This window comes from Scaptodrosophila lebanonensis, unplaced genomic scaffold (genome assembly GCF_003285725.1).
Source record: "Scaptodrosophila lebanonensis strain 11010-0011.00,11010-0021.00 unplaced genomic scaffold, SlebRS2 tig00000352-arrow-arrow-pilon, whole genome shotgun sequence".
NCBI classification, from domain to species: Eukaryota; Metazoa; Arthropoda; class Insecta; order Diptera; family Drosophilidae; genus Scaptodrosophila; species Scaptodrosophila lebanonensis.
In genome coordinates this window covers 360-72,448 of record NW_022060657.1, presented here as the reverse complement: position 1 = coordinate 72,448, position 72,089 = coordinate 360, and the positions used below count along the sequence as shown (strand labels likewise).

Below are 72,089 nucleotides of genomic sequence, written 5' to 3'. Positions count from 1 at the left end.
TTATTAATACAGAAGAAACAAGCAATGGGGAGAGAAAACTCCAGTAAAAAATTAAAGTGAACCCTGCCGTCGATGAAGAAAAGCAGCCCGCTCTTCTACGGAGGAAAACCTACAGAAAATGTGTGTATGGAAAAAGATGAGAGTGGCATTATAAACGCGCTGACCAACTACCACAACAATGGAAGGAATTAAAACAAAAGTCTGAGTGAGTAGAGTGCTAGTGATGTGCCAAGAACAAAAATAATATATATATATATCTATATATATATATATATAATATATATATATAATAAAAAAAATGAAAATAGAAGAGGGGCGTACGCCGGAAAATAGCTAAAAGCAATAGCAGAATAAAAAACGGCTTTGAATACGCAACAACACTTTGTTGCTGCATAAACATAATTTAAACAGCGACACTTTCAAGTGCAATGACTTGAAAGTAGCTGGCGAAATAAGCCGCGTCAGCATTCTCATGCATTGACCGCTCATGAGACATATATGCATACCACTCTCTTACGTTATATATAAGGCTGCTCTGCCGCTGCCTTTAGGCGAAGAACTTTTATACATTTTATACAATGGAATTGAATAAAAATCGCGAAATCGCAGAGCCCACATGCAGCCTTGGTGACAAGCGAACAGGCGGGGCTCACTATAGCCGCTCACCTGACGGAGCAGCAGACCCAGACGGCCGCCAGATTCCTCGAGGGGAGCTGGCAAGCTTGAGAGCATCACAGGAGTCTCGTCGGCGGCCGTGCACACAATCCGGATGAAAGACGACGTCCCATCAACAGCGGTACTACCCCCGGAATCCGGCCATGCAGGCAGTGATCAATCAAGAAGTCGACGAATTGCTGGCAAAGGGCTGCATCGAGCAATCCGACAGTGCCTACAGCGCACCCATCGTGTTGGTGCGCAGAAACAGGCGCCTGGAGGATGTGCATCGACTATCGGCAGCTGAACGAACGCTCAGAACAGATGCGTACCCAATTCCGCGGATCCAGCACATTTTGGAGCAGCTGCGCCATGCCAAATACAATAAGTAGCATCGATTTGCGGAATGGGTACTGCAGATTCCGATGGAGCGCGAAAGCCAACGATATAACAGCGTTCACGGTGCCAGGACGCGGGCTGTTCCAGTGGCGGGTGATGCCGTTCGGCCTGCATTCTGCGCCCGCAACATTCAGAGGGCGTTGGACAGCGTCATTGGCCCGACATGGCACCGCCCGCGTTTGCATACCTCGACGAATAGTGGTGGTCGGTAGGACGTTCGAGGAACACTTGAGCAACTTGCGCGAGGTGTTCCGGCGACTGCGACGGCCAATCTGCGAATAAATCGAGATAAGTGCGAATTCTTTCGTAAATCCATTAGGTACCTGGGCACCTGGTGACGGAGGCGGGCATCCAAACGGATCCGGAGAAGGTAGCAGCCATCCACGATCTGAAGCCGCCATCAATCTAAAACAATTGCGGCCGTACATTGGAATGGCCTCGTGGTTCGACGCTTCGTACCAATTTTCGCACACAACGGGTTGGGCCCCTTACCGAACTGTTGAAGAAGGGCCACAAGTGGAGTTGGGGAAAAGCAGCAGCAGGAGGCATTCCAGTGTATCCAGAAGCAGCTGATGGAAGCTCCGGTGTTGGCGTGGCCCCGATTTCTCTCGACGTTTCTGCCACAGACGGACGCCAGCGAGTATGGTCTGGGCCGGTTCTGACGCAGACATAGACGGCCACGAACACGTAATTTCCTACGCCAGTAGGAAGCTGCAGAAAGCGGAGGTCAACTACAGCGCCACGGAGAAGGAGTGCCTCGCAATTGTTTGGGGAATCCGAAACTGCGACACTATTTGGAAGGCTACCATTTCACTGTCGTGACTGATCACTTGGCGTTGCGTTGGCTCAACTCGATTGAGAGCCCCACCGGCCGCATCGCACGCTGGGCTTTGGAGCTGCAGCAGTACACCTTCGATGTCCAGTACCGAAAAGGAGCCTTGAATGTGGTGGCCGACGCACTGTCCACGACAACCACGCGAGGTGATCGGCCGTGCCCACGTGGAGTCAGAAGGCACACCACTTGTAAATGGTTTACAGCGGCTGACGGCAGCGGTGTTGGAGAGTCCCAGCAAGTACCCAGATTACGCCTACAGAACGACAGGCTGTACCGCCGCATCGCTCACGTGCTAGGAGAAGATGAGGTGTCACCATGGAGGCTATGCGTGGCCGCGCCTCTACGACTGGAGGTGTTGAGAGAATGCCACGACGACGTCAACAGCGGGCCATATGGGAGTACGCCGAACCTGTGCACGCGTTGCAGACCGATACCACTGGCCTGGTCTGTATCGCGACGTAGCGAAGTATGTGCACCAGTGCCTGTGTGCCAACGCTATAAAGCCGCCGCAACAGCTGACGGCAGGCAAGATGCACTTCAAACCAGCGGAGGCAGCGTGGGACGTCGTCTGCGCCGATTTTGTGGGGCCGCTGCCGCTGGTCCAAACGGGGCAACGCGTATCTACTGGTCCTGGTCGATAAGTTCAGTAAATGGGCAACTGGTCCCCATCCGCAAGGCGACGGCAGCGGCAGTGAAGCTGGCCTTGCGAGAACGGATTCTGGCCGGGTTTGGCACACCAAGAAAGCTCATTACAGACAACGGAGCCCAGTTACGAGAGCCGCGCGCTGAAGCAGTCCTCGCCGAGGCAGCATAAGCAACAACTGACGGCACCCTACACACCTCAGGAGAATCCCACTGAGCGGACCAATAGAAACGGTCAAAACATTGATTGCCCAGCTGGCGGACGGGCAGCACAACACGTGGGACGAACAACTGCCGGAAGCACATTGGCCATTAATACAGCAATTTCAGACGCAACGGGCTACTCACCTGCTTTCATCCTATTTGGGAGAGAACCACGGCATCCACAACACACTGTACGGTAGGATCCTGATGCCCCCGAGGCAGCACCAGGTAGCCCAGAAACACACGCGACGCTGCTACAGTTGTTGGCCCGCATAGCAAAAGAAACCAAGGGGTGGCCAGCGAGGATCAGGCACCCCAGTACAATCTGCGGAGACGCGAGTGGCGACCCAAACTGGGCGACGAGGTGCTCGTGCGACAACAAAACCTGTCCAACGCAGCGAGCAGTTTGCGGCCAAGCTGGCGCCTCGCTTCGATGGACCATTCACGGTGCGAGCATTTTCATTTGCAGAAAGAAACACGTGGAGAAGTTTTGGCATACCGCCCTCTTTTATTGGTTGGACACCTCGGCACTTTGGGGTGCCTAATTTATTTCAGCAGACTCTGGCCGGCGAGCATACTCGCGGCAGAGTAACAACGTTACAGTGCAGTAACTATATGCTGTAGATGAGGAGGACGTCAGATCAATAAGCCCCACACCAAAATCGCCAAATACGGCGTACAAAGCATAGTTTCGGAAGAAGATTCCAAAAGTGGACTTACTCCCAACAACAGCCCGCAAGAAGCGAAACGGCTGATAACGTTAATTTAGACCCAACTATTTCGCAATTGCCAGATATGTCGCAAACAAAGATTCAGTTTTAAAGACAGCGTCATCGCTGATACCAGAGTTTGATGGCAAGGCCGAAAATTTAAGAAGCTTCGTGGACGCGTTGCAGTTGGTGGACTCAATTAAAGAGACACACGAGGCAACGGCAGTCCAATTGATAAAATCAAAGCTTAAAGGCCACGCACGCAATTTGATTAGCGATGAAAACTCAATTGCACAAATTGTGAGCAAACTGTCTGCGACTGTAAAAGGAGAATCGGTTGAAGTGCTATCAGCCAAACTCCTAAATTTGCAACAAAAGAGCAAAACTGCCAACTTCTATACACAAGAGGTTGAGCAGCTAACAAAAGCCCTTGAAGGCGCTTATATTAATGATGGACTAAATTATGATCTAGCCACCAAATATAGCACAGCTCAAGCGGTTAAGGCAATGACCAAAAACTGCGCAATTGATAGGTAAAATTATCATGCAGGCAGGCAATTCAATAACATGAATGATGCCATATCAAAATTTGTTGATAGTTGCACAGAAGCTACAGGGCAAACCAACACTGTCTTGTATTGCCAGAATTACTCTCACCGGGCGGAAACCGCGGCAGAGGTAATTACAGGGGCCGACCATACAACAGAGGCGGCTTCAGGCACAACAACCAAGGTGGTAATAGGTACAATAGTCACAGCGGCAATCCTCGAGGCACCTCTTACACAGGGGGCCAATATAGAGGACGCGGACAACAGTATCGGATCCGAGTTACACAGAGTAACTCGGAAAACCAGATAAACCCCTTGAGCAACCAACAGTGAAAATTCTGAATATAAATCTAAGTCTCAGTAGTCTCGTTAAAGTAAAAAATGAAAAAAATAATATTCTATTAACATTACTGGTAGATACGGGGCAAATGTATTGATCTTAAAAAACAATAACGTAAATTCAAATATCAATCAAAATTTTAAAACAAATATAACAGGAATTGGACAGGGCACAATACAGTCACTTGGACGATCGACAATTGATCTACTTTTCGATTACTTCGTAATCAGTCACGATTTCCAAATAGTGTACGATGATTTTCCCATACCATGTGATGGAATTCTTGGACTAGACTTCATTAGAAAATTTAATTGTATAATAGATTATCACCAAGATGAATTCATTATGAAACCAAATCGCTTAATTGTCAAATAAATGTACCACTATTGCATACCGATGTTGACAATTCAATATTGTTACCAGCTAGATCAGAGGTTTAATGAGAAATATTACGCTACTGACAAATGAAGAAATTGTATTAATACCAAACCAGGAAATTCATCCTGGGTATTAATAGCTAACAGTATAGTAGCTAGTAATAATGCGATGGTTCGTATTTAAATAAAACAACAAATGAAAATATAAAAATTTGAATCCAAAAATACATTTGAGTCAGTACAAAATTACGAAATTAAAACACTATTTACAAACAAAGACAAATCAAGTAGATGCAATGAAGTTTTGGAAAAACTAATTTTCCTGAGCAATTCAAAAAGAAATTAACTGATCTATGTACTGAGTACAGTGACATTTGGTTTAGAAACAGAACTAATTTCGAGTAATAACTTTACAAACAGAAATTAAGATTGGCAGACAAACCCCTGTATATATTAAAAATTACAGAAGCGCAGAGACAGAAAGGCCAGAAATAAGTAGACAGGTTGAAAAACTAATAAAAGATGGTATAGTTGAACATCTATTTCCGAATATAACAGCCCACTTCTCTTGGTACCCTAGAAATCCCTTCCAAACTCCAAGGAAAAAAAATGGCGTTTAGTAGTTGATTATCGCCAGATAAATAAAAAACTCTTAGCAGACAAATACCCATTACCAATAATAGAAGAAATCCTAGATCAATTGGGACGAGCTAAAATATTTTTCATGTCTCGATCTTATGTCTGGATTTCACCAAATAGAACTAGATGAGAAATCTAGAAAATATAACATCATTTTCCACGAACTCCGGTTCTTATCGCTTCACGCGATTACCGTACGGGTTAAAAGGTAGCTCAAATTCGTTTATGCGAATGATGACACTCGCATTTTCCGGTCTTGAACCATCACAAGCATTTCTCTACATGGATGACTTGGTAGTCATTGGCTGTTCTGAACAGCACATGTTTAAAAACTTGTCAAATATTTTGACCTGTGTAGAAAAACAACTTAAATTTAAACCCAGAGAAATGTTCCTTTTTCATGCATGAAGTTACATTCCTAGGCCATAAATGCACAGACCATGGCATCCTTCCGGATGATAAAAATACGATGTTATAAAAAACTATCCAGTCCCGACTGATGCAGATAGTGCACGACGATTCGTCGCGTTCTGTAATTATTACAGACGATTTATCACAATTTCGCACAATATTCACGTCCTTGACTAGATTGTGCAAAAAGAATGTTCAATTCGAATGGACAAAAGAATGCGATGGCGCATTTAATTATTTAAAAGGCACTAATGAAGCCAACATTGCTGCAGTACCCTGATTTCAGCAAAGAATTTTGCATAACCACAGATGCAAGTAAACATGCATGTGGTGGCAGTACTATCCCAAGAGTACAACGGTATGCAACTACCAATTGCATACGCGTCAAGATCTTTCACACAGGGAGAAAGCAATAAATCAACTACAGAGCAGGAATTAGCTGCAATTCACTGGGCAATAAAAACACTTCAGACCATATGTTTACGGCAGGCTTTCTTGGTTAAAACAGATCATAGACCACTAACGTATCTGTTTTCAATGAAAAAACCCAACTTCCAAACTAACGAGAATGAGACTAGATTTAGAAGAATACCAATTTACTGTTGAATATCTCAAGGGAAAGATAATCACGTAGCAGATGCGTTGTCTAGAAATAACATAGACTCGCTAATAGAATGAATAGGAACATAATTATGGTCCAAACCAGATCATCAATATGACAGGAAAACATCTGCGCAGATGATAAAATAAAATTGCAGAAAAAACAAAAAAGCCCAATGTCTATGAAGTCTATGAAGTATTAGCAATAATGACGTAAGAAAATTAGTGAAACTAAAAATCGGTAAATCGAATTGTTTGTTTTAAGCAAGGAAAACGAATTATTTCACAATTTTCAATTAATAATTTGTACTCCAATGAAAAGTTCGACTTAGGTCAATTTTTTCAAAGGCTTAATTCAGAAGCCGGATTACATAAAATTGTAATTTACGTTGTCACAAAGTGAACAAATTTTCGAATTTGTATCACTAAATGAATTTAAAAATATGGGCAATAATTACTTGAAAACATTAAAAGTAGCGCTAATAACAAAAGTGACACACATAGACAAAAATGACGAAAGTCAAATTAATGCAATACTGTCGAAGGAGGCCATACAGGGATTACGTGTACCCTATTAAAATTAGGAAATACTACTATTGGCACCAAGACAATTAAAAATTAAACATTAAACTTGTATGAAATGCCAACAGGCAAAAACTACTAGACATACTAAAGCTCCCATGATATTAACAAATACCCCAAACACAGCATTTGACACTGTTATAATAGATACAATAGGACCATTACCTCGTACAGAGAATGGCCATGAGTACGCAATAACCATAATATTGCGATCTCACTAAATATCTAGTTACCATACCAGTAGCAGATAAAAGTGCGAAAACAGTTGCTAGGGTATATTTGAATCCTTTGTATTAAAGTACTGTCCTATGAAGACGTTCATAACGGACATGGGTACTGAATACAAGAATTCACTCATAAATGACTTGTGCAAGTATATGAAGATAAATGATATACACTCAACAGCACATCATCACCAGACACTTGGAACAATTGAAAGAAGCCATCGAACATTTAACGAGTTTATTTGTTCATATATTTCATTGACAAAGACGATTGGGACATATGGTTGAATTATTTCACCTATTGTTTCAATACTACTCCATCGACAGTACACGAATACTGTCCATACGAACTCGTCTAGGTAGATTACCTAGACAGTTCATAGAATTTAATAATAAAACAAAAATTGACCCCATATATAACATAGATGATTATGCTAAAGAGTTTAAGTTTAGATTGGAAACAGCTTATAAAGAGAGAAAACTTTAATAGAGTTAGAAAAACAAAAACGAAAGATAGAATATGACAAAAAATTAAATGACATAGAACTAGAGATAGGAACTTTAGTACTATTAAAGAACGATACAGCCCATAAGCTAGAAAAAAATTTAAAGGTCCCTATAAAGTTATAAGTATAGAAGGGGGAAACGGGGGGGAAAACGGAAACCACAGATAGTAAATAAAAACCGGTTAAAATTATTCAAAAGTTAGATTAACCTGAACTAGAATACACTCAAATTTTATGCATGATCGATCAGCCATAAAATAAACAACAAATATTATATAAAAAAAAAAAATAATAATAATAATAATAATTAGAATAAATATATATATATTAAAAAAAAAAAAATAATAAACAAATGTATTTTCCAAATTATACTTATTAGTACGTAATGTATAATTTTAAGTAAAAATAACTACACTATGTTACCGTCATTTTTCAAAAGGAGGGAGATGTAGTATGCGCATATGTCGAGAGTGCACTGTATCCAGTGCCCGTCAAATATATACAACAGCAACACTTTGTTGCTGCATAAACATAATTTAAACAGCGACACGTTCAAGTGCAATGACTTGAAAGTAGCTGGCGGCAATTAGCTGCGTCAGCATTCTCATGCATTGACCGCTCATGAGACATATATGCATACCACTCTCTTACGTTATATATAAGGCTGCTCTGCCGCTGCCTTTAGGCGAAGAACATTTTATACATACAATGGAATTGAATAAAAATCACCAAAAAAAAGCAGAAGTGTGTTTTTAATACTAATCGAAGACCAGACGTATTCATGGCGACCATGACAGCTGCAATCTTCGGATGATGTTATTAATACAGAAGAAACAAGCAAATGGGGAGAGAAACTCCAGTAAAAATTAAAGTGAACCCTGCCGTCGATGAAGAAAAAAGCAGCCGCTCTTCTACGGAGGAAAACCTACAGAAAAATGTTGTATGGAAAAAGATGAGAGTGGCATTATAACGCGCTGACCAACTACCACAACAATGGAAGGAATTAAAACAAAAGTCTGAGTGAGTAGAGTGCTAGTGATGTGCCAAGAACAAAAATAATATATATATATATATATATATATATATATATATATATAAATAAAAAAAATGAAAAATAGAAGAGGGGGCGTACGCCGGAAATAGCTAAAGAATAGCAGAAATAAAACGGCTTTGAATACGCAACAACACTTTGTTGCTGCATAAACATAATTTAAACAGCGACACTTTCAAGTGCAATGACTTGAAAGTAGCTGGCGAATAAGCCGCGTCAGCATTCTCATGCATTGACCGCTCATGAGACCATATATGCATACCACTCTCTTACGTTATATATAAGGCTGCTCTGCCGCTGCCTTTAGGCGAAGAACATTTTATACAATACAATGGAATTGAATAAAAATCGCGAATCGCAGAGCCCGACATGCAGCCTTGGTGACAAGCGAACAGGCGGGGCTCACTATAGCCGCTCACCTGACGGAGCAGCAGACCCAGACGGCCGCCAGATTCCTCGAGGGGGAGCTGGAAAGCTTTGAGAGCATCACAGGAGTCTCGTCGCGGCCGTGCACACAATCCGGATGAAAGACGAGCGTCCCATCAAACAGCGGTACTACCCCCGGAATCCGGCCATGCAGGCAGTGATCAATCAAGAAGTCGACGAATTGCTGGCAAAGGGCTGCATCGAGCAATCCGACAGTGCCTACAGCGCACCCATCGTGTTGGTGCGCAAGAAGACAGGCGCCTGGAGGATGTGCATCGACTATCGGCAGCTGAACGAACGCTCAGAACCAGATGCGTACCCAATTCCGCGGATCCCAGCACATTTTGGAGGCAGCTGCGCCATGCCAAATACATAGTAGCATCGATTTGCGGAATGGGTACTGGCAGATTCCGATGGAGCGCGAAAGCCAACGATATACAGCGTTCACGGTGCCAGGACGCGGGCTGTTCCAGTGGCGGGTGATGCCGTTCGGCCTGCATTCTGCGCCCGCAACATTCCAGAGGGCGTTGGGACAGCGTCATTGGCCCGGACATGGCAACCGCACGCGTTTGCATACCTCGACGACATAGTGGTGGTCGGTAGGACGTTCGAGGAACACTTGAGCAACTTGGCGCGAGGTGTTCCGGCGACTGCGAGCGGGCCAATCTGCGAATAAAATCGAGTATAAGTGCGAAATTCTTTCGTAAATCCATTAGGTACCTGGGGCACCTGGTGACGGAGGCGGGCATCCAAACGGATCCGGAGAAGGTAGCAGCCATCCACGAGCTGAAGCCGCCATCAAATCTAAAACAATTGCGGCAGTACATTGGAATGGCCTCGTGGTATCGACGACTTCGTACCAAATTTCGCCACAAACGGTTGGGCCCCTTACCGAACTGTTGAAGAAGGGCCACAAGTGAGTTGGGGAAAGCAGCAGCAGGAGGCATTCCAGTGTATCCAGAAGCAGCTGATGGAAGCTCCGGTGTTGGCGTGCCCCGATTTCTCTCGACGTTCTTTCTGCCTACAGACGGACGCCAGCGAGTATGGGCTGGGCGCGGTTCTGACGCAAGACATAGACGGCCACGAACACGTAATTTCCTACGCCAGTAGGAAGCTGCAGAAAGCGGAGGTCAACTACAGGCGCCACGGAGAAGGAGTGCCTCGCAATTGTTTGGGGAATCCGAAAACTGCGACACTATTTGGAAGGCTACCATTTCACTGTCGTGACTGATCACTTGGCGTTGCGTTTGGCTCAACTCGATTGAGAGCCCCACCGGCCCGCATCGCACGCTGGGCTTTGGAGCTGCAGCAGTACACCTTCGATGTCCAGTACCGAAAAGGAGCCTTTGAATGTGGTGGCCGACGCACTGTCACGACAACCACGCGAGGTGATCGGGCCGTGCACACGTGGAGTCAGAGGCAGCACCAACTTGTAAATGGTTACAGCGGCTGACGGCAGCGGTGTTGGAGAGTCCCAGCAAGTACCCAGATTACGCCATACAGAACGACAGGCTGTAACCGCCGCATCGCTCACGTGCTAGGAGAAGATGAGGTGTCACCATGGAGGCTATGCGTGGCCGCGCCTCTACGACTGGAGGTGTTGAGAGAATGCCACGACGACGCAACAGCGGGCCATATGGGAGTACGCCGAACCTGTGCACGCGTTGCAGACCGATACCACTGGCCTGGTCTGTATCGCGACGTAGCGAAGTATGTGCACCAGTGCCTGTTGTGCCAACGCTATAAAGCCCAGCAACAGCTGACGGCAGGCAAGATGCACTTCAAACCAGCGGAGGGCAGCGTGGGGACGGTCGTCTGCGCCGATTTTGTGGGGCCGCTGCCGCGGTCCAAACGGGGCAACGCGTATCTACTGGTCCTGGTCGATAAGTTCAGTAAATGGGCAGAACTGGTCCCCATCCGCAAGGCGACGGCAGCGGCAGTGAAGCTGGCCCTTGCGAGAACGGATTCTGGCACGGTTTGGCACACCAAGAAAGCTCATTACAGACAACGGAGCCCAGTTTACGAGCCGCGCGCTGAAGCAGTTCCTCGCCGAGGCAGGCATAAAGCAACAACTGACGGCACCATACACACCTCAGGAGAATCCCACTGAGCGGAACCAATAGAACGGTCAAAACATTGATTGCCCAGCTGGCGGACGGGCAGCACAACACGTGGGACGAACAACTGCCGGAAGCACAATTGGCCATTAATACAGCAACTTCAGACGCAACGGGCTACTCACCGGCTTTCATCCTATTTGGGAGAGAACCCACACACACTGTACGGCAGGGATCCTGATGCCCCTGAGGCAGCACCAGGTAGCCCAGAAACACACGCGACGCTGCTACAGTTTGTTGCCCGCATAGCAAGAAGAAACCAAGGGGTGGCCAGCGAGGATCAGGCGCGCCAGTACAATCTGCGGAGACGCGAGTGGCGACCCAAACTGGGCGACGAGTGCTCGTGCGACAACATCACCTGTCCAACGCAGCCGAGCAGTTTTGCGGCCAAGCTGGCGCCTCGCTTCGATGGACCATTCACGGTGGCGAGCATTCATATCCCCAGTTATAGAGCGTGTGCAACCAGTAGCGGGCGGCAGAGGTAGAACGGCACATGTGCGAGATCTAAAAGCGGTGAACGCAGAAGACAGCGAAGCCGACGAAGGCAGCGACGACAGAGGCAGCGTTAGTATGGTCACCAGGGGCCACGCCACCGACAGCTTCACAGCAGCCACAGCAGGCCACTCCTCCAGCGTCAACAAAAGCAGCCACAGCGGCAGTCCGGGCAACAAAATCGGCCATATCAACGAGCACGACGACAGCAGCCACGGTCACGACAGCCACGACAGCAGCAACAGCAACCAGGGCCCTAGCGGCCACACCGACAGCAGCAACAGCAATCCAACCGGCGTCCACCCAAGCGGGAACGGCAGCTTGGTTTCAGGCCTGATGAAGCGACGTAATTACCACACCAGCCGAGATACACAAACAGCGGCGGGCAGCTGGACGAACACAACAACGAGGAGGTTGGGCACAACGCAGGAAAAATAGCCCAAGACCGGAAGCCAATCACGACATAAACATGTGGGCGGTGATGACGAATTGCCAGAGCGGCAGGTGGCCGTCAATAATGTGTTATCGAATCCCCTCGATCGGATTCGATAAGTGGCAACACCGGCCACTATCGCATAAGTATGCGAGTGGTAACACCGACGATAGATCGCCAGGCATGGGTAGCACTGGCGGACCGCGAGAGTAATAGGTGGCAGCGCTAACAATACAGCTGTCACAACATCAATACACCCCCGCCAACCGGATCGGGCCCCGCTCAGGAAGGGGGGGACGTATAATGACGCGTTGCGTAGCGGGCAGCCGCGCGGTAAGTTAATAAGTAATTGTAAGAATAGTAAGCCATGAAGGCGGGTAATTTTAAGTTCGTAAGTTCTTCTTTTGGTCCCGCCCAACACGCACTGAAAGCACGGGCTGCAAATAAAACACGTGGAGAAGTTTTGGCATACCGCCCTCTTTTATTTGTTGGACACCTCGGCACTTTGGGGTGCCTAATTTACTAATTTATTTCAGCATACTCTGGCCGGCGAGCATACCCGCGGCAGAGTAACAACGTTACATCCTAATTCTAAATTCACATTTGAGTCTTTTCGTGCCATATTGAGTCAATACGGTCACGCACAAACTCGGAATATGAAACACGGCACTCGTGTCAATGCCGTGCTGCGATGAGCCACGATCAAAAAGCACTGACAATTCTCATCTCAATTTGCTAGAGTAAAAAATAGTGTGTATAGACCAAACAGAAACACTGACTACACTGATTTCTTGAGCATTCTCTCCTCTGTATCCCTGAAGCATAACAATATTGTCCTGGCTGGAGATTCAATAGCAATATGCTTCTGAACGACATTTAAAGGACGATATGGTGTCTCTTGGCATGAAGCTAGTAAACTCTACAGTACCTACACATTTCTCTAACACCTCTGATACCCTTCTTGACTTATTTTTTGTAAATGACCCTGAAAAAAATTCTACTATTTGACCAGTTGTCCGTACCACAGCTTTTTCCAAACATGACTTGATTCTCATAACTTACGATATTTCCCTGGACCACACTCTCCACTCATTTAGTTATAGGGACTTTAGGAACATTGACCATAGACTACTGTTTGACTTTGTGATAACTTGAATTTTGATGACATTTACCTAAAACCCACCGTAGACGAGCAGCTCCAACTGTTTAATGACAATGTTGAGCTACTGTTCAATACCTTTGTACCGCTGCGGCACATAGTAATCAGGGCCTGTAAAACATGAATGGTTTAATAGGGATATCGAATGTGCAATAGAATTCAGGGACGACGCATATAAAAAGTGGAAAAGGTACAAGACAACGCTCACTTATCGCAATATAAGAAACTGAGACGTAGAGTTGGGCTGAAAATTATGAATGCGAAGCGTGCTCACTTCTCCCTTGAAATTTTCATCGGTCACCTCGTCCAGACAAGTTTGGGCCGAAGTTAATAAGTTAGGGATCGGAAAAAGTAGACCTTCTTTATGTATTGATGTCGACGTAAATGAACTAAACAACAAATTTGTACAACTAGCAGTACCTGAAGTCCATGAAAATACGTACCTGAATTCTACCCTCGTTATTAAACTGATACTTCTTTTAGTTTTATGTGTGTACGTCAATGTGATGTCTTAGATGCAGTTCTAAAGTGAAGTCCAACGCCATTGGCCTAGATGAGTTACACCCCAAATTTTTAAATTATTGCTTCCGAAAGTCTTAAATTATATAACGCACATATTTAACTCAGTGCTTACGACATCGTGCTTTCCGTACAAGTGGAAATCAGGAAAAATTATTCCTATCCCGAAAGGAAGCAATGACTTCAGGCCAATCACAATTATACCATTTCTATCAAAAGCACTTGAACACTTGATGACCAAACAAATTAGCAATTACATGGTAGAAAACTCACTCTTGAGTGATAAACAATCGGGCTTCAGAAGTAATAGAAGTTGTATTACATCATTAATTAAAATTACAGACGATATTAGGAAAGAAATGGACGACAGTAAGGTAACTTTCCTAACCCTACTAGACTACTCAAAAGCTTTTGGCTCTGTTAATCATAACATACTGTGTACGAAATTAAAAAGACTTTATAATTTCTCTGACTCAGCTACTAATCTTGTCCAGTCATATTTGTCCTGTCGTCACAAGCAGTAGTTACTTCGCATAATTTTTCGTCTTTTTTATTCATAAAGCGTGGAGTCCGTCAGGGGTCTGTCTTAGGGCCACTATTGTTCTCAATTTATGTCAATGATCTTCCATGTTGTGTGTCTAATTCCGAGTTACACATGTATGCTGATGATGTCCAGATGTATGTTAGTCGTTCCGTTATGTAGAATAGATGAATGTATACGTGTCTGCAATGATGATCTCTTCAAAATCAGCAAATGGGCAAATATTAACGGATTGGAGGTCAACCCTAAAAAGTCAAAATGTTTAGTAATATATAAAAAAAAAAATCAACACACTCAATCTTGAGCAAGTGCGCCTCAACAATGAGCCCATTGCGTATGTAGAGCAGGCAATAAACCTGGGAATAAATATAAACCAAACATTAACTTGGTGTGACCATGTCAATAAGGCAGTAGGTAGACTATATAGCGAACTAAGGCGCCTGTCTTTGACGCAGAATTTTCTTCCTATAAAACTAAAGCTCCTTATTGCCAAAACATGCCTGACACCCTTGCTATTTTATGGGATTGAACTTTTTGGATACTGCGATGCAGTAAGTCAAAACAAATTAAAAGTAGCCTTTAATAGCATAGCACGGTACATTTTCAATATTCAAAGAAGAGATTCAATAACGACATACACCAATAAAATATTCAATCTGACCCTTAACTCCTGGATTAAGCTTAAAACCCTAATCTTCTTGCACAAAATTATTGCACGTAAGGAACCAAATTATCTGCACAACAAAATTGCTTTCACGACATCAAGAAGAACAACATAGTTTGCACTAAATTTAAATTAGCAATCTCGGAAAAACATTTCTTTATTTCTGCTGTTCGTCTGTGGGATGATCTTCCGCATAACCTAAAAACAAATAGCAGCGATACGCACTTTAGAGTTAAGATTCTAGCACACTTACAAAACATTAACTAAATTAAAATAAAATAAAAATAATAAAATATTAAAAATTATAATATTTACGACACACTTAGTTTAGTAGGCAATTTAGATTAAGTATAAACTATCCATTAAACTATCCAATTAAAAATATATAATTACAAAGAATAATGAAAATGTTTAATGTGAAAACTAAAACTATGATTAAATTGTAATGACTAGCGTAATAATTTAAAAGTAACCGATACTTGTAACGCTAGGATAAGGTTAATAAATAAATAAATAAATAAATAAATAAATAAAAAAAAACTTTCGATAGTTGAAGCCACCGATACCATCAAAATATCGAAGTTTGAATGCAATAAGCAGAATATTTAAATAATAAAATCTAATTATTTATTGAGATCAATAAAAACAAATTATATACATACATACATCAAATATTGCAAATACCCCCAGTTAGTTAATATGTGTCCGTATGTCAAGTTTCACTATGATAGACCGATTTAACAAGAAGTTATAGCCATAAATATATTTGCTGCTGCAGCGCAGCTCAAGCGCTGCCCGCGGCTGTTGTTGATGTTGCTGTTTGGTTGACTGCACACATGGTTACACAGACACGAATAGATGCGCATAGGCATACATACACTCACACAGACGCAATTGCTATGCAAATGTGCAATTATACACCCTTTACGTGAGTTCGAATACGAAAAGAGGTAAAATCGATCAAAATTTTTTTTGTTAATTGGTTTTGTAAACATATGTACAGAGTATTTTAAAGTCGGGACACCCGACTTTAGCTTTTTTACTTGTTTTATTTTCACTCAAGGGTACATTGGGGTACAAGGACACACTTGGGATTTCTGTTATAGTTTCTTCGATGCCTTTGCTTTTACAAATCAACAATAGACAAATCATTCAGCTACTAATCATAAACCCATCGCCAAAGGGAACAACCCGTTTAATAAGTCTTGTACTAGAAAACTTAAGGTAAAAACAGGGGCTTGCTGCTGAAGAAGTAATTCAAAACGTGGTTGACAGTTTTTTTCCAATTCAAGTTCTCGAAGACCGTTTTATGGCGTTCGCTTTGGCGATCTCATTCCTTCTGGGGCAGCATTTGTTAAGCATATTTAAATTTTAAAAACAATAAATCGGTTCAATATGCCGGATCAATTCCAATAGTGATATCTGAAAAAAACAGTTCGGGTATTAGGGGCAAAAGTTGAAAGTGGACTGTTTTACTATACATTTAACTAAGCCGGCAGGATCCCGCACATCGGCCGCAATCTGATCAGAAGTATTTTTTAGTCCAGCCTTATTCCGACGAGTTTTACGTTTTTATTAATATATCCTAATTGGATATTCCTGTAGTTAGGATTGTTGTATGTGTATACTTTTCCTATAACTAGGGGGACATCACGGTTCCGCAATTGCATTTTTTAAGCAAATTTTTTATCTTTATTCCAGAATTTCTTGTGTATATTCATTTATAGGAAGTGTTTCGAAGTGTGACTTATCGAGAAATGAATTGTGATGCGATTGGAATGTTCATCATATACCCCCAAATAGGTGGGGATTTCCCCAAAGCACTGTACAGCAATTTGCGATCACTTGAAAATTTTAAAAACATCGTGAATATATCAAAAGCCAAACTAACCCTTTTAAAAACGATAGAAAATTTGGGGTAAGAACAGCATGACCAACACTATGTATAAATGTATAAATAGAATAAATAGAATCGGCCAAAATTTCCAAGTTTTTGTTCCATTTTGAGGTCGTATTTTTGGTCTATTTACAAATATTGTAATCTAATCAAGAAGTCACTTTTTCCAAATGTGTCACTGACATCATGATTTACTCACATATCATTTATTATATGTATATGGGTGGTATGAGCGTATAACCACGCCCACTTTTTAAAAATAGTTTATTGTTTGAAGCCTACAGTTTAAAATATAGACCTCGCTATAACTAACACTATAGGACCTAGGGATATTAAATTTAAAGTCCAAGATGCCTTATGTGAATACGCAGAAAATGTGTTTTTTAGAATTTCCCTACTTCCCCCCCTCTCCAATGCAATTCGCGATTTTCTCTAACTCCCGTAATTATTGGAATTTCTAACTAAAATTTTGCAAATACCTCCAGTTAGTTATTATGTGTCCGTATGCCATAGTTTCATCATAATAGGTCTTTAACAAGAAGTTATAGCAATAAATATATTTGACTAGCAGGTATTGCCCGTCTTAACCCGGCTCAATATAATGTTTCCAATTGTATTTATTTTGTGTGTGCATAACCTACCCATATGCTTTCACCTTATAAGTTACCAGTAGGAAGGCATTTAAGGTATTTAAATGAACATTTTCTGTTCTTGACAAAAAATTATTCAGTAGTCCGTTACATTTTTGTTCTTGCCAAACTATTTGGTTAAACGAACATGACCACTATAACTAATATTTTTTAAAGCTCGTTTTCCCCCCTTTGGAGCTAGAATTTTCCAAAAGCCTTTCTTAGTGTGCTCCTACACTATGATGGATACTTGAGTCCAAATTTCATCTTTTACCGTTTGGGCTGTGCGTTGATCACCAATTAGTCAGGACAAACTGTTTTATATATAACGCAACGTTTAAAGATAAACTATGTGAAAAAAAGGGGAATTATATAATTATAACGGTATATCCTAATTCTAAATTTGAGTCTTTTCGAGCCATATTGAGTCAATACGGTCACGCACAAACTCGGAATATGAAACACGGCACCCGTGTCAAAAAGCACTGACAATTCTCATCTCAATTTGCTAGAGTAAAACTTTCGATAGTTGAAGCCACCGATACCATCAAAATATCGAAGTTTGAATGCAATAAGCAGAATATTTAAATAATAAAATCTAATTATTTATTGAGATTAATAAGAACAAATCATATACATACATACATCTGCCCACAATGCGAAGCAGAATATGCGTAGCTCCGTTATTCGGTTTTTGCTTTACTATCGCTTACGCAGTCGTTGCCTAGCGACGGTAACTGTAAACTTTTGGCGTTTTGCCTTTGCAATTAACATAAAATGGTCGCAACGAAAAAAGAAGAGCGAGCCAATGACTTGCAGTTGTTGTTGTTTTTAGAGCATTATTTAGATTTAGTTACGTACATTACATTACCCAAATTTTAAATCGATCGGACTAAATTTATAACACAAACTTTTCATTTGAAATAGTGAATAAATATTAAAACCCCAATAATTGAAGCTCCAACACAAATCTAAGTATGCAGTTTTGTTTGTATTCTTTAATTGATTTTAGAAACTAAGTTTTAAGTCGATCGGTTGAAAAATGCGGATTTTTCAAACAAACTTTGGAGCTACATTTCCCCCCTTTGGAGCTCAAATTTTCCAAAATCCCTTCTTAGTGCGCATCTACACCATGATATGATACTTGAGCCCAAATTTCAGCAACCTAGCTTTTACCTTTTGGGCTGTGGGCTGTTGACGCGGTTTCCTTTTGTGCCCCAACATTTTCCCCCCTTTGGAGCTCGAGTTTTCCAAAATCCCCTCTTATTGGGCACCTAGACTATGAAAGGATACTTGAGTCCAAATTTCAGTTTCCTAGCCTTTACCGTTTGGGCTGTGCGTTGATCATCAATCAGTTAGTCAGTCAGTCAGTCAGTCAGTCAGTCAGTCATGACAAACTGTTTTATATATATAGATGCTGCAGCGCTACCCGCGAGTGTTGTGTCTATTCGTGTCTGTGTAACAGACAACCAAACAGCAACATCAACAACAGCCGCGGGCAGCGCTTGAGCTGCGCTGTAGCAGCAAATATATTTATGGCTATAACTTCTTGTTAAATCGGTCTATCATAGTGAAACTTGACATACGGACACATATTAACTAACTGGGGGCATTTGCAAAATATTAGTTCGAAATTCCAAGAATTACCAGAGTGAGAGAAAATTGCGATTTGCATTGGAGAGGGGGGCGGGAGGGAAATTCCAAAGTACACATTTTCTGCGTATTCACATATGGCATCTGGGACATCACGGTTCCGCAATTGCATTTTTTAAGCAAATTTTTTATCTTTATTCCAGAATTTCTTGTGTATATTCATTTATAGGAAGTGTTTCGAAGTGTGACTTATCGAGACATGAATTGTGATTCGATTGGAATGTTCATCATATACCCCCAAATAGGTGGGGATTTCACCAAAGCACTTTAGAGCAATCTGCGATCACTTTAAAATTTTAAAAACATCGTGAATATATCAAAAGCCAAACTAACCCTTTTAAAAACGATAGAAAATTTGGGGTAAGAACAGCATGACCAACACTATGTATAAATGTATAAATAGAATAAATAGAATCGGCCAAAATTTCCAAGTTTTTGTTCCATTTTGAGGTCGTATTTTTGGTATATTTACAAATATTGTAATCTAATCAAGAAGTCACTTTTTCCAAATGTGTCACTGACATCATGATTTACTCACATATCATTTAATATATGTATATGGGTGGTATGAGCGTATAACCACGCCCACTTTTTAAAAATAGTTTATTGTTTGAAGCCTAATGTTTAAAATATAGACCTTGCTATAACTAACACTATAGGACCTAGGGATATTAAATTTAAAGTCCAAGATGCCTTATGTGAATACGCAGAAAATGTGTTTTTTAGAATTTCCCTACCTCCCACCCCTCTCCAATGCAAATCGCGATTTTCTCTAACTCCCGTAATTCTTGGAATTTCTAACTAAAATTTTGCAAATACCTCCAGTTATTATGTGTCCGTATGCCAAGTTTCATCATAATAGGTCTTTAACAAGAAGTTATAGCCATAAATATATTTGACTAGCAGGTATTGCCCGTCTTAACCCGGCTCAATATAATGTTTCCAATTGTATTTATTTTGTGTGTGCATAGCCTACCCATATGCTTTCACATTATAAGTTACAAGTAGGAAGGCATTTAAGGTATTTAAATGAACATTTTCTGTTCTTGACAAAAAATTATTCAGTAGCCCGTTACATTTTTGTTCTTACCAAACTATTTGGTTAAACGAACATGACCACTATAACTAATATTTTTTAAAGCTCGTTTTCCCCCCTTTGGAGCTAGAATTTTCCAAAAGCCTTTCTTAGTGTTCTCCTACACTATGATGGATACTTGAGTCCAAATTTCATCTTTTACCGTTTGGGCTGTGCGTTGATCACCAATTAGTCAGGACAAACTGTTTTTTATATAGAGATAACGCAACGTTTTAAGATAGACTATGTGCAAAAATGGGGAATAATTATAAGGGTATATCTTAATTCTAAATTCACCTTTGAGTCTTTCGTGTCATATTGAGTCAATACGGTCACGCACAAACTCGGAATATGAAACACGGCACTCATGTCAATGCCGTGCAGCGATGAGCCACGATCAAAAAGCACTGACAATTCTCATCTCAATTTGCTAGAGTAAAACTTTCGATAGTTGAAGCCACCGATACCATCAAAATATCGAAGTTTGAATGCAATAAGCAGAATATTTAAGTAATAAAATCTAATTATTTATTGAGATCAATAAGAACAAATCATATACATACATACATCTGCCCGCAATGCGAAGCAGAATATGCGTAGCTCCGTTATTCGGTTTTTGCTTTACTATCGCTTACGCACTCGTTGCCTAGCGACGGTAACTGTAAATTTTTGGTGTTTTGCCTTTGCAATTAACATTAAATGGTCACAACGAAAGAAGAAGAGCGAGCCAATGACTTGCAGTTGTTGTTGTTTTTAGAGCATTATTTTTTTACAATCAAACAACTGTGTTCGATTGCCCAATGTATACATTAATGCGAATGTACATACATGCTATATTCATACAAAGGCATACATACATACATATGTATGTTTCTCTTTACTTTTTCAACCGTACGTAGAGAACCGCACACATAGACACGAACTGTTGCTTATTGTGTGTGTGAGTGTGTGTATGTGATGTCCCCAACTATTTGATATTTGTTGTTGCTGCATAAAGTTATTAATGCCAAATGCACTAAACAAAGAAAAAATTACTTTTAAAAATGTTATATAATTTTCAATTAATTAACATTTCTTGCTGTGTCAGTGCAAGACGAATGTACATACATACATATGTAGATACATATGTACACACATAGATGTGCACATATGTATGGACATTCACACATTAGTGTCTCACATTTTGCTTTGGCTATTTCAATGTTTGTATGTGTGTATGTATACTTAGTTGTCCCCAACTGTTTGATATTTTGTATTGTTTGTTCTGCATGCTTTTGTAAAATGCATATTTTGAAAATCCATGAATGCAAAGTTGTAGATTTAGTTACGTAGATTACATTATCCAAATTTTAAATCGATCGGACTAAATTTATAACACAAACTTTTCATTTGAAATAGTGAATAAATATTAAAACCCAAATAATTCAAGCTCCAACACAAATCTAAGTATGCAGTTTTGTTTGTATTCTTTAATTGATTTTAGAAACTAAGTTTTAAGTCGATCGGTTGAAAAATGCGGATTTTTCAAACAAACTTTGGAGCTACATTTCCCCCCTTTGGAGCTCGAATTTTCCAAAATCCCTTCTTAGTGCGCATCTACACCATGATAGGATACTTGAGCCCAAGCATCCTAGCTTTTACCGTTTGGGCTGTGGGCTGTTGACGCGGTTTCCTTTTGTGCCCCAACATTTTTTTTACAGGACAACTCCCATATTTTGGGCCCCAAAAAAAATATCAAACAAGTAAAAAAGCTAAAGTCGGGTGTCCCGACTTTGAAATACTCTGAACATATGTTTACAATAATTATAGAAAATAAAAAAATTAAGAAAATAAAAAAAAAAATTTGATCGATTTTACCTCTCTCGGTATTTGAACTCACGTAAAGGGTGTATAATTGAACATTTACATAGCAATTGCGTCTGTGTGAGTGTATGTATGCCTATGCGCATCTATTCGTGTCTGTGTAAGCATTTTCGCAGTCAACCAAACAGCAACATCAACAACAGCCGCGGGCAGCGCTTGAGCAGCGCTGCAGCAGCAAATATATTTATGGCTATAACTTCTTGGTAAATCGGTCTATCATAGTGAAACTTGGCATACGGACACATTATAACTAAATGGGGGTATTTGCAAAATTTTAGTTCGAAATTCCAAGAATTACGGGAGTTACGATTTGTGGGGTAGAGGAGGGAGGGAGCGAAATTCCAAAATATACATTTTCTGCGTATTCACATAAGGCATCTGGTACTAAAATTTGGTGTTCCTAGGTCTTATAGTCTCCGAGATATAGGCGATTATACGAATGGAAAATGGGGGAAATCAAAAAAATAAAACAAACTCGTATAGAATACACACATAACGCATCTTTGTGCAAAATTTGGTGTCTCTATCTCTTATAGTCTCTGAGATCCAGGTGTTCATACGGACGGACAGACGGACAGACAGACAGACAGGGCTAGATCGACTCGTCTCGTCATGCTGATCAAGAATATATATACTTTGTGGGGTCTGCCACGCCTCCTTCTGCCTGTTACATTTTTCAGCTCCCGCAAACCTAATATACTCTTGTACATTTCATGTACAGAGTATAAAAACCAAGTATACAGTTTTTCTTGGAATTGTTCTGAGAGTATACAAACTTGTTTGAAGTTGAAAGTTTGAAGTTAATCAGATGAAAACTGTAGATTTTTCATACAAACATTGGAGCCTGTTTTCCCCCCTTTGGAGCTCGAGTTTTCCAAAATCCCTTCTTAGTGGGCAGCTAGACTATGAAAGGATACTTGAGTCCAAATTTCAGCTTCCTAGACTTTACCTTGGGCTGTGCGTTGATCACCAATCAGTCAGTCAGTCAGTCAGGACAAACTGTTTTATATATATAGATGCAGCGCTGCTCAAGCGCTGCCCGCAAATGTGTATTTTGGAATTTCCCTCCCGCCCCCCTCTCCAATGCAAATCGCGATTTTCTCTCACTCTCGTAATTCTTGGAATTTCGAACTCAAATTTTGCAAATACCCCCAGTTTGTTAATATGTGTCCCTATGTCAAGTTTCACTATGATAGACCGATTTAACAAGAAGTTATAGCCATAAATATATTTGCTGCTGCAGCGCAGCTCAAGCGCTGCCCGCGGCTGTTGTTGATGTTGCTGTTTGGTTGACTGCACACATGTTTACACAGACACGAATAGATGCGCATAGGCATACATACACTCACACAGACGCAATTGCTATGCAAATGTGCAATTATACACCCTTTGCGTGAGTTCGAATACGAAAAGAGGTAAAATCGATCAAAACTTTTTTTGTTAATTGGTTTTGTAAACATATGTACAGAGTATTTCAAAGTCGGGACCTGACTTTAGCTTTTTTACTTGTTTTATTTTCACTCAAGGGTACATTGGGGTACAAGGACACACTTGGGAATTCTGTTATAGTTTCTTCGATGACTTTGCTTTTACAAATCAACAATAGACAAATCATTCAGCTACTAATCATAAACCCATCGCCAAAGGGAACAACCCGTTTAATAAGTCTTGTACTAGAAAACTTAAGGTAAAAACAGGGGCTTGCTGCTGAAGAAGTAATTCAAAACGTGGTTGACAGTTTTCCAATTCAAGTTCTCGAAGACCGTTTTTTTGCGTTCGCTTTGGCGATCTCATTCCTTCTGGGGCAGCATTTGTTAAGCATATTTAAATTTTAAAAAAAATAAATCGGTTCAATATGCCGGATCAATTCCAATAGTGATATCTGAAAAAAACAGTTCGGGTATTAGGGGCAAAAGTTGAAAGTGGACTGTTTTACTATACATTTAACTAAGCCGGCAGGATCCCGCACATCGGCCGCAATCTGAGCAGAAGTATTTTTTAGTCCAGCCTTATTCCGACGAGTTTTACGTTTTTTATTAATATATCCTAATTGGATATTCCTGTAGTTAGGATTGTTGTATGTGTATACTTTTCCTATAACTAGGGGGACATCACGGTTCCGCAATTGCATTTTTTAAGCAAATTTTTTATCTTTATTCCAGAATTTCTTGTGTATATTCATTTATAGGAAGTGTGACTTATCGAGAAATGAATTGTGATTCGATTGGAATGTTCATCATATACCTCCAAATAGGTGGGGATTTCCCCAAAGCACTGTACAGCAATCTGCGATCACTTTAAAATTTTAAAAACATCGTGAATATATCAAAGGCCAAACTAACCCTTTTAAAAACGATAGAAAATTTGGGGTAAGAACAGCATGACCAACACTATGTATAAATGTATAAATAGAATAAATAGAATCGGCCAAAATTTCCAAGTTTTTGTTCCATTTTGAGGTCGTATTTTTGGTCTATTTACAAATATTGTAATCTAATCAAGAAGTCACTTTTTCCAAATGTGTCACTGACATCATGATTTACTCACATATCATTTATTATATGTATATGGGTGGTATGAGCGTATAACCACGCCCACTTTTTAAAAATAGTTTATTGTTTGAAGCCTAATGTTTAAAATATAGACCTTGCTATAACTAACACTATAGGACCTAGGGATATTAAATTTAAAGTCCAAGATGCCTTATGTGAATACGCAGAAAATGTGTTTTTTAGAATTTCCCTACCTCCCCCCCCCCCCCCCCCCCACTCCAATGCAAATCGCGATTTTCTCTAACTCCCGTAATTCTTGGAATTTCTAACTAAAATTTTGCAAATACCTCCAGTTAGTTATTTTGTGTCCGTATGCCAAGTTTCATCATAATAGGTCTTTAACAAGAAGTTATAGCCATAAATATATTTGACTAGCAGGTATTGCCCGTCTTAACCCGGCTCAATATAATGTTTCCAATTGTATTTATTTTGTGTGTGCATAGCCTACCCATATGCTTTCACATTATAAGTTACAAGTAGGAAGGCATTTAAGGTATTTAAATGAACATTTTCTGTTCTTGACAAAAAATTATTCAGTAGTCCGTTACATTTTTGTTCTTGCCAAACTATTTGGTTAAACGAACATGACCACTATAACTAATATTTTTTAAAGCTCGTTTTCCCCCCTTTGGAGCTAGAATTTTCCAAAAGCCTTTCTTAGTGTGCTCCTACACTATGATGGATACTTGAGTCCAAATTTCATCTTTTACCGTTTGGGCTGTGCGTAGTCAGGACACACTGTTTTATATATAACGCAACGTTTTAAGATAAACTATGTGCAAAAAAGGGGAATAATTATAACGGTATATCCTAATTCTAAATTCACATTTGAGTCTTTTCGTGCCATATTGAGTCAATACGGTCACGCACAAACGCGGAATATGAAACACGGCACCCGTGTCAAAAAGCACTGACAATTCTCATCTCAATTTGCTAGAGTAAAACTTTCGATAGTTGAAGCCACCGATACCATCAAAATATCGAAGTTTGAATGCAATAAGCAGAATATTTAAATAATAAAATCTAATTATTTATTGAGATTAATAAAAACAAATCATATACATACATACATCTGCCCACAATGCGAAGCAGAATATGCGTAGCTCCGTTATTCGGTTTTTGCTTTACTATCGCTTACGCAGTCGTTGCCTAGCGACGGTAACTGTAAACTTTTGGCATTTTGCCTTTGCAATTAACATTAAATGGTCACAATGAAAGAAGAAGAGCGAGCCAATGACTTGCAGTTGTTGTTGTTTTTAGAGCATTATTTTTTTTACAATCAAACAACTGTGTTCGATTGCCCAATGTATACATTAATGCGAATGTACATACATGCTATATTCATACAAAGGCATACATACATACATATGTATGTATGTTTCTCTTTACTTTTTCAGCCGTACGTAGAGAACCGCACGCATAGACACGAACTGTTGCTTGTTGTGTGTGTGAGTGTGTGTATGTCCCCAACTATTTGATATTTGTTGTTGCTGCATAAAGTTATTAATGAAAACCCTAATGCCAAATGCACTAAACAAAGAAAAAACAAGATAGAACGCTACAGTCGAGCAAACCCGACAGTAAAAAAGCCTGTACTCTCCACAAAAAAAAAAAATTAAAAAAAAGAAAGATTAAAAAAAGAAAAATTAAAAAAAAATTAAATTATTAAAAAAATGAATGAATTAATTAATTAATTAAATTAAATTAGAATACATGTTTATGTTCAGTTTTAACAGCATACATTTACATCACGTACCTATGCGTGTTTATATGCGTGTATGTATGCAGCACAAAGTTGAACCAAAGCAGCAACAACAACAACAGCTGCGGGCAGCGCTGCCGACAGAGGCAGCGCATGAGCAGCGATTTTACTTATGGCTATAACTTTCTTCAGAATTGACCTATCATAATGAAATTTGGCACACGGATACATGAGTACTGGATGTACCTACCAAAATTGATTTCAAAATTCCGAGAATTACGGAAGTTATAAGAAAAAACTCAAACTCGTACTTTCTCGGTCTTAGGAGAATATGGAAACCAAATTTGGTTATTCTAGCTCTTATACTTTCTGAGAGTCTTGCGTTCATACGGACAGACGGACACACAGACGGACGGACGGACAAGGCTTTATCCACTCGGCTTCTCATCCTGATCAAGAATATATATACTTTGTGAGGCCTGCCACGCCTCCTTCTGTGTGTTACATACATGTAGGAATTGGGAAAGTTCCAGAAGAGCAAGCAACCGAACGTTCAACGCGAAGTGGCCGTCGTTACTAAACGACGAGAAGCGAGAGAGCAAAATGCTAAAAGAGAGCGAGCAATTATTCAGTCGGTGCCAGAATCTCGTGAGCTACGCACGTATCAGTGAAGCCTAATTACATACATATATATAAAGTTATTCATTAAAGTACTTATATATAATAATTACATAGACATACACACACACAAACAAACATTGTTATTACATCTAAATAAACCTATAATATTAAAAACTGTTAAACATAATAATACTATGTCGTCTCTTGGTTGTTTTCGGCACTAAGGAAATATTGGAGACCACATTTTGGGGGCTCAACCGCGATTTGAATTGATTCTTAATAACAAGTGTGATAAAAAGACATGGGTGTAATTGATACGGTGCTGTAGTGGCTGTGAACTGTTGTAAATGTAAAAGTTACAAAGTTAAAATTTGTTGCTGAAAGTATGCAAACATTTGTAATGCAATAACATTTACGAGGGCGAGACAGCAATAGTGCTGGTAATTTCTGGTGACATTGTGAAATTCCAAGAAACAGAAGCGACGAGAATCCGACTCAAACGGCAACGAAGAAGGCGATAAAGGAGAAGCATTTACCGTTACTGAAAGAGACACGACGACTTGTGTGTATACAGACAACGCAAGCAAGAGGCTGGTGTGTTAGTGCTGTGGTGAACTGATCAAGAAGAAGCGTGTAATAGAAACAGGAGTGCAATCGCTGGTATTGCGAACGGAATCAGAAGGCTTGAGAATCGACGAGAGAATGAATTTGACGGCTGGCAGTAGCAGTTAAATTTGAACAAGAGCGTGTCTACAGAAGCAGCCGTGGTGAATGAAAGAGAGGCAACTACCGTGTTACTGAGAGAGGCACGACGACTTGTGTGTATACAGACAATGCAAGCAAGAGGCTGCAGTGTTGGTGCTGTGGTGAGCTGAACAAGAAGAAGCGTGTAGTAGAAACGGCAGATGTGCGTGCGATCTCTAATTTTGTGAGCGGCAGCAAAAGGCTTAAGAAGCGAAGAGAGCAGAAACTTGGCGGCGGTGGCAGTTGAATTCAAGCAGACGTATTCAATACAAGTGGAGGTGGTGAATATCTGGTGGGTCATTCGGTGTTTGTGAATTGGAAGCACTCACCATAAGAGAGACAAAAACGAAGAAGACGAATCAAAACGACGAGAGCAGTTGGCAGTTTTAACATAGTGTTAAGCAAACATTAACATTTTAACATAATTTTTCAAATAGTCGATGACCAAATAGAAGAATGGCTCGCGGAGAAAATTATAAAGCCGAGTACTTCAGAATATGCTTCACCTATTGTACTGGTGTGTTAGTGCTGTGGTGAGCTGATCAAGAAGAAGCGTGTAATAGAAACAGGAGTGCAATCGCTGGTATTGCGAACGGAATCAGAAGGCTTGAGAATCGACGAGAGAATGAATTTGACGGCTGGCAGTAGCAGTTAAATTTGAACAAGAGCGTGTCTACAGAAGCAGCGGTGGTGAATGAAAGAGAGGCAACTACCGTGTTACTGAGAGAGGCACGACGACTTGTGTGTATACAGACAATGCAAGCAAGAGGCTGCAGTGTTGGTGCTGTGGTGAGCTGAACAAGAAGAAGCGTGTAGTAGAAACAGCAGATGTGCGTGCGATCTCCAATTTTGTGAGCGGCAGCAAAAGGCTTAAGAAGCAAAGAGAGCAGAAACTTGGCGGCGGTGGCAGTTGAATTCAAGCAGACGTATTCAATACAAGTGGAGGTGGTGAATATCTGGTGGGTCATTCGGTGTTTGTGAATTGGAAGCACTCACCATAAGAGAGACAAAAACGAAGAAGACGAATCAAAACGACGAGAGCAGTTGGCAGTTTTAACATAGTGTTAAGCAAACATTAACATTTTAACATAATTTTTCAAATAGTCGATGACCAAATAGAAGAATGGCTCGCGGAGAAAATTATAAAGCCGAGTACTTCAGAATATGCTTCACCTATTGTACTGGTGGCAAAGAAACAACGGAAAGAAACGGCTTTGCTGTGATTATCGTAAATTGAATGAAAATATAGTGCGCGATAACTTTCCAATGATACAAATGGACAGCGTTATAGAGAAGTTACAAGGGGCTCACATTTCTACTACGTTGGATTTGACTAATGGTTATTTCCACGTACCAGTTGAGACAGAGTCGCAAAAATATACATCCTTTGTAACACAGAAAGGGCAGTATGCATTTTTGTATGTACCGTTTGGCATTTATTAATTTTTTTATATTTTATTTATTTATTAATATTTTTTATTATTTATTAATATATTAAAAATAATTATATAATTTTATGTTTTAGTATTGTTTAAAGAAAAAATAATTTTAATAATAGTTTAATAGTATTGTGAAAGAAAATTGAAATAATTTGAAAAATTTTTATTTTAAAAGAAAATTTAATTTATTGTACCTGATACGGTGCTGTAGTGGCTGTGAACTGTTGTAAATGTAAAAGTTACAAAGTTAAAATTTGTTGCTGAAAGTATGCAAAAATTTGTAATGCAATAACATTTACGAGAGCGAGATAGCAATAGTGCTGGTAATTTCTGGTGACATTGTGAAATTCCAAGAAACAGAAGCGACGAGAAACCGACTCAAACGGCAACGAAGAAGGCGATAAAGGAGAAGCATTTACCGTTACTGAAAGAGACACGACGACTTGTGTGTATACAGACAACGCAAGCAAGAGGCTGGTGTGTTAGTGCTGTGGTGAGCTGATCAAGAAGAAGCGTGTAATAGAAACAGGAGTGCAATCGCTGGTATTGCGAACGGAATCAGAAGGCTTGAGAATCGACGAGAGAATGAATTTGACGGCTGGCAGTAGCAGTTAAATTTGAACAAGAGCGTGTCTACAGAAGCAGCCGTGGTGAATGAAAGAGAGGCAACTACCGTGTTACTGAGAGAGGCACGACGACTTGTGTGTATACAGACAATGCAAGCAAGAGGCTGCAGTGTTGGTGCTGTGGTGAGCTGAACAAGAAGAAGCGTGCAGTAGAAACGGCAGATGTGCGTGCGATCTCTAATTTTGTGAGCGGCAGCAAAAGGCTTAAGAAGCGAAGAGAGCAGAAACTTGGCGGCGGTGGCAGTTGAATTCAAGCAGACGTATTTAATACAAGTGGAGGTGGTGAATAACTGGTGGGTCATTCGGTGTTTGTGAGTTGGAAGCACTCACCATAAGAGAGACAAAAACGAAGAAGACGAATCAAAACGACGAGAGCAGTTGGCAGTTTTAACATAGTGTTAAGCAAACATTAACATTTTAACATAATTTTTTAAATGCAGTTCACTTTCAGTTTGAAAGTCATTGATAGTTGACAATTTACCGGTGACTGTATTGGCACAGTTTGTGAGTAATTGCCAATTAATTTTGTGAGTCACTGTATTTGAGGGATTTATGGAAAACTGAATTTAAGCTTAGAAATATTTTAATAACTTGATTTTTGTTTTTTTTTTTAACTGAAAAATGAATAGAGGCGAGATCTTGGCATTGCTCGTGGTGGATTTGCGCGCAAAATTAACTGAAATTGGACTTAGTTCAAGCGGTCGGAAATCGGAATTGCAGAATCGGCTGCTTGCTCACTATGGTCTTTCGGCGAATAATGTGGAAAGAAATGCTAGCGAGGAAGATGAGGAGTCGTACACAACGGTGAATGGAAATGGATCGAATCAAGGTAGAAATTAATTAGTTCAGAACCCGCAAGCTCTAGGCTTGACTAGGTCATGGTTTACATTAAAGGACGTAGAAGGTAGCGTAACACAATTTTCTGATTCAAATTTCCCAGACATTAATCAGTGGATAGAAGAACTGGAGGAATGTGCACTCACGGTAGAGTGGAGTCAGTTACAGTTGTTCATTTATGCAAAGCAGTTACTTAGCGGTGCAGCAAATTTGTTTATACGTAGCCAGCGCGATATTCGAAATTGGAGTTCTTTGAAATCCGCATTGTGCGATGAATTTGGTGTAAGGGTGTCATCAGCAGAAATACATCGCAAGCTTAATAGACGTCATCAGAAGAAGTGCGAAACATTGCATGAGTATTTGTATTCTCTGATGGATTGATTTGGAAATGAAAGCTTAATAGAATATTTTATAAATGGTATTCCAGACTCGAGAGCAAATAAAGCAATTTTGTATCAGGCTAGAAACATGAGGCAGTTGAAGATGCAGATCGAAACGTATCAGAAAATGCGAGGACCATTTAAGCAGTTAACCAATTATGGCTCGCAGGTCGACAGAAACGAGAAAGACTCAGGAAAAGGTTCAGAACCAGTTAAGAAATGTTTCAAGTGTGGAGATGAGTCGCATCTACGAAAAGATTGTCCAAGAAATGAGTTTAAATGTTTTCGGTGTCCCAATGTAAAGTTCAAGTACAACCAAAGCAAGAAAAATTAACTAACCTTGTTCAGGATAAAGTAAAGCCAGTAAGCATATTTACCTCTTCCGGACTAGAATTGAAGTCTGTAGTGCACTCAAGGGTTATTTTTAAAGGACTTGTAGATACAGATTTATCAGAGATGCAAAAGAGCGACGTGAAGCGAATGATAAATGAGTATAATCCGAAGAGAAATATAAATTGTCCAGTAAAAATGAAAATATGTCTGACAGATGAGTTGCCAGTTTACCAACATGCCAGGCGTTTAGCGTTTAGTGAGCAGCAAATAGTCGATGACCAAATAGAAGAATGGCCCGCGGAGAAAATTATAAAGCCGAGTACTTCAGAATATGCTTCATCTATTGTACTGGTGGCAAAGAAAAAACGGAAAGAATCGGCATTGCTGTGATTATCGTAAATTGAATGAAAATATAGTGCGCGATAACTTTCCAATGGTACAAATGGACAGCGTTATAGAGAAGTTACAAGGGGCTCACATTTTTACTACGTTGGATTTGACTAATGGTTATTTCCACGTACCAGTTGAGACAGAGTCGCATAAATATACATCCTTTGTAACACAGAAAGGGCAGTATGAATTTTTGTATGTACCGTTTGGCATTTTAAATTCTCCCGCAGTGTTCACTCGGTTTATTATGTCTGTTATGCGCGAATTAATTAATAATGGTGATGCAATCGTGTATATGGATGATATTATCATACCTAGTAAGGATGTTGATGAAGGGTTGCAGAAATTGCAAAAAGTACTTGAAGTTGCGGCAAGGAATGGGTTGAGAATTAATTGGAGTAAATGTCAGGTTTTGCAGAAGAAGGTTAACTTCTTAGGGTACATTATAGAAAACAGCACTATTAGGCCAAGTGAGGAGAAAACGAATGCGGTAGCAAATTTTACAATACCACACGATAAACAAGAGAGAACGCTACAGTCGAGCAAGCCCGACAGTGTAATACCCTGTACCCAGGTAAACTTCCGTCACTGAGTTATATGCGCCCATAGCAGCAGCAAAAAGAGGAAGAAGAAGAGCGACCTTGTTGCTGCAGTTTGTGGGGGTTGTACTGTAGAGAATTTGTTTCGCTAATAGCTTTTCACAGAATTGACCGAATTCGATTAAATTTTAAACAACAGTAGACAATTATATATAAATTATGTGTGCAAAGTTTGGTTGAGGTAGCATTTGAAATGTGGACGCTATTGACGAAATTCTGTAGCGGGGGAAGGGGGGGGGGGGGAAATTAAAAAAAAAAAAAAATAAACTCGTCCTTACTCGGACCTAGGAGAATCTGGATGCCAACTTTGGTTATTCTAGCTTTTATAGTTTCTGAGATCCTTGCGTTCATCCAGACGGACAGACGGACGGACATGTCTAGATCGATTTCTCTCGTCATGCTGATTCAGAATATATATATTTTATGGGGTCGGAGATGCTTCCTTCTGTATGTTACATACTTTGCACAAACCTAATATACCCTTTTTACCCTACGGGTACAGGGTATAAAGAGATGTACAGCGTTTTCTTGGATTGACATCGTATTTTAGGAAATTTTTTGAGAAATATGCAGTGATTGCGAAACCATTGTCGGATATACTCAGGAAGGACTCGAAATTTGAATTTAAGGAATTGCAGCTTGTAGCATTTGAACAGTTAAAGGTGGCGTTGACAAGTAAACCAGTATTGATGTTATATAACCCACAATTGGCAACAGAAATTCATACGGATGCATCTAGATTTGGGTTTGGGGCAGTTTTGTTGCAGAGGAACTCAGGAGATAATTTGTTTCATCCAGTTATGTACATGAGCCGTAAGACAAAGCCTTGTGAAGAAAAATACCATTCATATGAACACGAAGTTTTGGCAGTTACAGGAGCTTTAACAAAGTGGCGCGTGTATGTCTTGGGAACAAAATTCAAAATCGTAACTGATTGTAATGCGTTTGCCATGACAATGAAAAAGAAAGAGGTTCCGTTGAGAGAAGCGCGATGGGCTATGTTTTTACAAGATTTTGATTATGAAATAGAACACCGCTCAGGCACAAAAATGAGACATGTGGATGCATTAAGCCGAGTTTCATGTTTTGTTTTGACAGATAGTGTGATGCATCGGTTAAAGGAAGCACAACTGACAGACGATTGGACAAAAGTAGTAAGGGAACTAGTAGAAAGTAAAGGGTATGAGGTGGAGAAAGTAGGAGATGGAGAAGGTCCTTGTAAAACCTCTACCGTAGCAGAATACATGAAGGAATTCGGGACGAATCCCGCGTCAGGAGGGCCGAATGTAGGAATTGGGAAAGTTCCAGAAGAGCAAGCAACCGAACGTGCAACGCGAAGTGCACGAAGAGCAAAATGCTAAAATAGAGCGAGCAATTATTCAGTCAGTGCCAGAATCTCGTGAGCTACGCACGTATCAGTTTTGGCAGTTATAGGAAGCCTAATTACATACATATATATAAAGTTATTCATTAAAGTACTTATATATAATAATTACACAAACATACACACACACAAACAATCATTGTTATTACATCTAAATAAACCTATAATATTAAAAACTGTTAAACATACTACGTCGTCTCTTGGTTGTTTTCGACACTACGGAAATATTGGAGACCACATACATGCGCACAAAACTAGTATAGCCTTTCACCCTTTGGGTACAGGCTATAAAAATTACTATTAAAAATGTTATATAATTTTCAATTAATTAACATTTCTTGCTCTGTCAGTGCAAGACGAATGTACATACATACATATGTAGATACATATGTACATACATAGATGTGCACATATGTATGGACATTCACACATTAGTGTCTCACATTTTGCTTTGGCTATTTCAATCGTTTGCACGCAACTACACGAACAGCTGTTTGTATGTATGTGTGTGTGTGTGTGTTTTTTTTTTATAGCTATACGAGCTAAAGGCTGGATAATCTTCGAAAGATATTGGTAGCCCGAGCTACCAATATGCACGATTCGCATGTGAGACAAGACTTACTCTTTGGCTTGCTCGCGCCTACGTACTAAACCCCCATCCTTATCCATCATCCGTATCCTCCAGAACATGTGGTGATTCAGCGAGTGCTGATCTCTAGGGTTGTCGCTCTTTCTTTTTCTGCCATCCTTTGTCGCTTTATGACTTCTCTGGCGAAGTCGCACACATGAGTCCAGTTTTCGATGGATGCCAGCATCAGGTTTACTACCGTACTATGTGTAACCTGCGCCCCTACTACCCTTTCTAGGTGGTTCCGCTGGCGGTCGTATCGCGAACAGTGGAAGAACACGTGTTCTGCATCTTCTATGCAACTTGCACATTCCGGGCAAGTGTTGTTGTTGTCATGCTTGTATTTGTGCAGGTATGCGCGAAAACATCCATGTCCTGTTAGCAGCTGGGCCAAATAGTAGTTGACCTGCCCATGTCTCCTTTCGATCCACTCCTTTATGTTTCCTAACAGCTTGTGTGTCCATCTTCCTTTGGTGGATGTGTCCCAGCGGTGTTGCCATGTTGCCATCGCCTCATCACTTAGCCTCCGGGAGTATGTTACGCCGGTTCTTCTGCCAAGGTACCTCTGCTTTTCTGCCTCTGCCAGCAGCTCTAGCGGTCTTGCCTCGGTCCACCAAGGTTGGGCATTATTCGTGCTAGGGCATTGCTTACTCCAGCACACCGCCCTCCAACATATTTGAGGTGCTCCTTGTAGTTGAGTCTGTTGTCTATCATGACTCCCAGGTACTTGATTGCTGCTTTGGAGGTGATCTGTTCATTCCCTACTTCTATTGTTATGAACTCTACTTTTTTCCTGCTGCTTACAAGTAGTACCTCTGTCTTGTGGTCAGCTAGTTTCAGTCCTATGCTTGCTATACAGCTCCTAGCTATTGCTACAGTTTTGTTACACATTCTTGTCAGTATGTCAAGGTGTTTTCCCGTCACTACTATTGCTATATCGTCCGCGAACCCAGTGATTTCTGCCCTCTTGGGCAGTTCCAGCCTAAGTATGCCATCATACATTATGTTCCATAGTATTGGGTCTAACACTGATCCCTGTGGTACACCCGCTGTCACGGCATAATGCTTTCTGCCTTCGTCTGTGTCGTACAGGAGCACTCTGTCGTTAAGGTAGTCCCTAATGATCTCTACTAGGTACTTTGGTACATTTTTCCCATCAAGTGCTGCAAGAATGACATCCCAGTCTGCTGAGTTAAAGGCATTTTTTACGTCCAGCGTGATAATGGCGCAGTACTCTTTTTCTACCTCGAGCCACCGCACTCCTTTTTGGCGTCTTTCGCTGTGTGTATAACTGCTGCTATCGCATCTACTGTGGAGCGGGCTTTGCGGGTCCTGGGCGCTATTTCCTTTTGGGATTAGCTTCTTTGCTTCTTCCAGATCCGGGGGAATTTCCTCTCCTTAATGCATGCGTCGAAGGTCTCTCGGAATAGTTCAGCTTCATGTTCGATGGCCGTCCTGAGGGCAATGTTTGGGACTCCATCCACCCCAGGTGCTTTCTTTAGTTTTAGTCCTCTGCTCGCCGCCTCTAATTCTTCAAGAGTGACACCTGGGATGTTTTCTGTGGCCTCACAGCTTGCCACTGAGTATGTAATTTCTGCCCTCTGGGGGAAGAGTCCCTCCACAATTGCCTTGAGCTTCGTAGCGCATGTTATGACTGGTGAACGGAAGCTGCTTAGCTTTTTCATTACCAGCTTGTACCCTGTGCCCCATGGGTTATTCTCAACGTCGTCGCACATCTCTCTGTAGCAGTTCCTTTTGCTTTGGGTGATAGATTTTTTTAAGGTGGCTCTCGCAGCCTTATACTCTTCTTGAAGTTCGACAAAGTTTTCGCGACCTCTAGCTCTCTGGCATATTCGACGTGCACGTATGCATTTCTTGCGGAGGTCGGCAATCTGTCTGTTCCACCAGTAAACGGGTTGTCTTCTAGCCTGTTGGCCTTTCTTGGCCATAGACGCGTTACAGGCATCAGCAATGCAACGCATCAGGATGGTCGCTTTGTTGCTCGCACTACCCATTAGGTGACACTCACCCATCGACAGTTTGAATGCCTCTTTGTCGAAGGTGGTGTCTCTCCATCCTGGATTGGGTCGGGTGCCATTTGTTGGGTTCCGTCTCGTGGGTCGTCTGTGGATCTCAATTATTATTGCCTGGTGGTCACTGTGCGTGTATTCATCCGATACGTGCCATTCCGTTGAGGGTAGTAGGGCAGAACTGATGAAAGCTATGTCGATCTTTGACCTTCTCCCCCCTCTGGAGAAAGTGTCCTTTTCACCGTAGTTGAGCAGTGCTACATCCAGGGTTGCAAACGCTTCAAGAAGGTATTCTCCCCTGAGGTTCGTGCGATTTGAGCCCCACTCGACTGCCCATGCATTGAAGTCGCCTGCGATAACTATGGGCTTTACTTCTTCCGCGTCTTTGACGAGCTTATCAAGTGCATGTCTGTACGTCTCTAGCGGCATGCTGGGGGGGTAGTAACAGCTGTAGTATGTTATTCCGTTCACTGTGCTTTTTACGTATCCTTCCTCGCCGCTGTGCGTCTTCTCAAGTGGATACTTGCCGCATGTCCATATTGATGCTTTATTGCATCCGCTAGTGGTCCATCGTTGTGAGTCATCCGCTCTGTAGTGTTCGCTGAGGATTGCTAGGTCGATTTTTTGCTCGCGCACTATCTGTTTTAGAAGCTCCTGGGCAGCCTCGCAGTGGTTTAAGTTCAATTGAAGGACCCTCATTTGTGTTTATTCAGGACCTTCCTGCGGCTGATATATAGTGGGGGCATTTAGGCCCTCCTGTGACATGCCTGGCGTCGGCATTTGGGTCGTTTCTGCATAGTAAGCAGTGTGGGTCTCCTTGGCACGCTTTGGCTAGGTGGTCAAGTCCCCCGCACTTGAAGCAGTGCTTCGACCAGTCTTTGAGACTTCTACAGTTTCTTGCCATATGCCCGAAGTCAAGGCATTTGTAGCATCTTGTCGGTGTAGTCCTTTTGAGTAGTCTGCAGACTGTCCATCCAACTCGCAGTTTGCCTAACTCTTCTGCCTCTTTTGCCTGTTTCTCCGCTATGACGATTATGGTCGTCCTAGTGCCACCAGGAGCATCCCTGATTACTTTGATGGCCTCGCCATGTATGTCACCTATCTGGTTCCACCATGCGGTGAGTATTTCGTCCTCCGTAGTCACTTCATCGAGGTACCTTAGCTCGAACGTGGCTTCTTGTGTAAGTATTCTGACCTCGACCTCAGTGGGCAGTATGCTTTTGATGTGCTCCTGTTGTTGTCCGGTGGTCACATCGGTTGCTCTCTTAAATTCGAGCAGCAGCTCTCCTTTTTGCGTCTTCCGTACGGCATGGACCTCTTCTCCTACTGTTTTCAATTCAGGGGCGCTTTTTACCTTCCTGATAATATCTGCGAATGACAGTTTCTCCGTCGGCTTGATAATCATGACATCAGGCCTAGGCGGTCTCCTTCGCTTTTTGGATACTTGTATCCACTTGTTGGTTGCCTGGCTGTTTCCTCCTTGTGTTGGTGCCTTTTCCATCTCTTGACTCGGTCCGCTTGCTTTGTCGGTTTTTGGCTTCGGTGTTCTTTTCGGCATGCTTGCATCTGTGTTATCCTGGTTCTCCTGTCTGTTAGTTTTCGTCTTTTTTGGAGGTGTTCTTCTAGGTCTCTCTACCTCTTCTCTTAGCCTTTTTGGTGTGCCGCGTACCTCTTGCTGTCGGGCAGTTTGTGTGCCCCTATCATTTGTACGCACGGATTTCTCTGCTTGCGGCTCCTTGGCCCTAGCTATTTGTTGGTATAGTGATGTTATCACCGCCACCAGGTCACGCATTGGTTGGTGGATAGACCTTCTCCCACCACCAAACATTTCGTTGAGCTCGCCGATTTTTTCCCCCAACTTCGTGAGAGGGTCTCTCCCTTGTTTCGGAACCTGGACTAGCATTGGTTCGCTCTCTAGTTCAGGAGGAGATGACCGAGATCTTTCCATACTCCGCACCTGCAGGGTTTGTACTGGGGAGCGTGGTAGCCTCGATGCTTTTTGGAACGGGTTTTGCCCCGGGCTTCCCGTTAGTGCCTCTTTTGCGCTCTTTGCGCCGGCCTGAGGGCTAGAGCCTATCTGTACTTCCGCCAGTGTTGTTGTTGTTGTTTTTTTCCATTTTTGTGCTGTTGGGTCCCAACTCGTAGCCGTTATCTTGTATTCGTTGTGTAGTTACCCTTATTTGGTCCCATGGTTATCTTTGCAATGCAGGGAGGCCATGCGAGGGTTGACACAAGACCTTATGAGTGCATGTGTTCAGAGCCAGACCGGGAGCTAGACAGAAGGATAACCTTAACTGACCCTACACCCCAACTTAACGGGACGATTACAAGAGCGTTCTACGAGGCTTGCCAGGTTTTAACGGGACGGGGGTAGGTGACGCATTAGCCTGAAAGCCGTCTGGACCAGATTCCACTCCAGCCCATATTGGTAACAGAATACCTCACCCACCAGCCTAATATCGTCTGTTCAAGGTGTTGCATGTTTGCCCAGTATACCATAATCAGGATCTTACTGGGGTCGATCCTGATGGGTCCTCGGACCCGCTTTTCCGCTTCTCCATTTGGTGTGCTCGTGGGTATTTCGGCTTGGTATGCCGGTTCTTCTTTAGGGTCTGCAGTCTTGCCACTGCTACTCGGGATGTCCCACGTTTAAACGCACTTTCCATCCTTGCTGCTCTTGGTCGGGGACTGCTTATTGGTTATTCGCAGCTGGCCTGTTTGCACAGGCCGTTCACTATCCGCCACCTGTGACCCCCACAGTAGCCTGAGCTCAGCCCTGTGTGTGTGTGTGTGTGTGTGTGTATACTTAGTTGTCCCCAACTGTTTGATATTTTGTATTGTTTTTTCTGCATGCTTTTGTAAAATGCATATTTTGAAAATCCATGAATGCAAAGTTGTAGATTTAGTTACGTAGATTACATTATCCAAATTTTAAATCGATCGGACTAAATTTATAACAAAAAATTTCATTTGAAATAGTGAATAAATATTAAAACCCCAATAAAATCCCTTCTTAGTGCGCATCTACACCATGATAGGATACTTGAGCCCAAATTTCAGCATCCTAGCTTTTACCGTGTGGGCTGTGGGCTGTTGACGCGGTTTCCATTTGTGCCCCAATAAAACGGCAATAATTTAAGCTCCAACACAATGCGGATTTTTCAAACAAACTTTGGAGCTACATTTCCCCCCTTTGGAGCTCGAATTTTCCAAAATCCCTTCTTAGTGCGCATCTACACCATGATAGGATACTTGAGCCCAAATTTCAGCATCCTAGCTTTTACCGTTTGGGCTGTGAGCTGTTGACGCGGTTTCCTTTTGTGCCCCAATATTTTTTTTACAGGACAACTCCCATATTTTGGGCCCCAAAAAAAATATCAAACAAGTAAAAAAGCTAAAGTCGGGTGTCCCGACTTTGAAATACTCTGAACATATGTTTACAAAACCAATTAACAAAAAATATTTTGATCGATTTTACCTCTTTTCGTATTCGAACTCACGTAAAGGGTGTATAATTGCACATTTGCATAGCAATTGCGTCTGTGTGAGTGTATGTATGCCTATGCGCATCTATTCGTGTCTGTGTAAGCATTTTCGCAGTCAACCAAACAGCAACATCAACAACAGCCGCGGGCAGCGCTTGAGCTGCGCTGCATCAGCAAATATATTTATGGCTATAACTTCTTGTTAAATCGGTCTATCATAATGAAATTTGGCATACGGACACATAATAACCAACTGGGGGTATTTCCAGAATTTTATTTCGAAATTCCAAGAATTACGGGAGTTACGATTTGTGGGGTAGAGGGGGGAGGGAGGGGAATTCCAAAATAAACAATTTCTTCGTATTCACACAAGGCATCTTGGACTAAAATTTGGTGTTCCTAGGTCTTATAGTCTCCGAGATATAGGCGATTATACGAATGGAAAATGGGGGAAATCAAAAAAATAAAACAAACTCGTATAGAATACACACATAACGCATCTTTGTGCAAAATTTGGTGTCTCTATCTCTTATAGTCTCTGAGATCCAGGTGTTCATACGGACGGACAGACGGACAGACAGACAGACAGGGCTAGATCGACTCGTCTCGTCATGCTGATCAAGAATATATATACTTTGTGGGGTCTGCCACGCCTCCTTCTGCCTGTTACATTTTTCAGCTCCCGCAAACCTAATATACTCTTGTACATTTCATGTACAGAGTATAAAAACCAAGTATACAGTTTTTCTTGGAATTGTTCTGAGAGTATACAAACTTGTTTGAAGTTGAAAGTTTGAAGTTAATCAGATGAAAACTGTAGATTTTTCATACAAACATTGGAGCCTGTTTTCCCCCCTTTGGAGCTCGAGTTTTCCAAAATCCCTTCTTAGTGGGCAGCTAGACTATGAAAGGATACTTGAGTCCAAATTTCAGCTTCCTAGACTTTACCTTGGGCTGTGCGTTGATCACCAATCAGTCAGTCAGTCAGTCAGGACAAACTGTTTTATATATATAGATGCAGCGCTGCTCAAGCGCTGCCCGCAAATGTGTATTTTGGAATTTCCCTCCCGCCCCCCTCTCCAATGCAAATCGCGATTTTCTCTCACTCTCGTAATTCTTGGAATTTCGAACTCAAATTTTGCAAATACCCCCAGTTTGTTAATATGTGTCCCTATGTCAAGTTTCACTATGATAGACCGATTTAACAAGAAGTTATAGCCATAAATATATTTGCTGCTGCAGCGCAGCTCAAGCGCTGCCCGCGGCTGTTGTTGATGTTGCTGTTTGGTTGACTGCACACATGTTTACACAGACACGAATAGATGCGCATAGGCATACATACACTCACACAGACGCAATTGCTATGCAAATGTGCAATTATACACCCTTTGCGTGAGTTCGAATACGAAAAGAGGTAAAATCGATCAAAACTTTTTTGTTAATTGGTTTTGTAAACACAGTACAGAGTATTTCAAAGTCGGGACACCCGACTTTAGCTTTTTTACTTGTTTTATTTTCACTCAAGGGTACATTGGGGTACAAGGACACACTTGGGAATTCTGTTATAGTTTCTTCGATGACTTTGCTTTTACAAATCAACAATAGACAAATCATTCAGCTACTAATCATAAACCCATCGCCAAAGGGAACAACCCGTTTAATAAGTCTTGTACTAGAAAACTTAAGGTAAAAACAGGGGCTTGCTGCTGAAGAAGTAATTCAAAACGTGGTTGACAGTTTTCCAATTCAAGTTCTCGAAGACCGTTTTTTTGCGTTCGCTTTGGCGATCTCATTCCTTCTGGGGCAGCATTTGTTAAGCATATTTAAATTTTTTTCCAATAGTGATATCTGAAAAAAACAGTTCGGGTATTAGGGGCAAAAATTGAAAGTGGACTGTTTTACTATACATTTAACTAAGCCGGCAGGATCCCGCACATCGGCCTATACATACATATCCTAATTGGATATTCCTGTAGTTAGGATTGTTGTATGTGTATACTTTTCCTATAACTAGGGGGACATCACGGTTCCGCAATTGCATTTTTTAAGCAAATTTTTTATCTTTATTCCAGAATTTCATGTGTATATTCATTTATAGGAAGTGTTTCGAAGTGTGACTTATCGAGAAATGAATTGTGATTCGATTGGAATGTTCATCATATACCCCCAAATAGGTGGGGATTTCCCCAAAGCACTGTACAGCAATCTGCGATCACTTTAAAATTTTAAAAACATCGTGAATATATCAAAAGCCAAACTAACCCTTTTAAAAACGATAGCAAATTTGGGGTAAGAACAGCATGACGAACACTATGTATAAATGTATAAATAGAATAAATAGAATCGGCCAAAATTTCCAAGTTTTTGTTCCATTTTGAGGTCGTATTTTTGGTATATTTACAAATATTGTAATCTAATCAAGAAGTCACTTTTTCCAAATGTGTCACTGACATCATGATTTACTCACATATCATTTAATATATGTATATGGGTGGTATGAGCGTATAACCACGCCCACTTTTTAAAAATAGTTTATTGTTTGAAGCCTAATGTTTAAAATATAGACCTTGCTATAACTAACACTATAGGACCTAGGGATATTAAATTTAAAGTCCAAGATGCCTTTTGTGAATACGCAGAAAATGTGTTTTTTAGAATTTCCCTACCTCCCCCTCTCCAATGCAAATCGCGATTACCTCTAACTCCCGTAATTCTTGGAATTTCTAACTAAAATTTTGCAAATACCTCCAGTTAGTTATTATGTGTCCGTATGCCAAGTTTCATCATAATAGGTCTTTAACAAGAAGTTATAGCCATAAATATATTTGACTAGCAGGTATTGCTTGTCTTAACCCGGCTCAATATAATGTTCTTGACAAAAAATTATTCAGTAGTCCGTTACATTTTTGTTCTTGCCAAACTATTTGGTTAAACGAACATGACCACTATAACTAATATTTTTTAAAGCTCGTTTTCCCCCCTTTGGAGCTAGAATTTTCCAAAAGCCTTTCTTAGTGTGCTCCTACACTATGATGGATACTTGAGTCCAAATTTCATCTTTTACCGTTTGGGCTGTGCGTTGATCACCAATTAGTCAGCACAAACTGTTTTATATATAACGCAACGTTTTAAGATAGACTATGTGCAAAAAAGGGGAATAATTCTAAATTCACATTTGAGTCTTTTCGTGCCATATTGAGTCAATACGGTCACGCACAAACTCGGAATATGAAACACGGCACCCGTGTCAAAAAGCACTGACAATTCTCATCTCAATTTGCTAGAGTAAAACTTTCGATAGTTGAAGCCACCGATACCATCAAAATATCGAAGTTTGAATGCAATAAGCAGAATATTTAAATAACAAAATCTAATTATTTATTGACATCAATAAGAACAAATCATATAAATACATACATCTGCCCGCAATGCGAAGCAGAATATGCGTAGCTCCGTTATTCGGTTTTTGCTTTACTATCGCTTACGCAGTCGTTGCCTAGCGACGGTAACTGTAAACTTTTGGCGTTTTGCCTTTGCAATTAACATTAAATGGTTACAACGAAAGAAGAAGAGCGAACCAATGACTTGCAGTTGTTGTTGTTTTTAGAGCATTATTTTTTTTACAATCAAACAACTGTGTTCGATTGCCCAATGTATACATTAATGCGAATGTACATACATGCTATATTCATACAAAGGCATACATACATACATATGTATGTTTCTCTTTACTTTTTCAACCGTACGTAGAGAACCGCACACATAGACACGAACTGTTGCTTGTTGTGTGTGTGAGTGTGTGTATGTGATGTCCCCAACTATTTGATATTTGTTGTTGCTGCATAAAGTTATTAATGCCAAATGCACTAAACAAAGAAAAAATTACTTTTAAAAATGTTATATAATTTTCAATTAATTAACATTTCTTGCTGTGTCAGTGCAAGACGAATGTACATACATACATATGTAGATACATATGTACACACGTAGATGTGCACATATGTATGGACATTCACACATTAGTGTCTCACATTTTGCTTTGGCTATTTCAATGTTTGTATGTGTGTATGTATACTTAGTTGTCCCCAACTGTTTGATATTTTGTATTGTTTGTTCTGCATGCTTTTGTAAAATGCATATTTTGAAAATCCATGAATGCAAAGTTGTAGATTTAGTTACGTAGATTACATTACCCAAATTTTAAATCGATCGGACTAAATTTATAACACAAACTTTTCATTTGAAATAGTGAATAAATATTAAAACCCCAATAATTCAAGCTCCAACACAAATCTAAGTATGCAGTTTTGTTTGTATTCTTTAATTGATTTTAGAAACTAAGTTTTAAGTCGATCGGTTGAAAAATGCGGATTTTTCCACCAAACTTTGGAGCTACATTTCCCCCCTTTGGAGCTCGAATTTTCAAAAATCCCTTCTTAGTGCGCATCTACACCATGATAGGATACTTGAGCCCAAATTTCAGCATCCTAGCTTTTACCGTTTGGGCTGTGAGCTGTTGACGCGGTTTCCTTTTGTGCCCCAATATTTTTTTTACAGGACAACTCCCATATTTTGGGCCCCAAAAAAATATCAAACAAGTAAAAAGCTAAAGTCGGGTGTCCCGACTTTGAAATACTCTGAACATATGTTTACAATAATTATAGAAAATAAAAAAATTAAGAAAATAAAAAAAAAAATTTGATCGATTTTACCTCTCTCGGTATTTGAACTCACGTAAAGGGTGCATAATTGAACATTTACATAGCAATTGCGTCTGTGTGAGTGTATGTATGCCTATGCGCATCTATTCGTGTCTGTGTAAGTATTTTCGCAGTCAACCAAACAGCAACATCAACAACAGTCGCTGCATCAGCAAATATATTTATGGCCGACCGATTTAACAATATAACTTCTTGTTAAATCGGTCTATCATAATGAAATTTGGCATACGGACACATATTAACCAACTGGGGGTATTTCCAAAATTTAGTTCGAAATTCCAAGAATTACGGGAGTTACGATTTGTGGGGTAGAGGGGGGAGGGAGGGGAATTCCAAAATAAACAATTTCTTCGTATTCACACAAGGCATCTTGGATTAAAATTTGAATTTGGTGTTCCTAGGTCTTATAGTCTCCGAGATATAGGCGATTATACGAATGGAAAATCGGGAAAACCCCCATAGGGGGGAAGTGGGGGGGAAAATCAAAAAAATAAAACAAACTCGTATAGAATACACACATAACGCATCTTTGTGCAAAATTTGGTGTCTCTATCTCTTATAGTCTCTGAGATCCAGGTGTTCATACGGACGGACAGACGGACAGACAGACAGACAGACAGGGCTAGATCGACTCGTCTCGTCATGCTGATCAAGAATATATATACTTTGTGGGGTCTGCCACGCCTCCTTCTGCCTGTTACATTTTTCAGCTCCCGCAAACCTAATATACTCTTGTACATTTCATGTACAGAGTATAAAAACCAAGTATACAGTTTTTCTTGGAATTGTTCTGAGAGTATACAAACTTGTTTGAAGTTGAAAGTTTGAAGTTAATCAGATGAAAACTGTAGATTTTTCATACAAACATTGGAGCCTGTTTTCCCCCCTTTGGAGCTCGAGTTTTCCAAAATCCCTTCTTAGTGGGCAGCTAGACTATGAAAGGATACTTGAGTCCAAATTTCAGCTTCCTAGACTTTACCTTGGGCTGTGCGTTGATCAATCAGTCAGTCAGTCAGTCAGGACAAACTGTTTTATATATATAGATGCAGCGCTGCTCAAGCGCTGCCCGCAAATGTGTATTTTGGAATTTCCCTCCCGCCCCCCTCTCCAATGCAAATCGCGATTTTTTCTCACTCTCGTAATTCTTGGAATTTCGAACTCAAATTTTGCAAATACCCCCAGTTTGTTAATATGTGTCCCTATGTCAAGTTTCACTATGATAGACCGATTTAACAAGAAGTTATAGCCATAAATATATTTGCTGCTGCAGCGCAGCTCAAGCGCTGCCCGCGGCTGTTGTTGATGTTGCTGTTTGGTTGACTGCACACATGTTTACACAGACACGAATAGATGCGCATAGGCATACATACACTCACACAGACGCAATTGCTATGCAAATGTGCAATTATACACCCTTTGCGTGAGTTCGAATACGAAAAGAGGTAAAATCGATCAAAACTTTTTTTGTTAATTGGTTTTGTAAACACAGTACAGAGTATTTCAAAGTCGGGACACCCGACTTTAGCTTTTTTACTTGTTTTATTTTCACTCAAGGGTACATTGGGGTACAAGGACACACTTGGGAATTCTGTTATAGTTTCTTCGATGACTTTGCTTTTACAAATCAACAATAGACAAATCATTCAGCTACTAATCATAAACCCATCGCCAAAGGGAACAACCCGTTTAATAAGTCTTGTACTAGAAAACTTAAGGTAAAAACAGGGGCTTGCTGCTGAAGAAGTAATTCAAAACGTGGTGGACAGTTTTCCAATTCAAGTTCTCGAAGACCGTTTTTTTGCGTTCGCTTTGGCGATCTCATTCCTTCTGGGGCAGCATTTGTTAAGCATATTTAAATTTTAAAAACAATAAATCGGTTCAATATGCCGGATCAATTCCAATAGTGATATCTGAAAAAAACAGTTCGGGTATTAGGGGCAAAAGTTGAAAGTGGACTGTTTTACTATACTTTTAACTAAGCCGGCAGGATCCCGCACATCGGCCGCAATCTGAGCAGAAGTATTTTTTAGTCCAGCCTTATTCCGACGAGTTTTACGTTTTTTATTAATATATCCTAATTGGATATTCCTGTAGTTAGGATTGTTGTATGTGTATACTTTTCCTATAACTAGGGGGACATCACGGTTCCGCAATTGCATTTTTTAAGCAAATTTTTTATCTTTATTCCAGAATTTCATGTGTATATTCATTTATAGGAAGTGTTTCGAAGTGTGACTTATCGAGAAATGAATTGTGATTCGATTGGAATGTTCATCATATACCCCCAAATAGGTGGGGATTTCCCCAAAGCACTGTACAGCAATCTGCGATCACTTTAAAATTTTAAAAACATCGTGAATATATCAAAGGCCAAACTAACCCTTTTAAAAACGATAGAAAATTTGGGGTAAGAACAGCATGACCAACACTATGTATAAATGTATAAATAGAATAAATAGAATCGGCCAAAATTTCCAAGTTTTTGTTCCATTTTGAGGTCGTATTTTTGGTCTATTTACAAATATTGTAATCTAATCAAGAAGTCACTTTTTCCAAATGTGTCACTGACATCATGATTTACTCACATATCATTTAATATATGTATATGGGTGGTATAAGCGTATAACCACGCCCACTTTTTAAAAATAGTTTATTGTTTGAAGCCTACTGTTTAAAATATAGACCTTGCTATAACTAACACTATAGGACCTAGGGATATTAAATTTAAAGTCCAAGATGCCTTATGTGAATACGCAGAAAATGTGTTTTTTAGAATTTCCCTACCTCCCACCCCTCTCCAATGCAAATCGCGATTTTCTCTAACTCCCGTAATTCTTGGAATTTCTAACTAAAATTTTGCAAATACCTCCAGTTATTATGTGTCCGTATGCCAAGTTTCATCATAATAGGTCTTTAACAAGAAATTATAGCCATAAATATATTTGACTAGCAGGTATTGCTTGTCTTAACCCGGCTCAATATAATGTTTCCAATTGTATTTATTTTGTGTGTGCATAACCTACCCATATGCTTTCACCTTATAAGTTACCAGTAGGAAGGCATTTAAGGTATATAAATGAACATTTTCTGTTCTTGACATTTTCTGTTCTTGACCGTTACATTTTTGTTCTTGCCAAACTATTTCGTTAAACGAACATGACCACTATAACTAATATTTTTTAAAGCTCGTTTTCCCCCTTTGGAGCTAGAATTTTCCAAAAGCCTTTCTTAGTGTGCTCCTACACTATGATGGATACTTGAGTCCAAATTTCATCTTTTACCATTTGGGCTGTGCGTAGTCAGGACAAACTGTTTTATATATAACGCAACGTTTTAAGATAGACTATGTGCAAAAAAGGGGAATAATTATAAGGGTATATCCTAATTCTAAATTCACATTTGAGTCTTTTTGTGCCATATTGAGTCAATACGGTCACGCAAAAACGCGGAATATGAAACACGGCACTCGTGTCAAAAGCACTGACAATTCTCATCTCAATTTGCTAGAGTAAAGTTTGAATGCAATAAGCAGAATATTTAAGTAATAAAATCTAATTATTTATTGAGATCAATAAGAACAAATCATATACATACATATGTACATCTGCCCGCAATGCGAAGCAGAATATGCGTAGCTCCGTTATTCGGTTTTTGCTTTACTATCGCTTACGCAGTCGTTGCCTAGCGACGGTAACTGTAAACTTTTGGCGTTTTGCCTTTGCAATTAACATTAAATGGTCACAATGAAAGAAGAAGAGCGAGCCAATGACTTGCAGTTACTGTTGTTTTTAGAGCATTATTTTTTTTACAATCAAACAACTGTGTTCGATTGCCCAATGTATACATTAATGCGAATGTACATACATGCTATATTCATACAAAGGCATACATACATACATACATATGTATGTTTCTCTTTACTTTTTCAGCCGTACGTAGAGAACCGCACGCATAGACACGAACTGTTGCTTGTTGTGTGTGTGAGTGTGTGTATGTGATGTCCCCAACTATTTGATATTTGTTGTTGCTGCATAAAGTTATTAATGAAAACCCTAATGCCAAATGCACTAAACAAAGAAAAAACAAGATAGAACGCTACAGTCGAGCAAGCCCGACAGTAAAATAGCCTGTACTCTCCACAAAAAAAAAAAATTAAAAAAAAAGATTAAAAAAAGAAAAATTAAAAAAAAATTAAATTATTAAAAAAATGAATGAATTAATTAATTAATTAAATTAAATTAGAATACATGTTTATGTTCAGTTTTAACAGCATACATTTACATCACGTACCTATGCGTGTTTATATGCGTGTATGTATGCAGCACAAAGTTGAACCAAAGCAGCAACAACAACAACAGCTGCGGGCAGCGCTGCCGACAGAGGCAGCGCATGAGCAGCGATTTTACTTATGGCTATAACTTTCTTCAGAATTGACCTATCATAATGAAATTTGGCACACGGATACATTAGTACTGGATGTACCTACCAAAATTGATTTCAAAATTCCGAGAATTACGGAAGTTATAAGAAAAAACTCAAACTCGTACTTTCTCGGTCTTAGGAGAATATGGAAACCAAATTTGGTTATTCTAGCTCTTATACTTTCTGAGATTCTTGCGTTCATACGGACAGACGGACACACAGACGGACGGACGGACAAGGCTTTATCCACTCGGCTTCTCATCCTGATCAAGAATATATATACTTTGTGAGGCCTGCCACGCCTCCTTCTGTGTGTTACATACATGTAGGAATTGGGAAAGTTCCAGAAGAGCAAGCAACCGAACGTTCAACGCGAAGTGGCCGTCGTTACTAAACGACGAGAAGCGAGAGAGCAAAATGCTAAAAGAGAGCGAGCAATTATTCAGTCGGTGCCAGAATCTCGTGAGCTACGCACGTATCAGTGAAGCCTAATTACATACATATATATAAAGTTATTCATTAAAGTACTTATATATAATAATTACATAGACATACACACACACAAACAAACATTGTTATTACATCTAAATAAACCTATAATATTAAAAACTGTTAAACATAATAATACTATGTCGTCTCTTGGTTGTTTTCGGCACTAAGGAAATATTGGAGACCACATTTTGGGGGCTCAACCGCGATTTGAATTGATTCTTAATAACAAGTGTGATAAAAAGACATGGGTGTAATTGATACGGTGCTGTAGTGGCTGTGAACTGTTGTAAATGTAAAAGTTACAAAGTTAAAATTTGTTGCTGAAAGTATGCAAACATTTGTAATGCAATAACATTTACGAGGGCGAGACAGCAATAGTGCTGGTAATTTCTGGTGACATTGTGAAATTCCAAGAAACAGAAGCGACGAGAATCCGACTCAAACGGCAACGAAGAAGGCGATAAAGGAGAAGCATTTACCGTTACTGAAAGAGACACGACGACTTGTGTGTATACAGACAACGCAAGCAAGAGGCTGGTGTGTTAGTGCTGTGGTGAGCTGATCAAGAAGAAGCGTGTAATAGAAACAGGAGTGCAATCGCTGGTATTGCGAACGGAATCAGAAGGCTTGAGAATCGACGAGAGAATGAATTTGACGGCTGGCAGTAACAGTTAAATTTGAACAAGAGCGTGTCTACAGAAGCAGCCGTGGTGAATGAAAGAGAGGCAACTACCGTGTTACTGAGAGAGGCACGACGACTTGTGTGTATACAGACAACGCAAGCAAGAGGCTGCAGTGTTGGTGCTGTGGTGAGCTGAACAAGAAGAAGCGTGTAGTAGAAACGGCAGATGTGCGTGCGATCTCTAATTTTGTGAGCGGCAGCAAAAGGCTTAAGAAGCGAAGAGAGCAGAAACTTGGCGGCGGTGGCAGTTGAATTCAAGCAGACGTATTTAATACAAGTGGAGGTGGTGAATATCTGGTGGGTCATTCGGTGTTTGTGAGTTGGAAGCACTCACCATAAGAGAGACAAAAACGAAGAAGACGAATCAAAACGACGAGAGCAGTTGGCAGTTTTAACATAGTGTTAAGCAAACATTAACATTTTAACATAATTTTTCAAATGCAGTTCACTTTCAGTTTGAAAGTCATTGATAGTTGACAATTTACCGGTGACTGTATTGGCACAGTTTGTGAGTAATTGCCAATTAATTTTGTGAGTCACTGTATTTGAGGGATTTATGGAAAACTGAATTTAAGCTTAAAAAATATTTTAATAACTTGATTTTTTTTTTTTTTTTTTTTTAAACTGAAAAATGAATAGAGGCGAGAGCAATGCGAGCAATGCCAAGAGCTCGTGGTGGATTTGCGCGCAAAATTAACTGAAATTGGACTTAGTTCAAGCGGTCGGAAATCGGAATTGCAGAATCGGCTGCTTGCTCACTATGGTCTTTCGGCGAATAATGTGGAAAGAAATGCTAGCGAGGAAGATGAGGAGTCGTACACAACGGTGAATGGAAATGGATCGAATCAAGGTAGAAATTAATTAGTTCAGAACCCGCAAGCTCTAGGCTTGACTAGGTCATGGTTTACATTAAAGGACGTAGAAGGTGGCGTAACATAATTTTCTGATTCAAATTTCCCAGACATTAATCAGTGGATAGAAGAACTGGAGGAATGTGCACTCACGGTAGAGTGGAGTCAGTTACAGTTGTTCATTTATGCAAAGCAGTTACTTAGCGGTGCAGCAAAGTTGTTTATACGTAGCCAGCGCGATATTCGAGATTGGAGTTCTTTGAAATCCGCATTGTGCGATGAATTTGGTGTAAGGGTATCATCAGCAGAAATACATCGCAAACTTAATAGACGTCATCAGAAGAAGTGCGAAACATTGCATGAGTATTTGTATTCTCTGATGGAAATAGCTAAGCCGATTGATTTGGAGATGAAAGCTTAATAGAATATTTTATAAATGGTATTCCAGACTCGAGAGCAAATAAATCAATTTTGTATCAGGCTAGAAACATGAGGCAGTTGAAGATGCAGATCGAAACGTATCAGAAAATGCGAGGACCATTTAAGCATTTAACCAATTATGGCTCGCAGGTCGACAGAAACGAGAAAGACTCAGGAAAAGGTTCAGAACCAGTTAAGAAATGTTTCAAGTGTGGAGATGAGTCGCATCTACGAAAAGATTGTCCAAGAAATGAGTTTAAATGTTTTCGGTGTAATCAACCGGAGCATAGAGCGGCCCAATGTTCAAGTAGCGAATGATAAATGAGTATAATCCGAAGAGAAATATAAATTTTCCAGTAAAAATGAAAATATGTCTGACAGATGAGTTGCCAGTTTACCAACATGCCAGGCGTTTAGCGTTTAGTGAGCAGCAAATAGTCGATGACCAAATAGAAGAATGGCCCGCGGAGAAAATTATAAAGCCGAGTACTTTAGAATATGCTTCACCTATTGTACTGGTGGCAAAGAAAAAACGGAAAGAAACGGCTTTGCTGTGATTATCGTAAATTGAATGAAAATATAGTGCGCGATAACTTTCCAATGGTACAAATGGACAGCGTTATAGAGAAGTTACAAGGGGCTCACATTTTTACTACGTTGGATTTGACTAATGGTTATTTCCACGTACCAGTTGAGACAGAGTCGCAAAAATATACATCCTTTGTAACACAGAAAGGGCAGTATGCATTTTTGTATGTACCGTTTGGCATTTCAAATTCTCCCGCAGTGTTCACTCGGTTTATTATGTCTGTTATGCGCGAATTAATTAATAATGGTGATGTAATCGTGTATATGGATGATATTATCATACCTAGTAAGGATGTTGATGAAGGTTTGCAGAAATTGCAAAAAGTACTTGAAGTTGCGGCAAGGAATGGGTTGAGAATTAATTGGAGTAAATGTCAGGTTTTGCAGAAGAAGGTTAACTTCTTAGGGTACATTATAGAAAACAGCACTATTAGGCCAAGTGAGGAGAAAACGAATGCGGTAGCAAATTTTACAATACCACACGATAAAAAAGATGTACAACGTTTTCTTGGATTGACATCGTATTTTAGGAAGTTTTTTGAGAAATATGCAGTGATTGCGAAACCATTGTCGGATATACTCAGGAAGGACTCGAAATTTGAATTTAAGGAATTGAAGCTTGTAGCATTTGAACAGTTAAAGGTGGCGTTGACAAGTAAACCAGTATTGATGTTATATAACCCACAATTGGCAACAGAAATTCATACGGATGCATCTAAATTTGGGTTTGGGGCAGTTTTGTTGCAGAGGAACTCAGGAGATAATTTGTTTCATCCAGTTATGTACATGAGCCGTAAGACAAAGCCTTGTGAAGAAAAATACTGAAAAATCGCTAGCTTTTTAGCGCTTCCAACAAACAATATTTAACTAGTTATTAATGACACGCGGTATTCTTTCGATTATTAATATGGCTTTTAATGGCTTGGATAATTGTACAACGAGGTTCAACGTGCGAGAATTACTTAGCAAGTGATTTGCCTGCTGCTGCTACAAGTCAGCGGGCCGGCATAAGAAAAAGAATGCACAAAGAGAGCGCCACAGAGATCGCACTAAAGGGCGCGATAGAGAGCGCAAAGAAAAGGCTTAGAAGCTAAGTAGGGTGCTCCAACATTCCGGCCCCTTTGAAGGACTCCCGGTCTTTCAAATCCACACGGAGCACCGCCAACATCGTGGACTGGTCGTCTAGCAGCGCCGCTGCCTCCAACAATCCTCCTATGTGAGGAGGTCGGGGAAGAATGAACAACCAATCGATTCGTCGCTCTGCCGCATAGTCCGTCAGGGCGTCCTTTCTCCGCTCGAAAGCCGACGGCATGTCCCTCAGCAAGCCGCTTGTTCCCGCGAAGTTCGTCACGTTGTCGCTAAAGACCATTTCCGGCAGGCCGCGCTTCCCGATGAACCTTGTAAAGACGTTAAGGACAGTATCAGTGGATAAATTAGCTACCAGTTCGAGGTGAACGGCCTTCGAGGCAAAACAAACGAATACCGCTACGTAATTTGTAACGGGCGGTCTTCCGCGTATGCGATAGCTACCATGGAATGGGCCGCAAAGTTCGAGTCCACAAACCCTGAAAGGTCGACCTTCTCGAAGGCGATCACCTGGCAAATTTCTCATTATTTGCTCAACTAACTTGGGCTTGCATCGAAGGTAGTTATGTAAAACTGCTGAGCAAACCCTACGAGTATTTATCACCCAAATCTGTTGCTTTAGCAGCCCAACTAACATCTTAAATCGCCACAGCTCTTGCCACAGAGTTTTGGCCGCTATGACGATGGGGCACAAAGGTCCAAGTTGCTCAGACAAACGAGATAATATATCCCGCTTTGTCGGCTTCAACGAAGTAAAGCTATCCTCATGCAGATGATAACGAAATACATCATTATGAGGAGCCAGCATGTCGTCACCATAAAAACAATTTTTAATGACATTTAACGCGACATGGTGACATCGAGCATAAATATTTGCCAATTCAAACAACAAGCGTACAGCTAAAAATGGCGCTGATGCAGTCCCGTATGTTACAGTGTTCAACTTAAAGGACTGCAGCTCACGAGAGGCGCTTTCTCGCCAGAGAATGAGCTGGTACTTTTTGTCTTTTTCAGACACGTTTATTTGCCTGTACATCTTGGAGATGTCGGCAGTAATTGCGTATTTATTCAACCAAAAATTTACAAATGTTGAATAAAGCTCCCTCTGAATAGTCGGCCCAACCATTAAAGTGTCATTTAATGATAGGGCCGTTGACGTTTTACTAGAAGCGTCAAACACCACACGCAATTTGGTTGTGGTGCTTTCAGGTCTCAGGACACACTGATGAGGAATGTAGTAGTGCTGTCCTGGAGGAGGAGATTCAAGAGCAGACATATGCCCAAGATCACGATACTCTCTCATGAAGTCATGGTACATGTCATGGAGAGTTTTGTCTCTTGCGAGTTTGCGCTCAAGTTGCAAAAATCGTCTTTCAGCAGTTTGAAAGGAAAGCCCTAGTACATCGGGATCGGAATTGAACGGAAGTTCAACTTGAAAACGTCCTGTAGACAGGCGCTGTACTGATTTGGTGAAGTGAGCTTCACAGGCCCTTTGTTCAGCTGTCTGGCGCACAGCCTTCGACTCATTTGGGCTCCGATCGAGTTCCCAAAAGCGTTGAACTAAGGTGTCGAGAGAACAATCATTAACTTGAGCGACAACGTTAACGCTGAATTGTTGAGGAGATATTTGCCCTGTATATCTTCCAGCAACAACCCATCCCAGCAATGTCTTCTGCAACAATGGAAGACAGGAATTGAGCTCGATTTGCCCAACGCATAATAACTTGTAAAAAAGTTCAGCGCCTAGGAGAATATCAACCTTGGCTGGCTTATAGAATTCTGGGTCAGCCAACTCAAGGTTTGCGGGTATTTTCCAATTCGATGTGGGTACAAAGTTACCAGGCTGACAAGTAGATATGGATTTAAGAACCCAAAAATCAGTGCCAAAGCTGTGAGAATTCAAACGAGATTGAATATCAGCGCACACCTTGTGCCTACTACCAGTAGTGGTTCCACCTGCCATTACAATACTCACAGCAGTGTCTTTACGCTTTAATCGAAGGCGTTTCGCAAGGTTCTGAGTCATGAGGTTCAACTGTGAGCCGCCATCAAGTAACACACGAGCAGGATGGTAATGGCCGAATCTATCTTTAATTTTTACTACTGCTGTGGCAAGAATTACTTGATCGGCACTTAAAACGTGACCTAAGTACGCTTCTGGAGGTGCGACTGCGTGTGGAGCGGGTGAATTTGGCACAGCTACAGAGTATCTGTGTAACAACGAATGGTGTGGTTTTGAACACACCCGACACTTGGAAGCCTCGCAGCTGGAAACTATATGGCCCACATTCAAACAATTGAGGCACATTTTTTGAGTCTTAGCAAACTCAAATCGTTGCATAACAGATATAGAACCGAAGGAAGGGCAAGAATAAATATTGTGATCCGCAGAACCACAATATGTGCACTTCGAGATCGGTTTTGAAGGCTTTGAAGGACCCTTTGTGCAAGAAAACGAAGCTTTACTATTTCTTGCAGGTTCTACTCGCGGTTTATTTGGAACCCGAGTTGTCTCTTCAGCCGCTAAATATTGGTAACGCCTGTTTAACTGCTTAGCGCAGTCATCCCAAGAAGGCAACTTGTCATAATCGAGCTGTTGCATGATCAACTTTGGCCATAACCATATGTATGATCATTGCATTCGAAATTTCCTTTTCACTTCCCAACGAAGTTAAAGACGCATAAATGGCAGAAACAGTGTCAATGATGGACCGCAAACTAGACGCATTAGGTTTGGTCATACTTGGGATGTCAAACAATTGCGAGATAGTGTCGAAAAATATCAAACATTTGTTGTCGTACACAGACTTGAGGCTAGCAATGGCTTTCGAGTAATTGCAGTCCGTTAATTGAAACGGTTTCACAACTCCTAGAGCCTCACCTGACAAGCACGACACCAAATGATTAAACTTCTCGACGTTGGTCAACGAAGGATCGTCACGAACTAGACTTTCAAATAAGCACATAAAATTCTTAAATTCGGCATGCTTTCCACTGAATGTAGGCAGCCGCATTTTGGGTAACTGGGACCGTTGACTGGCCATCATAGAACAGTCATGAGAAGTCTGACTTTCAACTTTTTGTTTCGTTGCCTTCACATACAACGCCTTAGTTGAAATGCACAAATCCTCAAGTGGCCCTCTACTATCGTTACTTGGATTGCGACTATCCAAATCTGCCTGAAGCGCCATAGCTTTCTTTATGTAATCTTCTAACAGCTCGAGACGACACTCGAGTTCTGTTTGTTCAAACGAAATTGTCTTTAACTGAAATGCCGTTTTCATACGAGCAATATCAGCGCTAACCTTATTGCATTGTACTAGCTTAGAACTAGATTTACTACTTGTTGCTTTTCAGATTCCGACATGGTAGAGTATAACCAAAATAACCTCTAAACAAGTTGCAAATCAAAGAAAATGAAAGCCGAACTTTCCTAACAGCCCTCGCAAATAACAACGCGCTAAAACAACAAGAGACAAACTGAAATGCACGCAGATTACGTACACACGCACTCAATACAGTATGCACGCAAGCAAAGTAGCAGTCCAAGCGACCGCACAAACAACAACGAAATCTGCAAGCAGTCTCAGCTGTACTCAGAAAATAGGCGTCGATTACCGCAAGCACGCTTGTAGGCAACGCTAATCCAAACGGGTAGCGGGGGGAAGTTCGTTGGCCCAGCGACAAGTGTAGCCGAAAAAGGGCGCGCACAAAGGAGAGAGCGACAAAAATTGCGCTAGCGGCGCAAGCAACAACAAAGGCTATGTTTCTATGTATGCAGCTGATGCATCAAATCTTCACCAAAAAACCAACACAATAGAACCAAAATAACTTCAAAATATTTGTTTTCTATGTTAAAAATCAGCTTAACAGCCCTTTTTCAATTATTGTTGTTTGTTTTGCCTCGAGGTTTTGTTAATAATTATGTTTATGAGGGTGTATAATGTGTTAAATTGTGCAAGGTATGACGTATGTATGTATATAATATATATTTGTGTATGTAATGTGGTTGCACAAATAATTTAAGTGCCAAAAATTGAGCCCGCATAAGCATACACGTACTATATATACATATGTATGTATGTACGTATGTGACTAGGATTAGACAACTTTCGCTTGCACAAATTTGCAGCAATTAAACTTCTTAGAGTTTTATGCTCAATTGTTGGCACAGAATACCTGTAAACTCTCAAAGGAGTCCACTGAAACTTCCCTGGATTCCGAGCGACGATCACCCATTAGCCAAGCCAAACGATGCGCAAGTAGGGCAGACAGCAGCTCCACAATCCAAACGAGCAGCTGTAGTTGATTGTATCCAGAACACCAAGCTCCAAATCCAAATAAATGTACCAGGATGGTATCCAATCGACACCAGCCTCAAACAAACGAAAAGTTTTCACACGACCGCGCACAAAAACCAAGCCACAAAGACCGCAAGCAAACGAGGAAATAATCTTCTGAAAACCGATGTCCCTGCTCGGGCGCCAATGAGAAATCGCTAGCTTTTTAGCGATTGCAACAAACAATATTTAACTAGTTATTAATGACACGCGGTATTCTTTCGATTATTAATATGGCTTTTAATGGCTTGGATAATTGTACAACGAGGTTCAACGTGCGAGAATTACTTAGCAAGTGATTTGCCTGCTGCCGCTACAAGTCAGCGGGCCGGCATAAGAAAAAGAATGCACAAAGAGAGCGCCACAGAGATCGCAGTAAAGGGCGCGATAGAGAGCGCAAAGAAAAGGCTTAGAAGCTAAGTAGGGTGCTCCAACAAATACCATTCATATGAACTCGAAGTTTTGGCAGTTATAGGAGCTTTAACAAAGTGGCGCGTGTATGTCTTGGGAACAAAATTCAAAATCGTAACTGATTGTAATGCGTTTGCCATGACAATGAAAAAGAAAGAGGTTCCGTTGAGAGAAGCGCGATGGGCTATGTTTTTACAAGATTTTGATTATGAAATAGAACACCGCTCAGGCACAAAAATGAGACATGTGGATGCACTAAGCCGAGTTTCATGTTTTGTTTTGACAGATAGTGTGATGCATCGGTTAAAGGAAGCACAACTGACAGACGATTGGACAAAAGTAGTAAGGGAACTAGTAGAAAGTAAAGGGTATGAGGTGGAGAAAGTAGGAGATGGAGAAGGTCCTTGTAAAACCTCTACCGTAGCAGAATACATGAAGGAATTCGGGACGAATCCCGCGTCAGGAGGGCCGAATGTAGGAATTGGGAAAGTTCCAGAAGAGCAAGCAACCGAACGTGCAACGCGAAGTGCACGAAGAGCAAAATGCTAAAAGAGAGCGAGCAATTATTCAGTCAGTGCCAGAATGTCGTGAGCTACGCACGTATCAGTGAAGCCTAATTACATACATATATATAAAGTTATTCATTAAAGTACTTATATATAATAATTACACAAACATACACACACACAAACAAACATTGTTATTACATCTAAATAAACCTATAATATTAAAAACTGTTAAACATAATAATACTACGTCGTCTCTTGGTTGTTTTCGACACTACGGAAATATTGGAGACACAAAACTAGTATATCCTTTCACCCTTTGGGTACAGGCTATAAAAATTACTATTAAAAATGTTATATAATTTTCAATTAATTAACATTTCTTGCTCTGTCAGTGAAAGACGAATGTACATACATACATATGTAGATACATATGTACATACATAGATGTGCACATATGTATGGACATTCACACATTAGTGTCTCACATTTTGCTTTGGCTATTTCAATCGTTTGCACGCAACTAAACGAACAGCTGTTTGTATGTGTGTGTGTGTGTGTATGTGTGTGTGTGTGTATACTTAGTTGTCCCCAACTGTTTGATATTTTGTATTGTTTGTTCTGCATGCTTTTGTAAAATGCATATTTTGAAAATCCATGAATGCAAAGTTGTAGATTTAGTTACGTAGATTACATTATCCAAATTTTAAATCGATCGGACTAAATTTATAACACAAACTTTTCATTTGAAATAGTGAATAAATATTAAAACCCCAATAATTCAAGCTCCAACACAAATCTAAGTATGCAGTTTTGTTTGTATTCTTTTATTGATTTCAGAAACCAAGTTTTATGTCGATCGGTTGAAAAATGCGGATTTTTCAAACAAACTTTGGAGCTACTTTTCCCCCCTTTGGAACTCGAATTTTCAAAAATCCCTTCTTAGTGCGCATCTACATCATGATATGATACTTGAGCCCAAATTTCAGCATCCTAGCTTTTACCGTGTGGACTGTGGGCTGTGGGCTGTTGACGCGGTTTCCTTTTGTGCCCCAAGAATACCCCAATAATTCAAGTTCCAACAAAAAATTTAAAAAACCGAGTATGCAGTTTTCTTTGTATTCTTTTACTGATTTCAGGAACCAAGTTTTATGTCGATCGGCTAAAAAATGCGGATTTTTCAAACAAACGTTGGAGCTCGAATTTTCCAAAATCCCTTCTTAGTGCGCATCTACACCATGATAGGATACTTGAGCCCAAATTTCAGCATCCTAGCTTTTACCGTGTGGGCTGTGGGCTGTTGACGCGGTTTCCATTTGTGCCCCAAGAAAACCCCAATAATTTAAGCTCCAACAAAAAATTTAAAAAACCGAGTATGCAGTTTTCTTTGTATTCATTTATTGATTTCAGGAACAAAGTATTATGTCGATCGGCTAAAAAATGCGGATTTTTCAAATAAACGTTGGAGCTCGAATTTTCCAAAATCCCTTCTTAGTGCGCATCTACACCATGATAGGATACTTGAGCCCAAATTTCAGCATCCTAGCTTTTACCGTGTGGGCTGTTGACGCAGTTTGCTTTTGTGCCCCAACATTTTTTTTACAGGAAAACTCCCATATTTTGGGCCCCAAAAAAAATATCAAAAAACCAAGTACACAGTTTTTCTTGGAATTGTTCTGAGAGTATACAAACTTGTTTGAAGTTGAAAGTTTGAAGTTAATCAGATGAAAACTGTAGATTTTTATACTCTGTACATGAAATGTGCAGAAGTATATTAGGTTTGCGGGAGCTGAAAAATGTAACAGGCAGAAGGAGGCGTGGCAGATCCCACAAAGTATATATATTCTTGATCAGCATGACGAGACGAGTCGATCTAGCCCTGTCTGTCTGTCTGTCCGTCTGTCCGTCCGGATGAACACCTGGATCTCAGAGACTATAAGAGATAGAGACAACAAATTTTGCACAAAGATGCGTTATGTGTGTATTCTATACGAGTTTGTTTTATTTTTTGGATTTTCCCACCCACTTCCACCCTATGGGTGTTTTCCCGATTTTCCATTCGTATAATCGCCTATATCTCGGAGGCTATAAGACCTAGGCACACCAACTTTTAGTCCAAGATTCCTTGTGTGAATACGCAGAAAATGTATATTTTGGAATTCCCGTCCCTCCCCCCTCTACACCACAAATCGTAACTCCCGTAATTCTTGGAATTTCGAACTAAAATTTTGCAAATACCCCCAGTTAGTTATTATGTGTCCGTATGCCAAGTTTCACTATGATAGACCGATTTAACAAGAAGTTATAGCCATAAATATATTTGCTGATGCAGCGCTGCTCAAGCGCTGCCCGCGGCTGTTGTTGATGTTGCTGTTTGGTTGACTGCACACATGTTTACACAGACACGAATAGATGCGCATAGGCATACATACACTCACACAGACGCAATTGCTATGCAAATGTGCAATTATACACCCTTTGCGTGAGTTCGAATACGAAAAGAGGTAAAATAGATCAAATTTTTTTTTTTATTTTCTTAATTTTTTTTATTTTCTATAATTATTGTAAACATATGTACAGAGTATTTCAAAGTCGGGACACCCGACTTTAGCTTTTTTAATTGTTTAAAGCTCGTTTTCCCCCCTTTGGAGCTAGAATTTTCCAAAAGTCTTTCTTAGTGTGCTCCTACACTATGATGGATACTTGAGTCCAAATTTCACCTTTTACCGTTTGGGCTGTGCGTTGATCACCAATTAGTCAGGACAAACAGTTTTATATATAACGCAACGTTTTAAGATAGTCTATGTGCAAAAATGGGGAATAATTATAAGGGTATATCCTAAATTCTAAATTCACATTTGAGTCTTTTCGTGCCATATTGAGTCAATACGGTCACGTACAAACGCGAAATATGAGACACGGCACTCGTGTCAATGCCTTGCAGCGATGAGCCACGATCAAAAATCACTGACAATTCTCATCTCAATTTGCTAGAGTAAAACTTTCGATAGTTGAAGCCACCGATACCATCAAAATATCGAAGTTTGAATGCAATATGCAGAATATTTAAATAATAAAATCTAATTATTTATTGAGATCAATAAGAACAAATCATATACATACATACATCAAATTTTGCAAATACCCCTAGTTAGTTAATATATGTCCGTATGTCAAGTTTCACTATGATAGACCGATTTAGCAAGAAGTTATAGCCATAAATATATTTGCTATTGCAGCGCAGCTCAAGCGCTGCCCGCGGCTGTTGTTGATGTTGCTGTTTGGTTGACTGCACACATGTTTACACAAACACGAATAGATGCGCATAGGCATACATACACTCACACAGACGCAATTGCTATGCAAATGTGCAATTATACACCCTTTACGTGAGTTCGAATACGAAAAGAGGTAAAATCGATCAAAATATTTTTTGTTAATTGGTTTTGTAAACATATGTACAGAGTATTTCAAAGTCGGGACACCCGACTTTAGCTTTTTTACTTGTTTTATTTTCACTCAAGGGTACATTGGGGTACAAGGACACACTTGGGAATTCTGTTATAGTTTCTTCGATGCCTTTGCTTTTACAAATCAACAATAGACAAATCATTCAGCTACTAATCATAAACCCATCGCCAAAGGGAACAACCCGTTTAATAAGTCTTGTACTAGAAAACTTAAGGTAAAAACAGGGGCTTGCTGCTGAAGAAGTAATTCAAAACGTGGTTGACAGTTTTCCAATTCAAGTTCTCGAAGACCGTTTTTTTTGCGTTCGCTTTGGCGATCTCATTCCTTCTGGGGCAGCATTTGTTAAGCATATTTAAATTTTAAAAACAATAAATCGGTTCAATATGCCGGATCAATTCCAATAGTGATATCTGAAAGAAACAGTTCGGGTATTAGGGGCAAAAGTTGAAAGTGGACTGTTTTACTATACATTTAACTAAGCCGGCAGGATCCCGCACATCGGCCGCAATCTGAGCAGAAGTATTTTTTAGTCCAGCCTTATTCCGACGAGTTTTACGTTTTTTATTAATATATCCTAATTGGATATACACATACAACAATTCTAACTACAGTGTTGTATGTGTATACTTTTCCTATAACTAGGGGGACATCACGGTTCCGCAATTGCATTTTTTAAGCAAATTTTTTATCTTTATTCCAGAATTTCTTGTGTATATTCATTTATAGGAAGTGTGACTTATCGAGAAATGAATTGTGATTCGATTGGAATGTTCATCATATACCTCCAAATAGGTGGGGATTTCCCCAAAGCACTGTACAGCAATCTGCGATCACTTTAAAATTTTAAAAACATCGTGAATATATCAAAGGCCAAACTAACCCTTTTAAAAACGATAGAAAATTTGGGGTAAGAACAGCATGATCAACACTATGTATAAATGTATAAATAGAATAAATAGAATCGGCCAAAATTTCCAAGTTTTTGTTCCATTTTGAGGTCGTATTTTTGGTCTATTTACAAATATTGTAATCTAATCAAGAAGTCACTTTTTCCAAATGTGCCACTGACATCATGATTTACTCACATATCATTTAATATATGTATATGGGTGGTATTAGCGTATAACCACGCCCACTTTTTAAAAATAGTTTATTGTTTGAAGCCTACTGTTTAAAATATAGACCTTGCTATAACTAACACTATAGGACCTAGGGATATTAAATTTAAAGTCCAAGATGCCTTATGTGAATACGCAGAAAATGTGTTTTTTAGAATTTCCCTACCTCTCCCCCTCTCCAATGCAAATCGCGATTTTCTCTAACTCCCGTAATTCTTGGAATTTCTAACTAAAATTTTGCAAATACCTCCAGTTAGTTATTATGTGTCCGTATGCCAAGTTTCATCATAATAGGTCTTTAACAAGAAGTTATAGCCATAAATATATTTGACTAGCAGGTATTGCCCGTCTTAACCCGGCTCAATATAATGTTTCCAATTGTATTTATTTTGTGTGTGCATAACCTACCCATATGCTTTCACCTTATAAGTTACCAGTAGGAAGGCATTTAAGGTATTTAAATGAACATTTTCTGTTCTTGACAAAAAATTATTCAGTAGTCCGTTACATTTTTGTTCTTGCCAAACTATTTCGTTAAACGAACATGACCACTATAACTAATATTTTTTAAAGCTCGTTTTCCCCCCTTTGGAGCTAGAATTTTCCAAAAGCCTTTCTTAGTGTGCTCCAACACTATGATGGATACTTGAGTCCAAATTTCATCTTTTACCATTTGGGCTGTGCGTAGTCAGGACAAACTGTTTTATATATAACGCAACGTTTTAAGATAGACTATGTGCAAAAAAGGGGAATAATTATAAGGGTATATCCTAATTCTAAATTCACATTTGAGTCTTTTTGTGCCATATTGAGTCAATACGGTCACGCAAAAACGCGGAATATGAAACACGGCACTCGTGTCAATGCCGTGCAGCGATGAGCCACGATCAAAAAGCACTGACAATTCTCATCTCAATTTGCTAGAGTAAAGTTTGAATTCAATAAGCAGAATATTTAAGTAATAAAATCTAATTATTTATTGAGATCAATAAGAACAAATCATATACATACATATGTACATCTGCCCGCAATGCGAAGCAGAATATGCGTAGCTTCGTTATTCGGTTTTTGCTTTACTATCGCTTACGCAGTCGTTGCCTAGCGAAGGTAACTGTAATCTTTTGGCGTTTTGCCTTTGCAATTAACATTAAATGGTCACAACGAAAGAAGAAGAGCGAGCCAATGACTTGCAGTTGTTGTTGTTTTTAGAGCATTATTTTTTTTTACAATCAAACAACTGTGTTCGATTGCCCAATGTAAACATTAATGCGAATGTACATACATGCTATATTCGTACCAAGGCATACATACATACATACATACATATGTATGTTTCTCTTTACTTTTTCAACCGTACGTAGAGAACCGCACACATAGACACGAACTGTTGCTTGTTGTGTGTGTGAGTGTGTGTATGTGATGTCCCCAACTATTTGATATTTGTTGTTGCTGCATAAAGTTATTAATGCCAAATGCACTAAATAAAGAAAAAACAAGATAGAACGCTACAGTCGAGCAAGCCCGACAGTAAAATAGCCTGTACTCTCAAAAAAGAAAAATTAAAAAAAAAGAAAAATTAAAACAAAAATTAAATTATTAAAAAAATGAATGAATTAATTAATTAATTAAATTAAATTAGAATACATGTTTATGTTCAGTTTTAACAGCATACATTTACATCACGTACCTATGCGTGTTTATATGCGTGTATGTATGCAGCACAAAGTTGAACCAAAGCAGCAACAACAACAACAGCTGCGGGCAGCGCTGCCGACAGAGCAGGCAGCGCATGGGCAGCGATTTTACTTATGGCTATAACTTTCTTCAGAATTGACCTATCGTAATGAAAAAGGCTTAAGAAGCGAAGAGAGCAGAAACTTGGCGGCGGTGGCAGTTGAATTCAAGCAGACGTATTTAATACAAGTGGAGGTGGTGAATATCTGGTGGGTCATTCGGTGTTTGTGAGTTGGAAGCACTCACCATAAGAGAGACAAAAACGAAGAAGACGAATCAAAACGACGAGAGCAGTTGGCAGTTTTAACATAGTGTTAAGCAAACATTAACATTTTAACATAATTTTTCAAATGCAGTTCACTTTCAGTTTGAAAGTCATTGATAGTTGACAATTTACCGGTGACTGTATTGGCACAGTTTGTGAGTAATTGCCAATTAATTTTGTGAGTCACTGTATTTGAGGGATTTATGGAAAACTGAATTTAAGCTTAGAAATATTTTAATAACTTGATTTTTGTTTTTTTTTTAAACTGAAAAATGAATAGAGACGAGATCTTGGCATTGCTCGTGGTGGATTTGCGCGCAAAATTAACTGAAATTGGACTTAGTTCAAGCGGTCGGAAATCGGAATTGCAGAATCGGCTGCTTGCTCACTATAGTCTTTCGGCGAATAATGAGGAAAGAAATGCTAGCGAGGAAGATGAGGAGTCGTACACAACGGTGAATGGAAATGGATCGAATCAAGGTAGAAATTAATTAGTTCAGAACCCGCAAGCTCTAGGCTTGACTAGGTCATGGTTTACATTGAAGGACGTAGAAGGTAGCGTGACACAATTTTCTGGTTAAAATTCCCCAGACATTAATCAGTGGATAGAAGAACTGGAGGAATGTGCACTCACGGTAGAGTGGAGTCAGCTACAGTTGTTCATTTATGCAAAGCAGTTACTTAGCGGTGCAGCAAAGTTGTTTATACGTAGCCAGCGCTATATTCGAGATCGAAACGTATTAGAAAATGAGAGGGCCATTTAAGCAGTTAACCAATTATGGCTCGCAGGTCGACAGAAACGAGAAAGACTCAGGAAAAGGTTCAGAAGCAGTTAGGAAATGTTTCAAGTGTGGAGATGAGTCGCATCTACGAAAAGATTGTCCAATAAATGATTTTAAGTGTTTTCGGTGTAATCAACCGGTGCATAGAGCGGCCCAATGTAAAGTTCAAGTACAACCAAAGCAAGAAAAATTAACAAACCTTGTTCGGGACAAAGTAAAGCCAGTAAGCATATTTACCTCTTCCGGACTGGAATTGAAGTCTGTAGTGCAATTAAGGGTTATTTTTAAAGGACTTGTAGATACAGGAGCAGAGTTGTGTTTATTGCGTTTTTGTAAAATTAGGAGTCGATAACTTGAAAGGTCCCGAAAAATGTTTGACAGGAATTGGTGAGAGTCAGATAGTTACATTTGGTAGTTTGACAATCCCAGTGCAGATAGATGGCATCGAAATGAATGTTGAATTTCACGTCATTGCTGACGAAGACATGGCATTTGAGGCTATCTTAGGCAGAACAATACTGGAAAATATAAACATGAAATTAACGAAAAATGGAACAGAGTTTGTGCGCAGACCAGCAGGTAATGAAGAACGCAAAATATATGGTGAACAGAACGCAAAAGGGTCATGTAGTGAACTGATGAAGGAATTTAAAAGCTTATGCATGTTTAGCTCAGAGCAAAGTGATGATAATATAGATGTTGTTTTATCAGATTTATCAGAGATGCAAAAGAGCGACGTGAAGCGAATGATAAATGAGTATAATCCGAAGAGAAATATAAATTTTCCAGTAAAAATGAAAATATGTCTGACAGATGAGTTGCCAGTTTACCAACATGCCAGGCATTTAGTGAGCAGCAAATAGTCGATGACCAAATAGTACTTCAGAATATGCTTCACCTATTGTACTGGTGGCAAAGAAAAACGGAAAGAAACGGCTTTGCTGTGATTATCGTAAATTGAATGAAAAGATAGTGCGCGATAACTTTCTAATGGTACAAATGGACAGCGTTATAGAGAAGTTACAAGGGGCTCACACACAAAAATATACATCCTTTGTAACACAGAAAGGGCAGTATGCATTTTTTGTATGTACCGTTTGGCATTTCAAATTCTCCCGCAGTGTTCACTCGGTTTATTATGTCTGTTATGCGCGAATTAATTAATAATGGTGATGCAATCGTGTATATGGATGATATTATCATACCTAGTAAGGATGTTGATGAAGGTTTGCAGAAATTGCAAAAAGTACTTGAAGTTGCGGCAAGGAATGGGTTGAGAATTAATTGGAGTAAATGTCAGGTTTTGCAGAAGAAGGTTAACTTCTTAGGGTACATTATAGAAAACAGCACTATTAGGCCAAGTGAGGAGAAAACGAATGCGGTACCAAATTTTACAATACCACACGATAAAAAAGATGTACAACGTTTTCTTGGATTGACATCGTATTTTAGGAAATTTGTTGAGGGATATGCAGTGATTGCGAAACCATTGTCGGATATACTCAGGAAGGACTCGAAATTTGAATTTAAGGAATTGCAGCTTGTAGCATTTGAACAGTTAAAGGTGGCGTTGACAAGTAAACCAGTATTGATGTTATATAACCCACAATTGGCAACAAAAATTCATACGGATGCATCTAAATTTGGGCTTGGGGCAGTTTTGTTGCAGAGGAACTCAGGAGATAATTTGTTTCATCCAGTTATGTACATGAGCCGTAAGGCAAAGCCTTGTGAAGAAAAATACCATTCATATGAACTCGAAGTTTTGGCAGTTATAGGAGCTTTAACAAAGTGGCGCGTGTATGTCTTGGGAACAAAATTCAAAATCGTAACTGATTGTAATGCGTTTGCCATGACAATGAAAAAGAAAGAGGTTCCGTTGAGAGAAGCACGATGGGCTATGTTTTTACAAGATTTTGATTATGAAATAGAACACCGCTCAGGCACAAAAATGAGACATGTGGATGCATTAAGCCGAGTTTCATGTTTTGTTTTGACAGATAGTGTGATGCATCTGTTAAAGGAAGCACAACTGACAGACGATTGGACAAAAGTAGTAAGTGAACTAGTAGAAAGTAAAGGGTATGAGGTGGAGAAAGTAGGAGATGGAGAAGGTCCTTGTAAAACCTCTACCGTAGCAGAATACATGAAGGAATTCGGGACGAATCCCGCGTCAGGAGGGCCGAATGTAGGAATTGGGAAAGTTCCAGAAGAGCAAGCAACCGAACGTTCAACGCGAAGTGGCCGTCGTTACTAAACGACGAGAGCCGAGAGAGCAAAATGCTAAAAGAGAGCGAGCAATTATTCAGTCGGTGCCAGAATGTCGTGAGCTACGCACGTATCAGTGAAGCCTAATTACATACATATATATAAAGTTATTCATTAAAGTACTTATATACACTTGCCCGCATAACTCTGCGTACACACAAAAAAATACACAAATTTTAGCTTTAACTGTGAATATCTTTTAACATATGCAACTTATTGATCTAAATGTTTTTGATTTGCTTAGACTCGACATTTTTCTTAATAACTACATTTTTTTAATATTAATATAACAATGAATATATTTTATTTCTATTTTTTATCAAAACCTTATTGAAAAATGGACCCGCAAAAGTCTGCGTACAAGCAGACTAAACTGTGTAGAATAAGAGAATATGCAATTACAGTTATCTTAGTTGCACTTTTTCTTTTGTTTGAAGTTTGCAAAAGACTTTTGCTATGCATTGAAGTTGTGTTTGATCAATCACAACCATGGCGCCATCAGGAAAAGAGATCGACACTGACCTTCGAAAATTAATAATTAATTTGCGTGTCCAGGGCAAATCTTATAGAGAAATTGGGCAGCTGGTGGGCAGAACTCACTCATCATGTCAGAGGGTGTTCAATAATTATGTTTACTCGGGTTCGGTGTTACCAAAACCACGATCTGGGCGTCCGTCTCTATTAACAAAGCGAGAGGGAAAGCGTATCGTTGCTTTAGTTCGCTTAAACCCAAGGATGACTGCTCAGCAGGTGCGTCTTGAGGTCGAAGAAAGGTTCTCCAAAACCATATCTGAAGACACCGTGCGAAGAGTTATTAAAAAAGCTGGATATCACAGCCGAGTTGCCCGTAGGAAGCCTCACATTTCAGAGGTGAATAAGAAAAAGCGCATGGACTTCGCAAATGAGCACGTGTCGAAGCCTGCTGAATTTTGGGACAAGGTCATTTTCTCGGATGAGAGCAAGTTCTGCATTTTTGGCATAAAAGGCAAGAAATTGGTGTGGAGAAAATCTGGTACAGCCTTAAATAAAGAAAATTTAGTTCCAACTGTCAAACACGGCGGAGGAGGAATAATGGTTTGGGGGTCCATGGCAGCTAATGGCGTTGGGAAGCTGGAGTTCATAGAGTCGATAATGGACCAAAAAGGCTATATCCAAGTTTTGAAGGACAATTTGCTCGCAAGTGCCCAGAAGTTGGGGTTGGAAAATGATTTTTATTTCCAACAAGATAATGATCCCAAACATACAGCTCACAGCGTAAGGCTGTGGTTGCTGTATAACGTAAAAAAACGTTTGCAAACACCTCCCCAATCTCCAGACCTCAATCCTATTGAGCATTTGTGGGACTTGCTCGAGCGCAGAATCCGGCAGCACAACATTACCTCCAAAATTATGCTCAAGGAGGTAATTTTGCAGGAATGGGAAAAAATAACACCGGCGGACACAAAAAAGCTGGTGGAATCGATGCCTCGACGTCTGGCAGAGGTCCTTCAAAGAAAAGGATACCCAACAAGCTATTAATAAGGAATTTAGCGACATAATATGTTTGAAAAACAATTTGTACGCAGACTTTTGCGGGTCCATTTTTCAATAAGGTTTTGTTAAAAAATAGAAATAAAATATATTCATTGTTATATTAATATTAAAAAAAATGTAGTTATTAAGAAAAATGTCGAGTCTAAGCAAATCAAAAACATTTAGATCAATAAGTTGCATATGTTAAAAGATATTCACAGTTAAAGCTAAAATTTGTGTATTTTTTTGTGTGTACGCAGAGTTATGCGGGCAAGTGTATAATAATTACACAAACATACACACACACAAACAAACATTGTTATTACATCTAAATAAACCTATAATATTAAAAACTGTTAAACATAATAATACTACGTCGTCTCTTGGTTGTTTTCGACACTACGGAAATATTGGAGACCACATACATGCGCACAAAACTAGTATAGCCTTTTACCCTTTGGGTACAGGCTATAAAAATTACTTTTAAAAATGTTATATAATTTTCAATTAATTAACATTTCTTGCTCTGTCAGTGCAAGATGAATGTACATACATACATATGTAGATACATATGTACACACATAGATGTGCACATATGTATGGACATTCACACATTAGTGTCTCACATTTTGCTTTGGCTATTTCAATCGTATAAAATCCCTTCTTTGAGCGCATCTACACCATGATAGGATACTTGAGCCCAAATTTCAGCATCCTAGCTTTTACCGTGTGGGCTGTGGGCTGTTGACGCGGTTTCCATTTGTGCCCCAAGAAAACCCCAATAATTTAAGCTCCAACAAAAAATTTAAAAAGCCGAGTATGCAGTTTTCTTTGTATTCTTTTATTGATTTCAGAAACCAAGTTTTATGTCGATCGGCTAAAAAATGCGGATTTTTCAAACAAACTTTGGAGCTACTTTTCCCCCCTTTGGAGCTCGAATTTTCCAAAATCCCTTCTTAGTGCGCATCTACACCATGATAGGATACTTGAGCCCAAATTTCAGCATCCTAGCTTTTACCGTGTGGGCTGTGGGCTGTTGACGCAGTTTCCTTTTGTGCCCCAACATTTTTTTTACAGGAAAACTCCCTTATTTTGGGCCCCAAAAAAAATATCAAAAAACCATGTATACAGTATACTTGTTTGAAGTTGAAAGTTTGAAGTTAATCAGATGAAAACTGTACACTTTTCATACAAACGTTGGAGCCTGTTTTCCCCCCTTTGGAGCTCGAGTTTTCCAAAATCCCTTCTTAGTGGGCACCTAGACTATGAAAGGATACTTGAGTCCAAATTTCATCTTTTACCATTTGGGCTGTGCGTAGTCAGGACAAACTGTTTTATATATAACGCAACGTTTTAAGATAGACTATGTGCAAAAAAGGGGAATAATTATAAGGGTATATCCTAATTCTAAATTCACATTTGAGTCTTTTTGTGCCATATTGAGTCAATACGGTCACGCAAAAACGCGGAATATGAAACACGGCACTCGTGTCAATGCCGTGCAGCGATGAGCCACGATCAAAAAGCACTGACAATTCTCATCTCAATTTGCTAGAGTAAAGTTTGAATTCAATAAGCAGAATATTTAAGTAATAAAATCTAATTATTTATTGAGATCAATAAGAACAAATCATATACATACATATGTACATCTGCCCGCAATGCGAAGCAGAATATGCGTAGCTCCGTTATTCGGTTTTTGCTTTACTATCGCTTACGCAGTCGTTGCCTAGCGAAGGTAACTGTAATCTTTTGGCGTTTTGCCTTTGCAATTAACATTAAATGGTCACAACGAAAGAAGAAGAGCGAGCCAATGACTTGCAGTTGTTGTTGTTTTTAGAGCATTATTTTTTTTTACAATCAAACAACTGTGTTCGATTGCCCAATGTAAACATTAATGCGAATGTACATACATGCTATATTCGTACCAAGGCATACATACATACATACATACATACATACATACATATGTATGTTTCTCTTTACTTTTTCAACCGTACGTAGAGAACCGCACACATAGACACGAACTGTTGCTTGTTGTGTGTGTGAGTGTGTGTATGTGATGTCCCCAACTATTTGATATTTGTTGTTGCTGCATAAAGTTATTAATGCCAAATGCACTAAACAAAGAAAAAACAAGATAGAACGCTACAGTCGAGCAAGCCCGACAGTAAAATAGCCTGTACTCTCCACAAAAAAGAAAAATTAAAAAAAAGGAAAAATTAAAACAAAAATTAAATTATTAAAAAAGTGAATGAATTAATTAATTAATTAAATTAAATTAGAATACATGTTTATGTTCAGTTTTAACAGCATACATTTACATCACGTACCTATGCGTGTTTATATGCGTGTATGTATGCAGCACAAAGTTGAACCAAAGCAGCAACAACAACAACAGCTGCGGGCAGCGCTGCCGACAGAGCAGGCAGCGCATGGGCAGCGATTTTACTTATGGCTATAACTTTCTTCAGAATTGA

At 40.0% G+C, this 72,089-nt stretch overlaps 4 long non-coding RNA genes across 4 annotated transcripts; all 4 read right to left on the bottom strand.

Moving 5' to 3' along the window:
* Positions 1-16,386: 16,386 nt before the first annotated feature.
* Positions 16,387-16,788, bottom strand: LOC115630188. Its single transcript, XR_003996056.1, has 2 exons — positions 16,555-16,788; positions 16,387-16,495 (listed from the first exon to the last, which is right to left on the bottom strand). It is a non-coding gene; the product is annotated as an uncharacterized LOC115630188 (long non-coding RNA).
* Positions 16,789-23,819: 7,031 nt separating this feature from the next.
* Positions 23,820-24,356, bottom strand: LOC115630187. Its single transcript, XR_003996055.1, has 2 exons — positions 24,132-24,356; positions 23,820-24,072 (listed from the first exon to the last, which is right to left on the bottom strand). It is a non-coding gene; the product is annotated as an uncharacterized LOC115630187 (long non-coding RNA).
* A 17,212-nt stretch (positions 24,357-41,568) lies between these two features.
* Positions 41,569-41,961, bottom strand: LOC115630189. The gene is made up of 2 exons (XR_003996057.1): positions 41,848-41,961; positions 41,569-41,788 (listed from the first exon to the last, which is right to left on the bottom strand). It is a non-coding gene; the product is annotated as an uncharacterized LOC115630189 (long non-coding RNA).
* Positions 41,962-62,099: 20,138 nt separating this feature from the next.
* On the bottom strand, positions 62,100-62,534 carry LOC115630190. The gene is made up of 2 exons (XR_003996058.1): positions 62,400-62,534; positions 62,100-62,340 (listed from the first exon to the last, which is right to left on the bottom strand). It is a non-coding gene; the product is annotated as an uncharacterized LOC115630190 (long non-coding RNA).
* Positions 62,535-72,089: the final 9,555 nt, after the last annotated feature.